The sequence below is a fragment of the Daucus carota genome, chromosome 3 (assembly GCF_001625215.2).
Source record: "Daucus carota subsp. sativus chromosome 3, DH1 v3.0, whole genome shotgun sequence".
NCBI lineage: Eukaryota > Viridiplantae > Streptophyta > Magnoliopsida > Apiales > Apiaceae > Daucus > Daucus carota.
In genome coordinates, this window is record NC_030383.2 from 6,142,438 (window position 1) to 6,203,385 (window position 60,948).

General features: G+C 35.2%; 8 protein-coding genes and 1 long non-coding RNA gene across 16 annotated transcripts in view; 4 read left to right on the top strand and 5 right to left on the bottom strand.

Annotated features, from left to right (window-relative positions):
- Positions 1-1,835, top strand: part of LOC108214232 (ethylene-insensitive protein 2.2) — an 8,327-nt gene extending 6,492 nt beyond the window's left edge. For all 6 annotated transcript variants that reach the window (XM_017386105.2, XM_017386109.2, XM_017386106.2 and 3 more), the window contains 2 exons: positions 1-1,113; positions 1,326-1,835. The exon at positions 1-1,113 is cut by the window's left edge and continues 1,581 nt beyond it. In XM_017386105.2, the coding sequence (XP_017241594.1) occupies positions 1-1,113; positions 1,326-1,667 (1,455 nt within the window). In that variant the 3' untranslated portion in view covers positions 1,668-1,835. The remainder of the gene's footprint in view (positions 1,114-1,325) is intronic.
- A 1,033-nt stretch (positions 1,836-2,868) lies between these two features.
- On the top strand, positions 2,869-8,380 carry LOC108210795 (isocitrate dehydrogenase [NAD] catalytic subunit 5, mitochondrial). The gene is made up of 7 exons (XM_017382208.2): positions 2,869-3,150; positions 4,558-4,878; positions 5,969-6,130; positions 6,209-6,283; positions 6,462-6,571; positions 6,683-6,755; positions 7,902-8,380. Exons 1-7 carry the CDS (start codon positions 2,989-2,991, stop codon positions 8,091-8,093), a joined length of 1,095 nt encoding a protein of 364 aa, XP_017237697.1. The 5' UTR covers positions 2,869-2,988; the 3' UTR covers positions 8,094-8,380.
- Positions 8,381-8,821: 441 nt separating this feature from the next.
- On the top strand, positions 8,822-10,683 carry LOC108210492 (uncharacterized). The gene has a single exon (XM_017381809.2). The coding sequence runs from the start codon at positions 9,042-9,044 to the stop codon at positions 10,428-10,430; it is 1,389 nt and encodes a 462-aa protein (XP_017237298.1). The 5' UTR covers positions 8,822-9,041; the 3' UTR covers positions 10,431-10,683.
- Positions 10,684-14,964: 4,281 nt separating this feature from the next.
- Positions 14,965-18,685, bottom strand: LOC108210875 (uncharacterized). Its single transcript, XM_017382325.2, has 7 exons — positions 18,283-18,685; positions 18,082-18,178; positions 17,798-17,913; positions 17,106-17,150; positions 16,253-16,278; positions 15,387-15,522; positions 14,965-15,276 (listed from the first exon to the last, which is right to left on the bottom strand). Exons 1-7 carry the CDS (start codon positions 18,647-18,649, stop codon positions 15,167-15,169), a joined length of 897 nt encoding a protein of 298 aa, XP_017237814.1. The 5' UTR covers positions 18,650-18,685; the 3' UTR covers positions 14,965-15,166.
- A 533-nt stretch (positions 18,686-19,218) lies between these two features.
- Positions 19,219-25,974, bottom strand: LOC108212133 (putative white-brown complex homolog protein 30). Its single transcript, XM_017383866.2, has 14 exons — positions 25,484-25,974; positions 25,307-25,383; positions 24,821-25,102; positions 24,598-24,661; positions 24,340-24,492; positions 23,858-23,892; positions 23,519-23,592; positions 22,392-23,227; positions 21,907-22,203; positions 21,000-21,434; positions 20,466-20,614; positions 20,022-20,311; positions 19,807-19,940; positions 19,219-19,519 (listed from the first exon to the last, which is right to left on the bottom strand). Exons 1-14 carry the CDS (start codon positions 25,732-25,734, stop codon positions 19,363-19,365), a joined length of 3,234 nt encoding a protein of 1,077 aa, XP_017239355.2. The 5' UTR covers positions 25,735-25,974; the 3' UTR covers positions 19,219-19,362.
- Positions 25,975-27,518: 1,544 nt separating this feature from the next.
- LOC108212134 (high-affinity nitrate transporter 2.1) lies at positions 27,519-29,875 on the top strand. The gene is made up of 3 exons (XM_017383867.2): positions 27,519-28,353; positions 28,510-28,625; positions 28,762-29,875. The coding sequence occupies exons 1-3, from the start codon at positions 27,535-27,537 to the stop codon at positions 29,426-29,428; spliced, it is 1,602 nt and encodes a 533-aa protein (XP_017239356.1). The 5' UTR covers positions 27,519-27,534; the 3' UTR covers positions 29,429-29,875.
- A 3,860-nt stretch (positions 29,876-33,735) lies between these two features.
- LOC108211717 (myb-related protein 330) lies at positions 33,736-40,700 on the bottom strand. The gene is made up of 3 exons (XM_017383388.2): positions 40,310-40,700; positions 35,271-35,400; positions 33,736-34,876 (listed from the first exon to the last, which is right to left on the bottom strand). Exons 1-3 carry the CDS (start codon positions 40,443-40,445, stop codon positions 34,063-34,065), a joined length of 1,080 nt encoding a protein of 359 aa, XP_017238877.1. The 5' UTR covers positions 40,446-40,700; the 3' UTR covers positions 33,736-34,062.
- An 8,916-nt stretch (positions 40,701-49,616) lies between these two features.
- LOC108213832 (uncharacterized) lies at positions 49,617-54,349 on the bottom strand. Of its 2 annotated transcripts, none has more exons than XM_064090737.1 (13): positions 54,024-54,349; positions 53,892-53,942; positions 53,728-53,804; positions 52,653-52,799; positions 52,445-52,573; positions 52,057-52,174; positions 51,645-51,856; positions 51,234-51,305; positions 50,748-50,840; positions 50,494-50,556; positions 50,326-50,397; positions 50,018-50,080; positions 49,617-49,939 (listed from the first exon to the last, which is right to left on the bottom strand). In XM_064090737.1, the coding sequence occupies exons 3-6, from the start codon at positions 53,792-53,794 to the stop codon at positions 52,170-52,172; spliced, it is 348 nt and encodes a 115-aa protein (XP_063946807.1). In that variant the 5' UTR covers positions 53,795-53,804; positions 53,892-53,942; positions 54,024-54,349; the 3' UTR covers positions 49,617-49,939; positions 50,018-50,080; positions 50,326-50,397; positions 50,494-50,556; positions 50,748-50,840; positions 51,234-51,305; positions 51,645-51,856; positions 52,057-52,169. The 2 variants fall into 2 exon arrangements, with proteins under 2 accessions (XP_063946807.1, XP_063946806.1); XM_064090736.1 differs by having other exon boundaries at positions 50,018-50,095.
- Positions 54,350-57,235: 2,886 nt separating this feature from the next.
- Positions 57,236-59,547, bottom strand: LOC108213087 (uncharacterized). 2 transcript variants are annotated; one of them, XR_001805166.2, is made up of 2 exons: positions 58,193-59,547; positions 57,236-57,526 (listed from the first exon to the last, which is right to left on the bottom strand). It is a non-coding gene; the product is annotated as an uncharacterized LOC108213087 (long non-coding RNA). The 2 variants fall into 2 exon arrangements; XR_010289785.1 differs by having other exon boundaries at positions 58,141-59,547.
- Between the last annotated feature and the right edge of the window lie 1,401 nt (positions 59,548-60,948).

Sequence of the window (60,948 nt, forward strand, 5' to 3'; positions counted from 1 at the left end):
CCACCATCTACTGATGTATATAATGATCAACCAGCCACTGTACATGGTTACCATATGGCTTATCTTAGTCGAATAGCTAAAGAAAAAAATGCGGTTTCTCTGTCAGGTCAAATGGAGTTGCCGGCCCCAAAATCCCCTTCTTTAGCTTACAGAGATCCATTTGTTGTTGGTGCTGCTCAAAAACCTCGAATTGGAGCAAGTGCCAAAACTCCACCTGGTTTTCCAAGCATTCCTGTGTCAAGAACCAGTACCCTGCAACCAGGAAGACAATTCCAAGGCATTTTACCTGGTGTATCTGCTGACGTCAGGAGTGCAGTGGATGAAAAGAAATATCATAGCTTACCAAGCATTTCTGGCCTGTCACTTCCCTATCGTAAATCGTTAGCTTCGGATATGGGTGTTCCAATTGATAATCCAGCAATATACCGACAATCTATGGGTCGCTCAATGCAGGAAGCATCCTTGTATCCAAACCCTTTATCCATGGGTAATATTAGTGCTTTATCTAATATAGGGGGAGCTCCTGCATCTTTTGACAATTTCCATTCTAAAGTTGGGAGAGATACTTACTCATTGCAGTTTAATTCTGGTTTACAAACTGAGTCCCTATGGTCTCGACAGCCTTTTGAACAGTTTGGCGTGTCTGGTAAAGCTCCTCCAATTGAGGGTGAGGGAACTAGAACTGTTGAGGATTCAATAACTCAGGAAACTCCATCTGTTGTAGTTTTTGAAGCAAAGCTTCTTCAGTCTTTCAGAATTTGTATTCAGAAGCTCTTGAAGCTCGAAGGATCTGATTGGTTGTTTAGACAAAATGATGGAGCAGATGAGGAGCTCATAGACCGAGTGGGTGCTAGGGAGAGGTTTTTGTATGAAGCTGAAAACCAGATGGGTCAGATGGGTGAATCTCATTTCCCTGTTGACAGGAAGCCTGGTTTTCAACCGAAAAATGAGGAAATGGCCACAGTTCCTCTGTGCGGAGAAGGTTGTATCTGGAGAGTAGATCTTATCATCAGTTTCGGTGTCTGGTGCGTGCATAGGATTCTTGAGCTTTCACTGATGGAAAGCAGGCCAGAGTTATGGGGAAAATACACATATGTCTTGAATCGTCTTCAAGTGAGTTTGTTAATCTTGTCTTTTGTTCTGTTTAATTTATGTTGACTCATTATGGATGGGTAAATTACATTGCTCTTGAACTTGCATTTTCTAAAAAGGGTCTTGGAGAGGATTTGCTATGTTATTTTGGAAATACAAGGGAAACATAGATGAGGGAATTCACCTGAGTTGCATCTAATTTAAGTGTCATACCATTCTGTTGTTCATTGCAGGGAATCATCGACATAGCATTTTCAAAACCTCGTACAGCGATGACCCCATGCTTGTGCCTTCAAATACCTCCTACACACCAACGATCGCCTTCACCTATATCATATGGAAGCCTACCCCCACCTGCAAAACATGCCAAAGGAAAAAGCACAACACCAGCCATGCTTTTGGAAATGGTCAAGGATGTGGAAATTGCAATATCATGCCGCAAGGGACGCACTGGTACTGCAGCTGGTGATGTAGCTTTCCCCAAAGGCAAGGAAAACCTGGCATCAGTCCTAAAACGATACAAGCGTCGTTTAACTAGCAAGCCAATGCTCTCGCACGATAATGGACCAGGCTAACTGGCAAACCAGTGCCATTTCAGTATAGGGGGCTAGGATCAGCTAAGGTTTCTCTTTCAGTTACATAGGTTTTTTGCTTTTGTTTAATGGTTCTTTCAAATCTTGAAGAACCGTTTTTGAGTTGTACCATACTGCAGTCCGTTATGAACCGTTTACTTCTTTTCTGTAGTATATTCTCACCACCTCAATCTCTCTTTAATCCTTCTCAAATTTTTGCATGTAAAATTCAGCTGCTTTTTGTTCCTCCAAAGGGGGATTCCTTAACATTTTGGTGCCAGTATTACGGGGCTAAAAGAAGTGACTTGTTAGCTGGACTTAAAAGAAGTGATTTATTGGTTAAAATAAAGAAGTGGATTATAAGTGAAAAGTTGGTTTGAACTTATAAATTATTAAAAGTGTTGGGATACAGTGGCTTATTTTGTTATAATAAGCTCCAAACCTAAAAAAAAACTAGGTTTCATAGTTTTTTTTAAACTTTTAAGTCTTATTAAGCACTTCTCTTTAACTTGCCGAAGATCCATAAATAAGTTGAAACTCTTTCTCTTCCAAATAAGCCATAAGCTAAGTTTGCCAAACCCACGTGGCTTGCTGCCTAACTTGTTTAACAGATCCATGCATGCTTTAAAGACTAGACGAGGTCGGTGTCTTGGACTCTTTAAATCATTCAATCAACAAAATGAATATATGAATAATAACTAAATAATATTATAATAAATTATTTATATTTGTAAAATATAAAAAGAAGCACAATATTTTATAAAAAAATCCACATTATTTTTGTATAAAAACAAATATTCCCAAAATATATATAAAATTACGCAGTTATTATAAAAATATTGATCAAACCTCCTTAGTAAACATAAAACTAGCATATAATAAAAGAATAAACGTGAAGTGAAGGTCATTTTTGTGATTTATTATTTAAACTTGACGAGCTATACTGAAAAGATTAATATTAATAAATTGATAAAGTTTCATAATAATGATATTGTTTTATCTTTAACATGTTTTCTTGTTCGGAAAAAAATTTATTTCGATAAAAGGTTTATATTTATATAATATAATAATGTGAATATATAATAAATATTTAATATTTTTATTCATAAATGTAAGTCATTTATCAAAAAAAGTAGATAAATAATTATATATGTTTTTCAAATATTACACTTATATTTATGAGTTCGTAAATAAAAAATATATTAACAGGTGGCCTTGGTTCTGCAAAATGAAAAGTATTTAAAGTGAAAGAAAGTCGCATATAACTCCGACAGACTCTTCTGCGAGATTTATCAAGCTTGGCCGCCGGAGAAATCATCGAGTCATGGCATCTGGGATCGTTAAACGAGTCCTTGGGAATCGTGCCACTGGAATCTTCTCGCTCTCGAGATCTTTCTGTTCTCCGTCTTCTTCCTCCGATCTCATCACCGCCACTCTTTTCCCCGGCGACGGTATCGGTCCTGAGATCGCCGAGTCCGTTAAACAGGTCTCTCTCTCCCCCCTCTCTCCCTCTCCCTCTCCCCCTCTCTCTCGGACACACACATATAAATACTATTTATATTCAATTTACATAATAGGGTTATACATTCTCCTTGTCTTTTTATATATTCGAATTATATTATTATTTCTTTATATATATACTTAACGTTATATGTGTGTCTCTGTGTGTGTACACAGAGTCCAGTTTTAGCCTGGTCATGTTTCATGTCTTTAGTTACAGAAGCCGAGAGTCCATATTTTAAGTTTCTTGTCATTGGCATTATTCAGAAAAAGGTTCATTGAATAAATGTATACTCGAGTCTTCACCAAAGTACAATTAGAAGGTGAAATGTAGGCGAAAAGCTTAATTAGGATTCTCAAAATTGCAGTTAAAAAGTGCAGATCCAGTTCACGTATGTAATATGTAATTTGTAAGTAAACTTTGTTTTCTATTTGGATTAACCTTTGTATATATGTCTAGGTAAAATTTTGCATACAATGTTGAATCTGTAATTTAAGGTTGGGAACCATGAAAATATCTTTGAATTTGATAAAATAATGAAGAAAAATTAAGGCAAACTAGAACTACTATACCCAATGTTTGCTGGGTAGAGTGTTATACTGAAAAATTGAAGTTTTAACATGCTTGATTCTGTTGAACCTCAGCGGTCCTCGTGTAGTCTGTATCTTGAAAGTTGTTTTTATCCAGGCCCTACATACAAATAAATATATGCCAATTACAGGAAACACTGATGCTGTTGAGTGCACTCTACGGTTTAGTTTGATTGAACATTGAATTGTCTTGTTCTTTCTGATATTAATGGTAGTTAACTAGTTACTCTATAGTGAATAGTGGTGAATTTGATGTGTTCAAATACACTTGCAAAGGAAGTGCAATTGTGCATGTAATTATGCAGTGCTGAAACTAGCAGTCTCTGCCTATTTTAGTGTTATTATTTTTGTTCAGTTTGTTCATTATTATTTTATAATAATATTTAAATAAACATGCTTTCATTATTATATACTGGCTAGATTACCTTGTACAACTTTTTGCTTATCCATCCATATACTTGTTTATAAATTAATCAATCTTGGATCTTACTCTACAATAAATAAATCAAATATATTTAAGCATGAATATCTCTACTTTTCTTGTAAATTCTATTTTGATAATTAAAACTATTTGTTCAAGACTAGGTTGTTTATATGAAATTTACGTATGCTTGTTGGATAGTATATGAATTCAATTGCTACTCTGTTTCTAAGCAAAATATATTATAATGCAACTAAAAAATAAATACTAAAATTAATTAGGTTCGGATCACCCTCAGTTCCTTTTTTTGACTTGCATATTTTAGATTGGATGACATTTCTGATATAAAGTTCATGTTTCTCATTGTTTAATCTTATACAGGTATTTAAAACTGCAGATGTGCCAATTCAGTGGGAAGAGCACTTTGTGGGGACTGAGGTAGATCCTAGAACGCAGAGTTTTTTGACGTGGGAAAGTCTAGAATCAGTGAGAAGAAATAAGATCGGATTGAAAGGACCAATGGCGACACCCATTGGAAAGGGGCATCGTTCCTTGAACCTTACACTGAGAAAAGAGCTTAACCTTTATGCTAATGTTAGGCCTTGTTACAGTCTCCCTGGCTACAAGACACGATATGATGATGTAAACCTAGTCACTATACGTGAAAACACAGAAGGAGAGTACAGCGGTCTTGAACATCAGGCTAGTATAAATTCATCTTCGTTAATCCTTTCTTTATCACTATCATGATTATGATTTATGATACAGTGAATGCTTTCTTAAAAAGGATCGTAATGGCACCAACTTAAAAGAGAACATAATGCATGCAGATCCGAATACTCGATCCTCACCGCAAAAAAACCCTCTCAGATATGCTGATATGCCCTTTTAATGATCACTGAGAGATGCAACACATTTGGAGAACCTTAAAAATTGTTAATTTTGAATCTATATGGTTTTTGAAAGTATATTTAGGAGAAGAGGGAGTAAAGGGATGAACATTCATATTAGGGGTGTTTATTTTACCCTAGTGCATGACCCAGTTGGCATTGTTAAGATTTTTTATGATCTACCACCATAGTCATGGACTCATGTTTTTGTAATATTTTCGATAAAATATATAGGTAATCTTATATATTTCTGGCCTATAATAAGTGTTCGGGTGTCTGTATCCATGATCAAGTGTGGAGTGTCCGCCATGAGTACTCAAGGCTAAATAACTGGTCGGGAGGACATAACCCACATCTGTATGCATAATATCGATTTTATTATCAAAGTTGCATGCAATTGTCAGAATTATTGATCAATTTGCTTGCATAATCAGTACACAGTGACCCAATGAATAATTGTGGTACAGTACTCATCCCAGCCAGAAATCTTTTCGTTCAGTCAAAGACTTTAATTTCTTTTCATTAACGGAAGTAAATCGGACCTCTTTGTACTCTGAAGTGATAGGAACACTGAATCCATCCTTATAAGTTGTGAAGCTGCCAAGATGTCTAAGTTCTTGGCTACTGCTGGAAAACTCTCACTTCATAAGTTTTCGATAACAGGTTCATGAGTGCATGTAATGCAACAGTGAGAGTCTAAAACGAGCTGAATTTACATGACTGAAAAAGACACTTGTTTCAGTTCCTCATATCTAACCTTTCGGTCAAGATACTCCATGACCTTTGGGTCACCACCCGAGTCCTTCCTAATTCTGTCTAGCCTAAAACATGAAACATATGTTTGAGCTCACAAACATAGTTTCGTTGTATAAATTGTTAAATTACTTGTGCTCCTGTTTTAGGTCGTGAGGGGTGTAGTGGAAAGTATCAAGATCATTACTCGTCAGGCAAGCTTGAGGGTAGCTGAGTATGCTTTTCATTATGCCAAGGCACATGGAAGAGAAAGAGTATCTGCAATACACAAAGCAAACATTATGCAGAAAACCGATGGTCTTTTTCTCAAGGTGATCTAAATCTTCAGTGTTAAAGCGATTATAATTTTTTGTGTAGATTTCACTGACTTGATTCTTACTTCTACTCAGTGTTGTCGCGAGGTTGCAGAGAAGTACCCTGATATAAAATATGAGGAAGTTGTCATTGACAATTGCTGTATGATGGTACAGATTAAATTTCATGAAATTGTTTATATCAAGTTCACTAAGTCATGACAGTTCTTAGATGTGGTGTTAAACTGTTAATGCGTCTCCTCAGTTCTGTATGTGTATCATTTTACATTGTAAAAAAACACTATGCAAGAAAAGACTAACATGAAGAATCATTACCATTTATATCCAGCTTGTCAAGAATCCTGCTCTTTTTGATGTCCTGGTGATGCCTAACCTGTATGGAGATATCATCAGTGATCTGTGTGCTGGTCTTATTGGAGGTTTGGGGCTAACACCAAGGTAAATTTGCTGCTTCTTATTGTAACAACCCCCCTCTTCCCCCAATAAAAATAAAATAGATTTTTTTTACATGAAGATAAAATGGTTTACTATTATTGCCTGTCCATCCAGCTGCAATATTGGCGAGGGAGGTGTTGCTCTGGCCGAGGCTGTACATGGTTCAGCACCTGATATTGCTGGAAAGGTTAGCGATCAAAATTCTTACATGACGTGAATGCTATTCCTGTTCTAAAAAAGATGCTTGCCTTGGGCAATTTTGTTTAAGATTTCTGCTTAAGAGTAGAATAGAAATGTCATGGACTCATGTTGGTAATCGTTTTAATTGCTGAATCAACTGCTCCACATTCATAACAGTTCTTTTCTCCTTTCTTCTCTTTAATAGTAAAACCAAGGACGATTATGAATGAAATAAATGGATGTCTAACCCATGACTTGAGCAAATCCCAAGATAGTTTAGTTCTCCATAAGCAAGTAATTGTTTTTGTTGGCAACTTGTTGTGGATTTCTAGGTTATGTAATTGTTTTCTTGGACGGGTGGTCTGAGGTTGTAAAGTTTCACTTTGTATGTTAGTCTATGACTAAGACCCAGATTTCTAGTGTTCTAATTAATGATTTCCCTCAAAAACTTTTCTCATATGTTTTTATATGGTTGCTCTGTAGTTTATACAGCTTAACACTTCAAAATTGTCGCCAAATTATAGGTGGTAATTTGAATTAGGTCCACATTTTACATGGTTTTCTTTTAAAGATAATGCACACTGAAATCTTGGAATCCTATAAAATAACCAGGAAAATTGGTAGAATAACTTAATGTGGGAGGTGAGGTACCATGATAATGACTTGACTTTAAAATCTAGATCATCTTCTTAACTCTGAGTCTCTGACCAGAAAATATATACTTACACAAGTTTTTTAAAGGGATAAGGTCTTAAAATTGTTGCAGTTCTGTGTAGCTATTAATGAATATTATATGTTTGGATTTCTTGCATGTTGTTGTACTTTAGGGGTTAAATTAGATGTGTTCTTATTAACCTGACTTGGATTGTATTCCGAGTTCTGTCTTGTAGGTTGTTGCATTGACTATCTGCTGGAAAATGAATTTTAATTGTGAAAGGATTAGTGTGTGTTTTATTGTGATACTGCTCATTTGGGTCTTGTGCTTTTTTTTTTAGCTTTATGACGATTTCTTGTTTCTTCAAAGTAGGATATTGATATATTTTTCTTTTATGAAAAGCTTTATTATTTACATTATATTCAACTACATTTTCTTTGCTATTAAATTATTGTGGTTACTTGATTAAGAATTTCCTACTTTGATGTTTGTGTATAGAATAAAGCAAATCCTACTGCGCTGCTTTTGAGTTCTGTTTCAATGCTCCGCCATCTTGAACTTCATGATAAAGCTGATCGGATCCAGAGTGCTATTCTCAACACAATTGCTGATGGGAAGTACCGAACAGCGGATCTTGGTGGCTCTTCGTCAACAAGTGATTTCACGAAAGCAATATGTGATCAACTTTGAAGATTGGGGTGTGAATATAATTCCAATTGGTTACAAAGGTGCTGCCAAAAGTTGGCATTAGCGATTTTTCTTTTGTAGATGCATATGCTACATTTGTCTTCCATGTAGGAATAAGACACATTTTTAGGGTTCACGGGAGGTTTAATGATCATTAATTTGTATCCAATGATGCAGAGGCTCACTGTCATTAGTGGAAGAATAAGGCAACAATCATTCATATACTCGTCGACCCTTCCCAAATTTGTTAAAAACTCTTTATACCTTGCAATTGGAAAAGCAGCTTCCTATGCTTTGAGTACTTATATTACATTTTTCTTACTATACAGTACGCAACTACGCATGATGTAGATTAATGTACATTCTGGGCAAAACTTATTTTTATCAGTCACCTATTTTGGGTAATATAGGTTAGTTTTGGGTAAAATTTATTTTTCTTATTATAGTTATTTCAAGCGCTGTTTTGTTGGCAAGACATGATTCCTATGTAATTCATTTAAAGATCTTATACGAACGGATTAAAGAATTTAAATATTATATGTGATAAGCGATCTGAAAACAAAATAAGAAAACGACTATATGTTTAGCTTGTTTTTTTTGTCGTAATAAAGTTGTAATTGACAGTTTGAGCCTTGAGGGTTAGTCCGGTTTCAATTATTTATTAAAATCTTCGCTTTTCGTTAAAAAAATAAAATAAATTCACATAAGCAACGACGTCGTTTTAGCAGATGAAGAAAGCCGGCTGCCCCTTTTTTCTTACCAATGGCCTAAAGCAGTAAAATGATCTGGAAATAGATTGTCAAAACACGACCACCACCACCACAACTACCACCCAACTCTGAGATCTGCAACCACTCACACACAATTCTCTTGTGTAATAACTCTCACCCATCTATCCATCTCATTGTCTTTTGTACAAACACAATCACAATCCTTCTTGTTAACACCGCCATGAACCACCACCGCCGCCGCCGAGCTGATTCTCCGGCGGCCGTGAACCTGGACTCCGCCACCCAAATCTTGAAACAAACTACCACTATCTTCAAAACCCATCTCCACACACTCGTGTTCCTCTCGTTCTTGATCCTTACTTTTCGGTCTAATGTCGAAAATGGCTCGAATTTCCTCACGACTTTTATTGATCGTGACCCTTCTCTAAAGTCCTTGCTTTCGCGTATTGATATTTCTGGGAGGTCTCATTCGAGTCCCAATTCGAATCACCAGCCAATTCTTCAGCACCGGAGAAGAAGACCCTTTTTGCAGCTCACTCGGGTGGGGACTCTAGATGATGATTTCTTTTCGGGGGATGATCATTCGGATAAGTCGCTTTTTGGGGGAATCGCCAAGTCAAATTTAAATGGGACTTTTGTTATCTTTGATCATTTTGATCCTAATTTGGGGTTTTCGAATGGGGTTGTTGATAGTGGGATTTTGGTGAATGAAATTGTGAGGTCCGGGTTTACATTTAAGGCGCCTAGGGAAGAAGAGAGTTTGGGTGATGATGCGGTTGTTGAGGATGAGAAAATTGGGGATGGAAATGAAAGGGAGAATTCGTTTGGTAATCTCTTCAAGGGTTTGGAGCTAGGGAGAAGGGATGCAACTGCATTGATGTTTGTTGCGGGCATTCTTTCTGCTTCGTATGGGTATGTAATTCTTGGGTTTCTTGTTACGTATTCGTGGGTTCTTGGAACTGTGTTTGTTTTGGTGTTGAATGATTTGTTGGGGAGGTACAAGTCATTGACTTCCACTCTGTGGGATGGTTCTAATTTGGGTCTTAAGAGGCTTACTGGATTTATTCTTTTGAGATGGGCCGTTAGGGATGCACTTACACAGCTTTTGGGTATTTGTTTCTTTGGTGAAATTGATGATCACTACTTATTTTTTAAGATTTTTGTTAGATTGAAATTGATGCCTTTTTCTGTGATGGCTTCGTGGGTAAGAGGATATGAGAAAGAGAGTGCGGGGTTTTTGGTTTCCTGGTTTCTGTTTGATACTTTGTTAGCATTTGTTTTTGCTGTTGATGCTTGGGTAGCAATTGTGGACTCTAGGAAGAGTGGAAGGGAAGTTGTTAAGGAAGGCTGTCATCTGTTGGCGACAATGTTGAACCCTGCAATTAATATCAAGTGCTTAGAAGGAATTTTATGTGGTTCGTTGACGAGATGGATACTATCTAGTTGTTTTGGGAGATTGTTTGCCTCAGCCTTCCAGTCTGTCATGGAAGTTTATTTTATGGTGGCTTGGCTTGTATATTACTTTGCTGTGAGATCTAAAACTGCTTCTTCTCTTGGAAGGACGTTTGGACAGAGAGAATTGGAGGGCATTCTTGAAGGTTTTAGATGATACACACTCAGCATATATAGCAGAAATCTCACTTTCAAGCCTCAGTCATTAGTCTTTGGCCAGTGGTAATCTTTTCGGTGCTTATTGTGTCAATTGTTTGGGCTAAACATGATTCAGCACTGCCAATTGCTTACTGACATCAACAGGTTGTGTTGTATGTACTTTATCAGGATGCTATATATATTATATAGACTCTGTATATGTCGGCAACAATGCTTTTTGTGTATACCATGTTTTTTGCGTATTGTGGTCATCTTTTAGTTCTCTTTGCAGTGAGCAGTTAATAATCATTACACTGTCTGCACTTAATTACCCATACTGTATTTTCATGGAACTGTGTATAATATCATGTTTGTGATATATACTCGGATGATTGTAATACAGGGAAAGGATGATATTAATGGAAAGGAGCTAGAAAATGTAGTAAAGGGAAGGAGTAAAATAGTAACTAGGAGAAGAGTATATCTTCTCTTATGAATTTATGATATTTTCAAAGCTGAAAAGGAATATAAAAAGGACAAGACAGATGAGGAAAGAATTTCAAGTGATTAATATTTCAAAAATTATTGAAGATATGAAAAAAAAGTAATGACATGCTCAGAAGGATGCAGACTGGAATATGTTTGTTGGTTTTTCTGATCCTGAATTACCCTCCTGTCCCTCCTCCCTTGTCACCTATATTTCCAGTTCAGACCATTCTTAAATTTGCATGATTACTCCCGATGCTGGTTTGCGTCGCACCTCAGTTTTCTCTTGTAATTGTATTGTTAGAGAAACAGCATGACAACAGTCAAAACAACACAACTACACAAGAACTGATGCACTTATAAACAACAAAAGCAGATTTTTTTAGTCCTAAACTATGTGCTGAATTCTGTATTTTTTTTAGTAGATAGAGGGAAGTATATGGGGGATGTTTAGCTAGACTCTTTGTAAGAATGTGACTTTTTAGCTATAAATAAGTTCCTCGAGGCCTTAGTTTGCAGCCCGTGATGCCTTTGGCATTTTCTTGTTTAGATTTGATTTATGCAAGTAACGATTACAATAAAGTGCTCTAAAGTCATTTAGTATTAACCTATAGCTCATCCTGTTTGAAATTCTCCTATGTAGGACTTACGAATCTTGTGACTCGTGATCATGACACAACATTATCATTCTTAGTGCAGATGTAACTCTTAGTAAAAAATATAAATTGTACAGCAAGTAAATTTATAAAAATTTCATATCTGGAATCAAATTTATGATAGTAGATTTGAAAATAAATGTCAAATAGGAGTCAGCTTATGTAATGTTTTGTTATAGATAAATCTTTAGCAGGATTAAAATGTGCAATTGGATTGGAAATATATATATGAAATTGGAATTAGTACATTCAAAATATAGAATTACTGTTGTATTAGGAATGAAAATAAATCTTTTATTGGTACTAACATATGTGTAGTTTAGAATTAATATTGTATAAGAGTTGAAAATAAATTTGAATTGGAAGTAACATACATGGATATAGTACAAGTAGCTCTTAAAAAGAAATATAGAATAGTACAATTTCTTTTATTAAATATTAGGTTCACGACCAAAAACCAAAATTAATAGGCTTTACTATAAATATATATAGGCTTTGGTTCCAATACTAACCAATCCTCTCTTACAATTAATAGTAGTTCAGAATAGTTAACTCAATATTTGTTGGAGTTCAACAGACAATAGAGTGGTACACAAATTAATGATTACAAAAAGAATAAAGAAAGTTCATTCCAAAGTTTCAAGGATATAGGCCTCTTTGCTCAGTCTTTCTCTGTCTTGTTTGCAAGCTTTTTAGTAAGCAAAAGGAACTACAGCCATTTTAAGGTCTTAAAGTGTTGAGGGGTGTTGCATGTTTTGTGATGAACTGAGCCTGTGTTTGTTATCTTCAACTAATGCTGGGTCATATATGAATCTGAAATTCCTGTTGGTAACTGTATGTGTGAGCCTCACTCGTGTTGGAGGACTGATTTTTTTTCCCTTAAGCTTATTACTTTCAGAAACAGTCACAAGCTAATGACTAGCTGCTTGAATTGAAACTGGGACTAGTATGAAATTTTCATATATTTATCTCTACATTATTGTAGCTTAAATAGTCTGTGTTTTTTCAGCAACATATTAAGTGTCTTAGCTTCTTAAACAGTCCATGTCACTGTGAGTGGCTTCTACAAACAGTTGTTTTTGATAAAATGACTCTCTTCATTAATTTCCTTTCTACCTTATTCTAGTTTCAGGTGATTTCAATCTTGCTTCAATAATTTGTACCGCAAAGATATTTAAGAAGAGTTTCTTTCTGCAAATTCTCTTTGTTTAGGGATTTACCAATATTAAATTGGTTTCTATAGTTCTCTGTGTGATTAAATACTTTATACTGAGCCAAGGCCTCCAAGACTTCGAATTCCAAAGCTGTATTTCCAAGTTTAGCAGGCAGTCTATTGCTATTTTTTTTTTGGCAGGCAACATTATTAAGAAGGAAAGAAGGCAACCCTTGTAAGATAGTAGTGGGCCGTTTAGATTATAAATCACTTAGTATATTTGTTTCATCTGATATTTTCTTATACATCGGATGTGGTGGTTCTTTTTGTTGGTAGAAGTTGTGGAACTTGTTTCTGTTTAGTTGTTAAGTAAGACTACTGATATATAGCTGATGAGAAGTCTCTTATCCATTGGAAAATATTAATTTGTAGTTGGACTGTTAGCTACATCCTTGCCCCACGTCTTTGTAAACATGCCTAAAGTAGTTGCCCTCAGTTGATATATATGATGCCATATCCAATACCTTATGTACATTTGCATTTATTTTCAGTCGTGTAGGAGGTTTAACATTTAGATTGTCGTGTGGAAAATATCTGCACCATACTTTGTCCCAGTTGGCATGACAACTGAACACATTCTTTGGTCTCCATTTGTACATTTGTTGTGGAAATCATGAGAGATGTTAGTCATAAGGGATGAGAAGGGGTGAAGAAGATTCTTTTGCTTGTGTAAATATTGCAGCTAAGGTAAGATTTTACAACTATTGTCTTGTGGCACTGGGCCAGTGATTAAGAAAGGTCCTTTTCAGTAGAATGCCTCATTTTCAGTTTTGGTCTCATGACCCGGCGATGCTTGCTCTAAGCCTCTAAACACATTGTACGTATGAGCACATGTTAAAGCTCTACTACAAGGTACTTATAAGTATGTCTTCAAATTAAACTCTTTACTTTGTAATTTAGAAATGCAGGAGACAGTTGAGATTTTTTTATTTTTTTTTGCTAAAAGAGACAGTTGAGATTTGGTATAATCCAAATAAGTGAATAACTGTACAATGCACTAATCATTTGGTTTATTCTTGATAAATTGTATGATCACCCCTCTTTTCCTTGAGTTTTGAATTTGGTAGCTTGTAACAGTTTCTGAAACTATCTAGTTCCCATATCCTTTTAACAAAGTCAGTCTCATTACAAAAATGTCCATAATAAGATACTTCAACATCAAATATAATTTTTTTTTAAAAATGTTAAATACTCTAAAAGTTGTTCTTTTTTTTCTTTTTCTAAATCTTAGTTGGCAATATAATTGGATGCACACACACTAATAATAATGAGATCCTGTATGCACATAATCACTCAATTAAATTCATTCATCCGTCATTTAGGAAAAATTGGGACAGAATTTGGAACACGTAACATTAAACTTTCATTTTTCCCACATTACTTATTTCAATTTATGAATAAACAAATATTTTCAATAGTTAATGTGAAAAAAGTCTATGATTGTTCAAGTAAAAAATAAATATTTAAATTAAAAAGAAAAACAATTATTAAAAGTGTAATGAAATTCAAAATGGATGAGTTTCTCAGTGGAACGGGTCAAACAAATAATCCTGTCAGTATATAATGAAATTTAAAATAACGAGAATTAATTATTTTTTTCATGAGTCCGAATCCTGAACAATCGTATGTCAATATATATTGACAGGATTTCTTTTGTTTGTGGATACTATTTTGTCATTCAACGAAAAACTGACATAATTTCTCTCGTATAGTATTTTATGTTGAACATATGCTATCTCTAAAGGTTTTTAGTGCATACTTCTATTACATGCTCGCATGCATGTTATTCAATGACATAGTTAATTTTATTTCAAAATCTTTGTATTTGGATTCTATATATTAACAATATGAATACACTAATTTTATATTTTAAACCTAAAAACAATTTAAACCTATAAACATTTCTTAAGAAATTTTGTAGATAACATCATCAAATTTATATCTTATGTTCCTTATATATACCTAGAAAATTTCATATCTATCATGACGGGGCTAAGAAGCAAAATATCCCGATCAGGTGGGGGGTGGGGATAGAAAGCAAAAATAATTACCCATGGGTAACAGGTTGGGGACGGGGCAAACAAAATTTATGCGCGGTGGGTACGGGAATCGCGATCTCGCCCCGCTGATAAGCCTGAATCACGATCTCGCCCCGCTGATAAGCCTGAAAATGGACAGGCATTATGCAGGAAAAAACCTAAAAAAACCCCAGTGACATGTGTTTCTTAGAAAATTCTAACTAAGATGTGACAATTTATAAAGTGCCAAAAAGCTCTGATATCCAGAGTCACTGAGTTTAGTCTTGCAAAGATAAACTTTGGCCAAAGCATATACAGAGTTAAAATAAGGGCAGACAGACTACACAGTTTGATCGCCAAACAGCTTAAACCCTGCACAAGTCTATTGTTGTCCTTCAGTTCCTTCTACCATTGTATCCCCATCCACTGCCAAGCCTCGAATTTTGACATCATAGTAAACTTCCTCAACCTTTCTTTGGTCATATTTCATTCCTGTAACAAGCCAAAGTAGGTTTACCAGACAGTTTGGTTGATATATATTTAATTATTATGCATTACTACCATCAGTAAAAGAATAAATAATAGCATATTAAAAATCTTACCATCAAACTTTTTACGCAAGAAATCATTTCTCAGATTAAGCATGCGAAATGCTGCATGAAGATCGGTCAAGAACTTCATAACCTTTCGGGGGCAATCATAATCACCAGCAGTCACTCGATTCACCACGTACCTAGGCTGCAAATAGAACCCAAAAAGTACTGTGATTCTATTTATTTGGTACATACAAACTATTTTGACTAAACTTTCACCAAGGAAATTAATCTTTATACAGCAACATAACTTAAACTTTACTATACAACGTAACACATTTGACATATATAGCACATACTATTAAGACCTCAACTTTATATAGCAGCATCATAACTTCAAAATTTCTCATCAATTTTCCAACAAACTATTTTCACTAAAATTTCATTGAGGAGATTGATCTTTCACAAATTGGATAGCATAAAGCATCAAATAGACGATTAATTGGCCAAGTATTCTTTCTTGTGTTCATCTAAATAAGTGAATCCTTCTCATTTTGAGATGTCCTAAAGCAATGATAGCAGTCTATCACTCTATCCAGTCCAGTCTACTGTAGCACTTGACACACTTAACCCCCCAGAGTCCCTGAATATAAGCAAAAACCACAAAACCCATCTTTGGATAAATTACACTAAGTCAACTAGCTATACAATAACATTTTCTACGCAATGATAGCAGTCTATCACTCTATCCTGTCCAGTCTACTGTAGCACTTGACACACTTAACCCCCCAGAGTCCCTGAATATAAGCAAAAACCACAAAAACCCATCTTTGGATAAATTACACCAAGTCAACTAGCTATTCAATCACATTTTCTACGAATCATTTAATACATATGATATATTAAAATGCTGATTGTCTAATACATTTTCTTACCAAATCATTTGCCATAAAGCATATTCCTGCATAAAACAACAAAAGAACGCCACGTCATTAGTACAATATAAAGGAGCCATGAGAACAATGACAGGTGCAACTGAAAGCTACCATTTATTAACAATATATAGGTAACGACATAAACAAAAGAATAATTCCTGAACTAAGATAAATATTCAAATGAGGCCTACTTCTCCCGTCAGTCTCCAAAGGATTCCAGGAGAAATGGCCAAAACAGAGGGCTTGAGGTTTGATGCAGTAAAAGACTATATTGAAGCACCTCTGACCCTAGAGTATAAGTTTTGTATCAGACCATTCCTACTCCTATCAACAAAAGTATGAGTAACACAGAAAAGTAAAGCCAGATGTTCCAAGCCCTTTTTTCTCTTCTAAAGATATATCATAATCTATTATTGTCTTCTTCCCAACTTATAACAAAGCATTGCAAGCAACATAACACAATAATAACTCTATCAACATTACTTGAACGAGTGGATGTCATTTTCAGGACATATTCTTCACACATGCAGTGAACTTTCTAGGCAGAAACAAATTAATTCAACTTATTCTGGTTAATATGTTATAGAAAACCTGCTTGTCAGATATGGTATTGTCCACTTCTCTTTTTATTTTACCTCACTTTGATCAACCACAATTATATGATACAGTGGAACAGGATTGGGAGAAAGTAGCACAACACTTTGAACCAAACGAAGAAAAAGATAGATAAAAAATCAAAAATAAAATAAAATAAAAGCCATGCACACAATTGTGGGTTCGTGCGAGGCCCCCTGCATTCATACACACAAGACAAACATACTGAATGTAGAACTTACAGCACTCATTTACTTACCAATCAGATAGTCTTCAACGTCAATACGAAACTCTGACTTATCCACTGAACAATATCAGAAAGTCACTATGAAAGGTGAAATACATATTGGCATTTAAATCAATAATATCAATATTCATCGATCACCCCCCAAAACGCACAAAGACATCAAGGATTGATAATGAGTCGGGCAATTTTTTTATCATACAGTAAACTATTAAATTTTAAGTATTAAGTCCTTCCCAATTGAACAGTGTAAATCAACTAATTATCATTGCATTTATGCATGTAAATCTTAGGTTATTATTATAAATCTGACATAGTTTAGCCTCCTTCAGTTTATTCATTGTTCAGCACTGTACAAAACTAACTAAACAATTTACAAGTTAATTTCCAAAAGAGAAGCTCATATAAGTTTGAACGAGAAAAAGATATAGCAGGTATGCAGTTACAACTCCGCCAAAGGATGAGAAGCATGCGGTGAAGCTTAAATATCAGGTAATCTCATAGAAATTATGTTAATAAGAATACTTCAAAAAAAAAAAAACACGCTATATAAGAATGATTTAACTCTTATAACCCTTAATTATAAAGAGGAAAACACAAGAAAGAAGCTCAGTTCACTGATTCGAATGCCTAAATTACTGAAGTCATAATTGTCTTTCAAAAGCAAATGAGACTGAGAACACATGAATCTATTACATGGAACATACATCCGAGTTTCTGCTCCGCTTCAGCATGCCCAAGAAGAGTCCCGGTTTCTAGCCAATGCAGAAACGCAAGCAAAGAGACAACTGCTTGTGTCTCACTCTTCCAATTACCATGATACCTAACAAACAAAAAACACAAACAATAAGCAACATTAACGAATAACGAGCAATACCTATAATGTAAACAAACGATCCACAAACAGTAAGCAACATTAATGAGTAGTGAGCAATATTAATCCTGTAAACCGATCCACGACTATTAATCTATGATCTATCCATTCCCTAACCTATAGTACTGCCCAGGGCATTCACGAGCAATTTCCGCAAGCTGATTGAACAATCTCTTCAACACATCAATCTCCGAATTCACCTTCTCTAGAACCTCTACAGAACAATAAACATTATATTTATACAGGCATTTTAAAATTAAAAAAAAAATTCGAGACACGATATTATTTGTCGAAAATTTCATTTGACGAGATTATCACCGGGCATGGGACGAGACTGATGAATGAGGAGAAGGAAAGAGTTGATGTTGCGATTAGTGGCTTCAATTTGGGTAGCAACAGCGCGGAAGCGGTCGCGTAAGCTACCGGATTCTTCCAAGTGTTGCCGAAAAGCTTCGAACTGTTTGTCCATCAGAGCAGAGAAGGGCGGCGCGTGTGTTTCAGCTCCGGAGAGTGTGTGGCACCGAGAGGGGTTTGAAACGACGGCGTTGCGAGGTGAAATGTGGTGGTGAATTGGACAAGTATTTATAAAAGAGGGGTTAGGGTTTAAGAAGGAAGAGCAACCGGCTTCTGAAAGATTAATTGAGAGTTTAGCAGCACCGGAAGCGTTTCGAAAGGCTAGCCTCATTTTATCTCACTATTCCTGATTAGTTTGGCTGTGGTAAGCATTGTTGTAAAAATGTGAGAATCAAACTTAATCGGTGAAGTTACGGAAGAAAAATTAATTAAGAATTAATTGAATTGATCGGAGATTAATCAGATTGATCAGTGATTAATCGGAGATTTAATCAGTTCGGCGAATTACGGAACAGTGATTAATCACCGATTTTTAGAACTAAGCGGTAACTATTACATGATTTTAAGTTTTTTTTAACTATTATATTATTTAGTTATTACAAAAAAATTTATAACGCCTTTTCAATAAATCCATCGTTGTGATAATCATTTTATTAAACTGTAATAATCTAAGTTTTATTTTCATTAAATTTGCAAGGAGGTTTTAAATAAATCAAGAAAGAATCTATCTCATACTTTCATCAATAATTAAAATTTACAAATCTGTTACCTGGACACAAAATCCACAAACTCTGCAATAGAATTGCTCAACTCATAGTTACCTCAAATTCAAAAATCAAATTAAACAAGTGATGATACAAGATGCATATATTTCTATTATCTACATGAACATTGTAACATGGCATTACCACTGCTGAAGCTTTTCACCATTTACAGTAAAAAATACACGTATAAGAACCTATGCTAATCTTCCTGTACATGAGAAAGAATGAAGCTGCATGGCCTCACTAATTAACCAAACCAATGGAAGCTATGAAGATGCCTTTATTTCTTTCCAACTCTAGTCAGACAAATGAAAGCCACAATTCGACAAAATACACCAAAGACCGCAAGAAGAACTAGACATAGGGTGAAATCATTGAGGTTGTAGTCCATTTCTTTGAGATAAGTGCACCGAGTCATTAGGTATACTCCATTGTACCTGAAAGGAAAACCAGTTTGTCACAGACATTGATCGAGACACGAAAGACAAGACGGGTATGCAAGCAAGGGCGGATCTAGGAAAATTTTCTTAGGGGGGCATCAAGCAAATTTTCGAAAAACATCTGTATATTTTCAAATTTTCAGTGGGGACACTTACATAATTTCATAAAATTTAGAATGGTGAAAAAACGTCAAATTTTTTTTTAGGGGGCACGTTTTTCCCGCGCCTCTTACTAGATCCGCCCCTGTATGCAAGCGTGTTAATAGCAGGGATCAGTTTGGTACCTTTCTGCATTTGCTATGACAAAAGCTTCTAGAGCCCATGTAGGGTAGATATACTTGGCTACAACCCTTGATATTCCGCCTTCTTTGCTCTGATTTGAGATGAGGGTCAAGACCACAGGAAGAAGAACACACCACTGCAATCATAGGATGGCGAGTTTTGACATTTTAATCAGTGTAGTAAAGAGTTTATTGATGGAATTTTTTACAGTACTCACCAACTGAGCTTGACTAAAATCAAGGAAGATGGCGAATATGTAGGCGACGCCAGTCACACAGTAGACAAGGCAGAGCAGGATTATGTAGTTGTATCCGAAACTTGATCTTGGACTGTTGAAGAAATAGAACATGCTAAGATAAACCACGGGCTTGACAACTGTATTAAAAAGATCCACTGTATCTTTGGCTAGAAAGTATGATAGTGAGTTCATCCCGCTGGAGCTCTCTCTTTTGTAGTGCAGTTTGTCCAATGCAAATGATCTCAATGCTGAAATTTTGCATAATAATGCTGCAACACAGCAAATAACAGACCGCCAATTGTGAAAAAATAGAGCATTAGTCTAAGTCTCGGGTTTTAACAAGTTCTTTTAGTTCATGAAAAAATAGAGCATTAGATGGTTCATGAATATAGCTGGCCTTAGTAATAATTTTGGGTAACTTACAAACAGCGATGATGGTGTAAGTATAGCCGAGAGCCCCAAATTCTTCATCACTTGACTTGGCAAGGGTTCCCAAGCATGCACCAGCAAGTAAAAGAATCAGAAAATCTGCTGCCTGTGATCTGGCTTCTCGCAATCGCTGCTTGCCAACCCTGAAATTGTGTTGACAGTAATCAAAAAACAAGTAATACATCATATTAATATAGAGAAAAGTAAGCATCCAAATCAAGTGTCAATGGTTCTTTTAATCTAGATTGTCAGTCTACTGACTTAGAGGACCCTCAGAAAATAAGCAACTGATAACAGCAGACGGTGATTATACTCTTATTACCACAGAGATTCATCTATGCAGCACTGAAAACCTGATAATTTACCATCAAATGATCTAAATTTCAGTATTGCATGATACAAGTTACATTTCATTCTACAAGTTACATTTATCAAAGTGACTGATTATATAAATGAAGACAAGAAAAAAGGTTGGCGGACACAATTCATGATCGATCTGAATATAAGAGATCAAAACAAGAGCTATACCTTCCAAGAAAATATCTATATTGCCTAACTACACCAGGAGTGACTCTGTTAGACATGTCACTGGATCTGCTGTTCTCAGGAGATTGGTTAATCTGCATATTGTGCTTTGTATCTTTCCACATTTCTCCAGCAGCGGAATCAGAACCTGCTGAGGATGCTGCAATCTCATCACAATAATGCATCATATCTGGAGGAACCGAGTACCCATTGCGAAGCATCCATCTGATTGGAAGCTGCTCTACTGTCAATCCCGGTCCTAGTTTTACTACACCCTCGAGGAGGTCAATAAAGTGGTCTGGAGGATTTACACGATCTGGTACTACTATTCCTAGGTCTGCAAAGTATTCTTCAACTTTCTTCACAGACCCATGATAAACTGTAAGACCACCTTTGGCTAGAAGTATGAAGTCATCAAACATCTTGTACAAGGCGTAACTGAAGAAAAAAATTACATATTATAGAATCTAAAAGACAATCAACCGAAAAATAAGTTATTACACAAACATTTAAACAAAAACTTTTGTTCAGAATTTTATTATGGTGCAATTCTTTTCTGGGTGATTTTCAAGATAAAAGTTCCAAGATTAGGAGTGGAAGATGAACTGCGTTGGGGTCAAAATATATGGCAGGTATAATGTCTCACTATATTCTTAAATCTTAAACTGCTTCAGAAATATTTCAACAATTTATATTCCAGGTTAATATGATTACTCTTTCGACTTGGTTCCTATTACTGTTATTTACTGTTGAACCATGGACTGATAACTTCTGTCAGTGTCTCGCAAAGCAATATTTATGTTAAGCTATAAGATTTGATTATAAACCAATCATAAATTGGAGAAAGACCAAAAAACCTGGAAAAGTTATTTTGGCTAAGTAGTGAAGTTTCATGGTAACAAGATACTACCTTGGTTGATGAACAACCATGCAGATGTTAACTCCCTCGAGTGCTTCACGTCGAAGAGCTCTAAGAAGCAAATTGGATGAAGAGCTGTCCAAGCCAGTGGTGGGCTCATCCAATATTAATAGTGATGGTTCCATGACCATTTCTAACCCAACATTCACTCGTTTTCTCTGACCTCCAGATATTCCACGCTTCTCTACTGTTCCCACTAGGGAATCCCTTACTGCCTGCAGTCCTAGTGACTCGATGACTCTTTCAACAACAAGAACCTTATCAGCTTTCGGAAGGTCCACAGATAGTCTATGAGAATTTCAAAAAACAGATAAAATCACAATCAGTAGAGAACAAGAAATGACAATGCACCTGTGATTTTAGAACACAAACAGTCTTTACTTTTTTTTAGAGTGAAAACAGTGGTCTTTCAATATAGTTCAAAATAAACAATAAGATTTTGAGGTAGGTATGAATTTTGCAAGCAAGTCTCATACCTACAGCGTGCACTGAACCGCAAGTTCTCTTCTACTGTCAAGTTTCCATGCACGATATCATCTTGTGGGACAAAACCAATGATTTTCCGGTGTGTCTGAATTGGTTCATCTTTTCCGTTAATGAGAATCAGACCTGACCTAACGCAACCAGTGTCCCTTCCTACTACAGCAGAAAGAAATGTTGTTTTCCCAGCCCCAGATGGTCCCATGACAGCAGAAATACGGCCTGGCATAATCTTACCATAAACACATCTCATCAAATGCTTGTGTTTCTTCCTCAGTGTTAAGGTTAGATCCTTAAATACAACTTCAATTGGAGGCCTTGTCGTTAACTCAGTGTCAGTGGCCATTGAGATAACTCCGGAGAATGTCATATTCTGATTCTTCTCTTCCATAGCTTTCTCTTTCTCAAGTTGACCATATGCATACCTAAATATCTGGCTCCGTGTATGCAATTCTTTAGCCTTGGGCTTCTTAGAATGTTTTGACCCAATTTCTACATGGAAGTCCTCATGACCATCTGGATCATCCTCAATGTTGTGTAACATTTTTGTGAGGTTGCTAGGTTCCTGTTTCTTTGAAGCCTTTGCCTTTTCAGCTTTCTTTGTACTTGTCTTTCGTGAAAATGTCCGTGACAACTGTTGTGACAAGCCCTGCAAGGCAGAAGGTTCCTTTGAGGCGTTATCTTTTGCAGCCTTCCACCTTTGTCTTGCTTGTGCAGTTTCTCTTGCAGTCCTTGCTGCAGCTTCCCTGGACTTGGCCTGTCTTGCATGTCGAGTTGAGAGGACTTGGTCTGAACAGTTATATATGATGATCAGTATCAGAGCCACCACACCCTACGTACAAAAGTAAAATGTGAACAACATCTCCCATCGTTTAACAGCTGCAATTTGAAAGTCTTCCATGCTTAGAAAAATACATAATCATTGCATTCTACATCCAACTCGTGAATACATATGCAGAAATCAACCAGAGATATACTTTTGAGTGCTAATAGCAAGCATATACAAAGACTATCAAATATCAGACACACAAGATAAGGATCTGTGGTGGAATCATACTGGACAAGTTAACAGGAAAAATATACATGAGCTCTGTACTCCAACTATATCGACATAAAGACTTACAAAAACCAAAAGCCCATAATAATGCATGTTTTGATTTGTTGTATTTGCATTGCAGGTACTCATCTTGAAGCATGCTGCAAAATAATAAGCAAATTACATGCTAGTGTCAGCATTTGAATCCATGATAATACTAACAAATGGAAGCAAAGGTTGTCACCTACACAAGTCAAAAGCAGAGAAGATATAACTTTCTAATGAGAATTTAAGAGTATAATTAGGCTTGAATACGAGGTTGAGAATACAAGTTCATATTCAACAGAACAGGTCGAGCCAACTTAAGGTGAAAATAGTCTACCCACCCCCTGAAGGTTTAAAAATAGATCAACACTGAGAAATTACCTTTCTGAGCTACAGACCCCTTCCTGCAGAAATGTCTGAAATTTCACGCAAAACACCTCATCAGTTATTTTACATGCAAAAGATTAAGCAGTGAAATATGTTCATCATTTGTGCATATTCCTTCTGAAATTGATCCCATATATTGATATTGGCATACTTTTGACAGATTATGATTTCATTTTTTTTTTTTTGCCAGTACAGATTATGATTTCATAAGTAATGATAAAGGCAAAATTTTCAAATCTAGGCGGCGAAAAGCCTATAGTAAGACTTTAATCTCATTTAAGCTGCACAAACAAGTATTATAACATAAATTGCAGCTGATGCATTCTTTTATGTGAAGATATCAGTACGAAGTATTCCTAGTTATAAGTCTTATATCTGTCTAAAGACTCTAACAGCCTAATTTAAGCTTACAACAAATAGCTGCTTAAAAGAGATGAATAATTAGCATGAGTTCTGAGATATCATAAAACCAATACCCTTTTTGGCAGGAATTCTTTTTGGCAGTGGTTGGGCAATAATAACCTTCCGAGCAAAATAGATTCTTTGCAGCATTCATCGTTATGGGGCCCCAAAGGTCAGCTCCACCACAGGAATGATTTTGCTTTCCAGGAGGCAGTTGGTAGTGATATCTGTAAATGTTCTTTACCAAGGTATGTATTAATGGATCATATAAACCATACAAGGACCAGGACACAAAGAAAGGCAAGTTTAGTTAAGCTAGGAAATGAACTTACGGATCACATACACCAGTAGTCTTGTTGAGAGTTGCACGTGGACAGTAGGAACCTAACGGGCAAGCTTCATTCATAGTAGGAAAAAAATTCACGTATGAGCAGAATCCCTTAAATTTATGTGTGAGGTTTTATGTGATGAAGTTGAAGAAAATTTTAATCTTTACACATATTCATGATTTTATGAAAACAAGCAGTATCAACAAGTTTGTAAGAAATTACTTACGAATCATGCAAGTAAGGCCTGACGGACAAAAGAAGCCTGCACAGCAAGGCTGACAATCATCAGTCCGGTCAGGGATGCTTTTTGAGTTCTTCAAGTCAGCTTTCTGTTCTTGAGGAATACTACAAGCCCATCCTGGTTCACACCCAGGACTCCAAGAAGTCAAATTACAGTTCTTATTCGGTTTCAATACATGATTATTTGCATTTTCTTTCTCCTTCTTGTAAAAACTAGTAAAGTAGAACTTCATCTCTGCTGCTGAACATATTCTCTGAGTGATGTCTCCTGTTATTATAATGACATTCAAAAATCATTAGCGGAGACAACACATTTCAGCGCTGATCAGTAACACGGTAGGAATCAATTTAAATTGCTAAACCAAATCATAAAAATAATATCCATAGTAACACATTTTAAGAATGCTGATCAACAGCAGCATGCATTATTAACAAGTGCCACAACAATTCAATTCCATATTAATCAGAATACCTTTCGCCTCTTTAATACAATCATTTATAAACCCCAGGTCCTTAGAGAAGTTGAATGCTGTATTCATATCAGATTTTCTGGAACACCAAACACATCAACAAAACAGAAAAATAAAAAAAATTACGACGAAATCAAATTAATTAAAAGACATGATGAGGGCCATAATGATATACTCACACATCTTTAATGCAATAGCCTAGTTCCTCCTTGATATCATCATGATACACAACAGTGAGATTGGACACTTGATCATATATGTGTTTCGCGACAATAGGTGACATCTGAGAAGAGCTACCAGATGAACCATAGTCATCCCCATCGATACAAAAAACCCGAGGCAGAGTAATGATCAATAAGGACAGTATGCATGTCAGCCAGCACCAGGCATTCATCCTCCTCCCACAACTCATTTCAGATATCTTATTCATATAAATTATTTCATAAACTTAAGAGGGTTGCATGGGATCAAATGCCTAACAAAAAAATTGTGATCACTACAAGGGTGATGAACATGAAATGCCTCATGCATCAATTGAGGCAATGTGAAAATGACAAATGAAATGAAGCATGCTATCTAGAATGGTTAAATTTTTTTCTTGTGTTTTCTGATTTTTCTCTCTGCGAGTTGCGACGACAAGGGAGAATAATGTTTCCCGAGAGAGAGCTATAGTGTGGAATTAAAGAGCTCCAAATTTTTGTGGTGGAAGAAATGGAGGGGAGAGATTTATGGCGATTCTCAAGGAACCAATGTTGTATATATGTATCATATGAAGTTCTAAAACAAGCAAGAAGATGTAAACATCTGGTAACATTTCAATTTCAATTCAACTTGCTATTCAACCAAGTGTATCACAGAAACTTACAACACATATACTATAGGATTAATTTATAAAATATTTTTACTGATAATTATTTTGAATATTTACAAACCTCGAATAATATGTTTTTGTAGTGTACTATAGGATTATTGCACTTCAATTGTATTGACTATATTGGTTGGTTATAATTTAAAAATAAAATGTTATTACTTATTAATATTTTAGTTTGTTAAATAGAATATATCAGTTTAATATGATAATGAATGATGTGCAATCATCCTACGGATTTCTTAGAGGTTCGACAAATATAGTCATCCACAGAAGGTTGGCTTAAATTATAGACAACAGGTTCACGTGGTTGGAGTATGATTTTTTCAATAAATTGGCTAAATTTTTTATATTTGGAATGCCAACTCACATTTTAGCTGAGGGGTTTGTATGATTGGAGGTGGTCTATGAACCAAATAAGTTACGCTTATTAGTTCACAAATAATTATTTATATGTTAATCAGCTTTCAGTGTGACTTTTTGACCCAAAAAAAAGGAAAAGAACTTATAATACCATTTGTACATTTTGTACTTATACATGTCATTTATGTACGTATTTTTGATATATTAGGATCTTAACTGAATTTATGAATTTCAAGAATATGGTTGAATTTCATCGAATTTTGAATTTCGAGAAATTAATCATATCCAATAAAAAAAGTTCGATAATGTTAATCTCGAATCGGCTGCCGAACAGTGAACAAAATATGTCAGAATGGCTACTGTTTACAACACAACATATTGCCCGGAATATGCATCTCATTGTACTTGTTACAGAGTTTAAAATACCTTCCATATATAGAAAAGATAACCTTGTCGAGATTTCAAAATTGTAGAATATCCGCAGGTTCAAACAATATAAAGCTGACAAAAATTGAAGCTGTATCTTCATTCTTCTTCACATTCGGCAGCAAGCCAATCATATATAGCCGGTAACCAAACATTAAATATATACAACAACTCTTACACGATCCCAAAGGCTACTTAATATAATCTTTTAGCATAGTAATATAAGAAATATCTTGTGAATTGACTCTAATTTGACGTTTAACATTAGGATTATGACACTAATAATCTGTCATTAGTGCAACAATATTTATTCTGACCTTCCCTCATCACACGAAGCCAGAAAAAATAATTATAATCACCGAAAGGACTTAGCAGGATCATATTGTTATTCTAACAGTTTCTCTCGAAAGCGGAGTGAAAGCCTATTTATTAGATGATCAATTCTCTCAAAATCTCAACGTGTTAAGAGGACCGGTGATCATATTGTTATTCTAACACCAACGGTTCAGTATATATAGCCAGAGAGCTTCTAATCGATGAATAGAGGATCAAATACACATTCAACGATTCACAATGGCTGATAAGTCAGTAGGCTCGCCGGAGAACTCGACTGAAAAAGATCAACAGTCCTACTCCTCCGTCGACACTTCTACTATGCCATTCCCGCAAAGTAATCAAAGTACAAAACACTTAGAATTTGACCTCCCTGTAGACTCGGAACATAAGGCCAAGACCATAAAAATTTTCTCATTCGCAAACCCTCACATGCGAACCTTCCATCTCTCCTGGATATCTTTCTTCTCCTGTTTCGTCTCCACATTCGCGGCCGCGCCCCTCGTCCCCATCATCCGCGACAACCTCAACCTCGTCAAATCCGACATTGGAAACGCCGCGATAGCCTCCGTGTCAGGCAGCATTTTCTCCAGGCTCGTAATGGGAGCCGTTTGTGACTTGATAGGTCCGCGTTACGGCTGTGCATTTCTCATAATGCTCTCGGCACCTACTGTTTTTTGCATGCCATTCGTCTCGTCTGCACAAGGCTATGTCGCGGTGAGGTTCATGATAGGCTTCTCTTTAGCGACATTCGTTTCGTGTCAGTATTGGATGAGTAGCATGTTTAATGGGGAGACTATTGGACTTGTCAATGGCCTGGCTGCTGGCTGGGGAAATATGGGAGGTGGCGCGACTCAACTTATCATGCCTTTGCTTTATGAGATGATCCGAAAGGCAGGAGCCACGCCGTTCACAGCGTGGAGGATTGCGTTTTTTGTGCCGGGATGTTTGCATGTGGTAATGGGGCTTCTGGTGCTCGGATTGGGACAAGATTTTCCTGATGGCAATCTCGGTAGCTTACAAAAGAAAGGAGATGTCGCTAAAGATAAATTCTCCAAGGTTTTATTTTTTTATCTCTGAGTAATGCTACGTATTCCAAATTTTTTTCTCAAATGACGTGGCAGACTGCAGGCTTGCATTTTCCTTTTTCTCTTGATAAGTAACTTAATTTTAGAAGTCCAGTGAAATATTTGATTTGAGAATTTGCAATTACAGGTGCTCTGGTGTGCGGTGACAAACTACAGAACCTGGATATTTTTCCTTCTTTACGGCATGTCTTTGGGCGTGGAGTTAACTACTGATAATGTCATCGCTGAGTACTTTTTCGACAGGTTATACTTCATCCTTTCCATATGAGGGGTCATATCTAAGTAGAAACTATAATTTGCGATGTGACTAATTCTAGACTTCGGTGTTTTTATGCACAACTAATCTGATTAAATCATCGTCGATGTGACAATGCTTTAGGTTCAGTCTGAAACTGCATACAGCAGGCATTATAGCAGCTGCATTCGGGATGGCTAACGTGGTCTCTCGTCCAGCAGGCGGCCTCCTGTCCGACATGGCAACACGTCATTTCGGGATGAGAGGGCGCCTCTGGAACCTCTGGATCCTCCAAACTCTGGGAGGAATTTTCTGCATTTGTCTCGGCCGTGCAGACTCCCTCTTCCCCTCTATACTTTCCATGATGTTATTCTCCATCGGTGTACAAGCCGCGTGTGGCGCCACGTTTGGAATCATCCCCTTTATTTCGCGCAGGTCTCTCGGCATTGTCTCGGGACTAACAGGAGCTGGTGGCAACTTCGGGTCCGGATTGACACAGCTGTTATTTTTTACTAGCTCTGGCCATTCAACTGAATCCGGTTTGTCGTCGATGGGGTTTATGATTGTGGGATTGACCCTCGCGGTTGGACTGGTTCATTTTCCGCAATGGGGGAGCATGTTTTTAGCAGCGACGACAGATGAGAAGAAGAGCAAGGAAGAATATTATTACGGATTAGAATGGAATGAGGAAGAGAAAGACAGGGGTTTGCATTTCGGAAGCCTTAAGTTTGCTGAGAATAGTAGGTCAGAGCGCGGACGAAAGAAGCTGGTTTCTGAACCATTGCCACTACCTGATTCTTCCTCTGTTTGAACTGATAGTTGTTCTACCAAACGAAACGAATTTGTGACAGTGTCTGGTAGTTTATCCACATCTTTAGTACCTACGTTCGATTTTAGTATCTTGGAGTCCTATCCTATTATTGTACAACTATGTGCAGTCTTAAGGTATAAGTTTATAGGTCTTAATTTACGAGGTTAAAATCTATAGAAGAGCGATGGGAAGGCTAGAAATATCAAGCTCTGAGTGTAATTTTGAACTTTCTTGTGTAAATCAGCTCCGGGGAACATCATTAGGGAAATCTCAGTAACATGAATCTGTAAGGAGAATGACTGCAAGTTTCCTGGGCAAAGTCTTTGCATTAGAATTTTATTATCACCATTACACTATTACTATATCTTGGGGGGACATATCAGAAAATAGCAGCTGGAATATTTTGACTGATGATCAACCTAAATCATATATTATGTTAAAAAGTGTTCCCAGTGATGACAGATTTCAAGCCAATTAATTTTACTGTAATATAAAACTGAGTTGATTACAGCAATAGACTGGGACAGAACAAGCAGATATCACATGAAAGATACTAGTTATTAGTTTTTACCGGCAACTACTCATGTAACTAGTTTTGCTATAGAATCTTTACTGCCTTCTGACTTGAGTAATTTATCTATATGCTTGAGGTTAAAATTTTTAATTTGTAGCAGTGAAATATTTTTGTCAATCACCATTCCAAGTTGATCATTCAAATCTGTAGGCGTCCCACCTCGCCTTCTCCTCCTAATATACTAAGGGCTGTCAGCCTGTCATAGTCAAGCTTAGGCATTAGTCTCAGCTTTAGAACTCGAATTACTTAGGATCCTCATATGATCTGAGACGTCTAGGTGTTACATAGAGAGTATATTTCAGAGTTAGTTGAGAGAGAGTGCCAACTCAGCATAATAGACAGCTCAGCATAACAAATTTTTAGTCTAGATCCTTCTATCAACTTGTATATATACATAAGCATGTACAGTTTTAAGTTTTCAGTTTTATGAAATAGCATTTTCATTTCTGTGATATTCTCTGTTGTGATATGGTATCAGAGCGAGGTTCTCTGGTAACATTTCGAGCAGATTATGCGCTCATATGCTTCCGCACTTGCATCTTCTTCACAAAATCTAGGTCACATGGCGTCAAATACTGTAATTGATATCAATCATCCATATTACTTATCACCATCTTATCAACAGTTTCTCTGGCTTCTGCTTCTACAGCTACTCCTCATACTTATCTTCAGGCATCAAAAGATGCAAACTGGCTTCAGGCCATGAAACTGGAACTTCATGCCTTGGAAAGTAATAACACTTGGGAACTAGTTGAAAAACCACCTGGTCAGCTCATTGTATACTGCAAATGGATCTTTAAGGTCAAATATCTTCCAAATGGTGAGATTGAGAGATACAAAGCAAGATTAGTGACAAAGGGTTTTACACAAACATATGGTCTAGACTATTTTAAAACCTTTGCACCTGTTGCCAAAATGACATCTGTTAGACTTTTGATTGCACTGGCATCTGCTCAAAACTGGCCTATTTCTCAGTTGGATGTAACAAATGCTTTCCTTCATGGAGAGTTGAATGAGGAAGTATATATGAAGCTGCCTCCTGGATATTTTGAGTTGTCTTTAGTTGCTCAAATGAATCAACTGTCTGCTTCTTCCACTTTGGTGTGCAAAATGCTCAAGTCCATTTATGGCTTGAGGCAAGCTCCAAGATGTTGGTTCAACAAATTTGCTACTACTCTGAAGTCATACAATTTTGTCCAATCCCACGCTGATAATAGTCTGTTTACACTGCACACTTCCTCTAAATTTGTTGATGTCCTAGTGTATGTAGATGATATTCTTATCACTAGTACAGACAAAGACTTAATTCAGACAATTATCACCTACATGAGTACTGCTTTCAAGGTAAAGGATTTAGGTCCTTTGAAATATTTCTTGGGCATAGAGGTGGCACGATCTACCTCTGGTATTTACCTACATCAGAGGAAATATACTCTTGATATCTTGCAAGATTCTAGTCTTCTTGGTGCTAAGCCATCTAAAATTCTTATGGAGCAGAATCATACTTTACAGAAGAGTGAAAGTGCTTTTTTGTCTTCTTCTGAGGTTGCCTCCTACAGAAGACTTGTTGGCAGGCTCCTGTACTTGACTGTTACCAGGTCTGATTTGGCCTATTCAGTGCAAGTTCTATCCCAGTTCATTGCTAATCCCAGGGCAGATCACTTGCAAGCAGCCTACAAAGTGATTAAATACCTCAAGGCCTCTCCTGGTCAGGGTTTGTTTTTTGCTGCAAATACTCCACTTACTCTTACAGCTTTTTGTGATTCTGATTGGGGTGGCTGCAAGACTTCTAGACAATCCTTAACTGGCTATTGTATTCTCTTTGGTAATTCTCTTATTTCATGGAAATGTAAGAAGCAGCATACTGTTTCAAGGTCTTCAGCTGAAGCTGAATATAGATGCATGGCTGATACATGCTGTGAGATTACCTGGTTACTGCATCTTTTCAAAGCATTTGGATTGGTCAAGCTTACTCCTGTCAAACTTCTTTGTGACAGCAAATCTGCTTTATACATTGCTTCAAATTCTGTGTATCATGAGAGGACAAAGCATATTGAACTAGATTGTCATCTGGTGAGAGAAAAATTACAGCTTGGCATAATCTCTACTGATCACATTGATTCAGCACAGCAACCAGCAGATGTGCTCACTATGGCTCTGTCATCTGCTTCTTTAGCTTACTTACTGTCCAAGTTGGGTATTGTGAACTACTTCCAATCCTCCAACTTGAGGGGGGATGTTACATAGAGAGTATATTTCAGAGTTAGTTGAGAGAGAGTGCCAACTCAGCATAATAGACAGCTCAGCATAACAAACTTTTAGTCTAGATCCTTCTATCAACTTGTATATATACATAAGCATGTACAGTTTTAAGTTTTCAGTTTTATGAAATAGCATTTTCATTTCTGTGATATTCTCTGTTGTGATACTAGGGAACTTATGTTGTGTTTGGTTGGAATGAATGAAAATGGATGGAATGGAATGAGATTTGAACTATAATTTAGTTGAATGTATAATAATATCATTCCTTCCACCATTTCATTCTTATCACCCTTAACTAAAGTTCAAACGCTCCATTATGTGAAGAATGCTCAATTCCTTATCATACCTATTTTCTACCCAAATCTTATCATACAAAATTTTCACTCACTCATTTTTTTCAAAGTCCTCCATCCTACACTCTATTATTTTCTTTTATTTTTACTCATTCCATTCCATTCCAATCCATTCACCCCAACCAAACACAACATTAGGGTATAACAACGATTGTTTTAGGTGTTCTTGATAGGCTTTTGTTATCGGTTGTTTTGTTATATACTCCCTCTGTCCCAACAGGTAGTATATGTTTACGCAATATCAAGACTCTTATAAAATATGATTTTATAAATGTGTTCGGTCACATATATACAAGATTCGAAAGCATGTTGCCTGGCACATTTCTTGGACTCCAATATTTGCGGTAGCAGCAGCAACTGTAATTTTATAAAATTTTGAGACTACAAAATAATAAATCAAAAATAATAATATAGTTTCTTTGCTAATTAAAGTTTTTCCATCTTCAGTCAAGTAATGCATAGATTGACTCATTTCATCCAAATTCAATATATGTGAGTCTGGATTGCCTCTGGTCTTCTTGCTCCCGTTGTGTGTGTCAGTGTGTGTTTATCTCTTCCCAGTCGGGTTATAATAGTATTATAAACTTATAAGAGAGATTCTTCTCAATGCATGAAAGGTCATCGAATCGTGATTTAAACATGGCTGCTAACAAACATGTGAATTCTAAATCTACATAAAATGCCCATACTGGACTCAGTTTCTAAAGTTAAATAATCAGACTAACATACTTTACATCAACTATAAGAACTATGAACAGAATTAACATCAGTAAAAGGACTAATTAATTGATTAGTTTAGATAAAATTTTGACCACCATGCTAAATCAAGAAGACCTGGATAACAAAGAATTAATCTACAACAAGGTAAGGTTTGTAATTCTGGCTTACACATATAATACAAGATCAATCTTCAGTTGTGGGATTCGCTTCGCTGTTTTCTTTTATTAAAACCAAACAAATCATTTGTGCGCGAGCACAGACGCGCACATTAATTAGTCTATGCATTTATATACAGATTCTCTGGGTGGTGAGAACTGAGAAAAGAGGGAATATGTTTATATATAAAACTAAGAAATCCAGGAGTTCAATAACCAACACATTTCAATAATTGCAGATAATTAAAACCATTTTAACTTGAATATATTTTTTGAAGTTAAAAACCCTAAAATTCTGTTCATAACATTTTGCTCACCGAAGTTTAGATGAATGGAGAGAATAAGAGTACAAGTGTGTACAGCCCGAGAATGAAAATTTTTTAAGTCCTAGTTTCTGTCCAACAAAGAAAAAAGAAAGAAAAAGAAACTGCTATGATCACAAGGAAAACAACAAGAAGATGAAACAACACACAGGCTAAAATCATGCACAGTGCTCCAAGTACGTGGTACTGATCATCCCTCAGATCTGCTGATGATTGATTTGATTTGTACCAACTAGTGAAATCAACATCAGTAGTACGATCCGACTTTTTCCTCCTGATTGTAAGGCATCATCTTATTACTTTCATTAATATTACCAAAGATATTAAGGTTAGAGTTACTTGTAGCGCTGATCAGCTGCTTAATCTCCTCTAAACTATTATAGTCTAGAGGAGCAGTTTCATCATCACCACTGAACAATACTTGTTTTCCTCCTGCGACGACATTAATCCCATCAATAAGACTGTGTCCGCCTCTATTAGGGTACATCAGCAGCTGGCCAAAATGATCTACCTGGTCTTTGTTGCTCGAGTTGCCTCCATCAGAAGAGCTGCCATTAGCAGCCGCTTGATTATTAGCTCCAAACATAATAATGGGAGATTCGTACATGACTCCTCCCCCGTGACACAAATTTTGCATGGCTGGATCCGGAGGTCCAGTGCTTAGGGTTTCGGTATTCTGAACATGAACATTTGGTGGGAAGCTGATACTTGAGATGTTTTCATAACTATAGTTCCCTGTGAAAGGCCCAGCTGCAGCAGCTGGGGTATCAGCGGAATCATAACCTTTACTTGTAGTAGTCGGCCTGCATTTGATTGGTGGTGATGACGAGGAGGGGTTTGGGAGAGACGACGGGGATTGAAGAAATGAAACAGACGAGGGCGCATAAGAGGTATAGGAATATTGAAAATGTTGATGGTGATCAGAGGGCTTTATCTTGTGAGGAGGAAGCATGAATGATGAAGTTGATCCCATAAAGACCTTCTTCTTGAGCTTAGTGTTCCAGTAGTTTTTGATATCATTGTCAGTCCTCCCTGGTAATTGAGCGGCTATAATTGACCACCTGCAGCATTTACAATATTTTTGTTCTTTAATTTATAGGCTCACAATATGCCTGCCTTCAATTCGACTTAATATATTTTCTTATTTAGGTTTGAGACTGATTGCAGAATATGCAAGTCTATCAATAAACCTAATTCCTCAAAATAGGACCATGCATAAGTTAACAGAAACACAACCTTGATAAATATTCTGTTCAATCGTCTATTAGTACCTGCAGATTTATTTACTTTGCAATTTAGAACTAGCTGGACTATATTTTTACATATATATAACATATATTAATTAACCTACGGATCAGATGGATTAATATATAAACCAGATCACTAGAAGTGGATTTATAAAAATTAAAAAGAAAAATAGAATGATGCGATCGAAGGGCTGACATAGAGAAATACCTACTGCCGATGTTAGCAAAAAGGGTGCAGATAATTTTATCTTCAGCATCTGAGAATTCACCATGCCTTATGTTAGGTCTAAGATAATTCAGCCATCTTAATCTGCAGCTTTTCCCGCATCTTCTAAGACCTGATCATTTCCGAGAGATCATATATAAATACTTCATAAATATATGTGTAAGTTAACAGCAGAAAGAGAAGCAAGTACTTGAAGATTCATTATCACAGCACACAAAGAAAAATCTGTTGGTTTTATTTAATCTAAACATGATATTTTAAATAAAATTGTAGCTGTTGGAGCTATATTCTAGTGATAGAGACAGTAGCTTAGTAGTAGGAAATAGATAAAGATATTAGAATTGAGATAGAAGTTGGGAACTGATAGTAGAGTTGTGTTAGGAGTTTAATTTCTCTAGCTTGTACTGCACTATATATTTTCACGTCTGCTGCTTGAATTAATAAGAAGTTTTCTTTGCTTATTTCCATTTCTTATATCAGCTGTGTGTGTAAATCGTGAGTAGATTCTATACGTGGTATCAGAGCTTGAGTTTTCAATCAGTGCACCCATGGAAGCAAACAAGTCAAAAGAGAATGGGATCGGGCTGAGCTACCCAATGCTGACCAAAACCAATTATGCTGCGTGGGCTCAGAAGATGATGGTGTTCATGCAGGCACACGGCGTGTGGGACGCCATTGAACCCAAGGACCCGAAAACAGTAGTTGATGACAAGATGGACAAGCGCGCATTGGCTGTGATTTACCAGGGAATTCCGGAGGATCTGCTCCTGGCACTCGCTGACAAGAAGACATCGAAGGAAGCTTGGAATGCTGTGAAAACAATGAGTCTGGGAGCTGATAAGGTGAAGAAGGCGAAGGCCCAGACTTTGAAAGGTGAATTTGAAAACTTGAGTATGAAAGATAGTGATCAGCTGGACGATTTTTACCTGAAGCTGCATGGTCTGGTTTCAAATATCAGAGCACTAGGGGAAAAAATGGAAGAAAGTTATGTAGTGAAGAAGCTTCTCAGGGCAGTTCCCTCGAAATTTCTCCAAATTGCGTCCGCTATTGAGCAGTTTGGAAAGTTGGAGGAGATGTCTGTAGAAGAGGTCGTTGGTTCTTTGAAGGCTCACGAGGAACGCATGCGTGGGTCAAGCGAAACAAACCAGGGGCACCTCTTGCTGACAGAGGAGGAGTGGAGGAAAAGAGACAGCAGTGAGGGACATCTGTTGTTAACTCGTGAAGAGTGGATGAAGAAAAACAGCGAAGGAACTCGTAACATTAACGAGAACCGGGGAAGAGAAGCAAATCGAGGAGGACGCGATAGAAGCAAACTGAGATGTTTTAATTGTCAAGGACTTGGACATTTTGCATACGAATGTCGCAAGCCTCGACGGGGAAGAGAGGTCCAAAAAGAAGTGAATCTCTCTCAAATTCAGGGAGACGAACCAGCATTGCTGATTGCTGAGGTTGACAAGGTTGAAAGAAAGAACATGATGTTACTGAATGAAGAGATGGTGGCTCCAAAATTAACAGACAAGGCCGAGGGACACAGAGACTCATTAATCTGGTATTTGGACAATGGTGCGAGCAATCACATGACTGGACAACGGGGAAAGTTTAAGGAGTTGGATGAGAGTGTAACTGGAAAAGTCAAGTTCGGTGATGGATCCACGGTGAATATCAAAGGCAAGGGAGTGGTGGCATTTAAGTGCAAGAATGGGGAGGAGAAAATGCTAAATGAGGTATACTACATTCCTACTTTATGTAACAATATCATATCTTTGGGTCAACTCTCAGAAGCGGGTAATAAAGTTATATTGGAAGGGGACTATCTGTGGGTGTATGAGGAGCAAGGTCGATTATTGATGAAGGTGAAAAGAACTGAGAACCGTCTTTATAAGATAAGTCTCGAGGAGAGCAGTCAAATGTGTTTCTTTTCAAAAAATGAGGAAGATACGTGGATGTGGCACACAAGACTTGGACATGTAAATTTTCAAGCTCTGGAACTCATGTCAAGGGAAGGAATGGCACACGGAATTCCAAGAATGGTCCAACCGAAAGAAAAATGCGAAGGATGTTTGATGACAAAGCTGGCTAGGACCTCTTTCCCATCTCATACGAGTTTTGAGACAACGACCCCCCTTGAACTTGTGTATGCAGACATATGTGGCCCTATCATGCCTGAGACTCCCGGAGGTAATCGTTATTTTTTATTATTCGTGGATGATTATAGCAGGAAAATGTGGGTATACTTGCTAAAAGAGAAAAGTGATGCATTTGGTATGTTCAAAAAATATAAGGCAGTGGTCGAAAAAGGTACAGGGAAAAGCATAAAGATGTTGAGAACGGATCGGGGGGGTGAGTTTTGTTCAAAAGAATTCACATCCTATTGTGAAGAAATGGGTATCGAGAGACAATACACTGCTCCGTATACTCCGCAGCAAAACGGGGTGGTCGAGAGGAGGAATAGAACAGTAGCAGCGATGACCAGAAGTTTCTTGAGAGAATCAAAGTTGCCATCGTATATGTGGGGGGAGGCAGTAAGGCATTCCGTATACGTGCTAAACCGTTTGCCAACAAGAGCTTTGAATGGAACAACCCCATATGAAGCTTGGGGAGGCAGGAAACCAAACCTGAAACACATCAGGTTGTTTGGCTGTATAGCTATCATGAAGGTCCCATCTGTGCATGTAAGTAAGCTGGACGATAGAGGAAGAAGAGTTGTGTACCTTGGGCGAGAACCGGGAACGAAGGGCTGCAGACTATATGATCCGGTTACAAAGAAACTACAAGTGAGTCGAGATGTGGTATTTCGAGAGAAAGAACATTGGTCGTGGGAGAAGAATGAACAAGACGTGAACATTCCTGGATTGATCACAATGATTGAAGATAATTCTGAGAAAGACAGTAGTACTGAGACTGGGGAAACTTGCTCAACCCCTGTGCGTATGATAGAAAACAGAGGCGCTGACATGTCTGTAGAGAGGTCTGCTGCAACACCTGCGAGTAAACCTCGGAAATACAGGGGATTAGACGAGTTGTATAGTGAGACTGAAGTCATAGAAATGTTGGATGAACTTATGTTGTTAAAGGTCGAGGAACCAATGAACTATCAAGAAGCTAGCATGAAGAAGGAATGGAAGGACGCCATGAACATGGAGATGGAAACTATCGAAAAGAATAACACCTGGGTGCTTATGGATCTTCCACCTGGGCACAAACCTATAGGACTAAAGTGGGTATTTAAATTGAAGAAGGATTCGGAAGGCAACGTGGTGAAGCACAAGGCTCGACTTGTCGCGAAGGGTTATGTGCAGCGAAAGGGAATTGACTACAACGAAGTGTTTGCACCTGTGGCTCGACTTGAAACAATACGTTTGTTGCTGGCATTATCTGCAAAAGAAGGTTGGGAGGTGCACCACTTGGACGTAAAATCAGCATTTCTAAATGGAGAACTACTTGAAGAAGTGTATGTTATGCAACCAGAGGGATTCGAGAAAAAGGGAGAGGAACGAAAGGTGTATAGGTTATTGAAGGCACTTTACGGGTTACGTCAAGCACCGAGGGCCTGGAACGCAAGGTTGGACAAATGCTTGAGAGACTTGGGATTTAGGAAGTGCCAACATGAGCAGGCTGTTTATACAAAGTGCCAGAATGGGAATGTTGTGATCATAGGTGTGTATGTAGACGACCTTTTGGTTGCAGGATCGGATCAAGAGGAGATCGAGTTATTTAAGAAGAAAATGAACGAGCAGTTTGAAATGAATAATCTGGGTCTACTGTCATATTATCTTGGAATCGAAGTTCATCAAGGAAAAGCATGCACAACACTGAAACAGTCTGCTTATGCTAAAAAAATCTTAGAAAATGCGGGAATGTGGAAGTGTAACTTAACCAGGAGTCCAATGGATCAGAAATTACAGTTAGATAAAGATGAAGACGGACAACCAGTGAATTCGACTGAGTACAGGAGTGTTGTTGGCAGCCTGAGATATTTAACTCACACGCGACCGGATATAACATTTGCAGTTGGGGTTGTTAGTAGATTCATGGAGAGACCCACTGTCAAACATCAACAAGCAGTAAAGCAAATTCTGAGGTATGTAAAGGGTACTGTGAACCACGGGTTGGCATATGCAAGGAATGGAACCAAGAAAGTTATAACCGGTTACACAGACAGTGATCTAGCAGGTGACGTGGTTGATCGGCGCAGTACGGGCGGCATGTGTTTTTACTTGAATGGGAGCTTGATCTCATGGGCTTCACAAAAACAGAGGGTCATTGCACTTTCTTCATGCGAAGCGGAGTACATGGCTGCAACTACAGCAGCCTGTCAGAGTATTTGGCTTCGTGGGCTGCTGGGAGAGATTTCTGGGCAACAAGTAGGAGCAGTGGTGTTGTGTATTGATAATAAATCTGCGATTGAGCTGATGAAGAACCCTGTGCTGCACGGAAGGAGTAAGCACATAGATGTTCGTTTTCACTTCATTCGTGAGTGCATCGAGCGAGGAGAACTAGTGATTAAATATGTGGGCACGCAGGAGCAGAGGGCAGACATTTTAACTAAGGCACTGGGAAGAGTTAAGTTTGAAGAGATGAAGGCGTTGATTGGGGTTGAAAATCTTGCTGAATAAAAGTCTGAGCGTATAGCAGCAGATAACATGTTTAGATTAGGAGGGAATGTGTTGGTTTTATTTAATCTAAACATGATATTTTAAATAAAATTGTAGCTGTTGGAGCTATATTCTAGTGATAGAGACAGTAGCTTAGTAGTAGGAAATAGATAAAGATATTAGAATTGAGATAGAAGTTGGGAACTGATAGTAGAGTTGTGTTAGGAGTTTAATTTCTCTAGCTTGTACTGCACTATATATTTTCACGTCTGCTGCTTGAATTAATAAGAAGTTTTCTTTGCTTATTTCCATTTCTTATATCAGCTGTGTGTGTAAATCGTGAGTAGATTCTATAAAATCAAATAGCCAAGAAATTAACTAAAACCATCATTATATTTGGGGTGTTAAATCAATTATTAACAATACCAGCTTTTTGTGGTAAAGCAATCCAATTGCCTCCAGTTCCATGCTTCTCTATGTAGTCTTTAAGCTTGGCATCTTCTTCAGATGACCATGGCCCTCTCTTCACATTAGCCTTGTCACAACAAGGTGCTCTTCCCATCTTCTCTCTAGATCTACGGAGGACTACTTTTTCTTTTTGGTATATGATATAACTTTAACACACGAGTTGAGCTCTTGTGATGTTATATATATGGAAGGTGGTGTTTGTATGTTTTCGAGAGCTGGGGCTGTACTGGATCGCAGCAGTGAGTAGTGGACAAGTATAATACACTATTCCTCTTCTTCTGCAGCAAACATAAAACAAGGTCAAACGCCACAATCTCCCCTTATCTCAATCATTATATATCCTTCCCTCATTTTCTATTAGGTTTTTCTAGTACACTAACAATTGTTAAGTACAAATGCACAATCATCATTATTAATAAAAAATGGGCATCTGCTAAAATAATAGATAAAATTTTAAATTTTTTCCTTAATTATTTTTCAGATTAAGGGTTTATCTCTAAAAATAATACATGAAACCATTATTTTTTCATTATATAATCTCTTAATGTTTTTGTTAAATAACGAATATGAAACATCTCTTTAATATTTATATTCAAAAAATAACTAAAAATTATTTTTTTTAAGAAAGTAAGGATCAAATGAAATGGTTGTCAAACACGATCCTTCTCCTTGACAAGATTCAAATCTCGATTGATGATGCAAATGGACATAATCGCTCATGATCAAAATTTGAGCTTGTTTCGTTTAAGTGAGCTCGTTTCTGTCTGTTTACTAATTAAAAGAAGCCGGTCTTGAATATGTAATTTTGTTCGATTTGTAAACAAACATGAGTCGAGTTTTTTGCATGTTCAAATTGAGCTAGACTCGTTTAGTTTGGGATCAGTTCAGATTCAAATCTGGCTTGTCGACATATTCTTTTAAAATATAAAATATTTTAATTATTTGAATATTAAATGAAAATTTCAAGCCAATATCTTATAAATTTGGCACGAATGATATAATGAGACATATGATAAAAGTAAATGTACATATATTTTACTTGTGAGTCGATTATAAATGCATGAATATTACGATAGTTAGATATTGATTTTGATGTAACTCGCAAAATTCTTAATTATATTTTAAAATTAAGATTGATCGAGTAAAAAATATGATAATTATTTGTGAATCAGAGTGCGAAGTGTAAGTATATGAATTAGTGTGATATGAAGAGGGACGTAACTTAAATGTAAAATTATAATTGATAATAAAGATTGGTTGAACTAAAATTATGGGCTGTTTGGGAACCGGAAGTATTTTGCTTCTGCTTTTCTTGACCCGTTTGTGTAAAGAAGTAGAAACACTTTTAAGAAGCTGGAAATGCTATCTTCTCTCTCACAGCTTCTTTTACAAACACTTTATTAACTTATTTTCTCACTTCTACTCCACTTCTTTACTTTAAGCATGGAATCACTTTTTTTAAGTTTGGCCAAACGGCCCCTGTATATATAGGAATTATATCTGCGGGTAACTTGACTTTGTTTAACTCGGTTGGAGTCATATATATGTACAGCGGTCGAACGGCGTCTCTCTTATGTACGATAGAATAGCTAGTGACAGTGTCTTCAACATGCAACAGTAAATGAGGAAAAAGTTTCTGCAAGTCACCGAAAATATAAAGCCTGGATATTCTTTCTTTTCGAACTAACCGTGCGGGAATTTTTGACCTTTCTTTCGGGTATTACGTTCCTTTAGCGTTGTTCAATAATGCTTTTCCCATAATTTAGTGTTGTTAATTTTGTTAAGCGCATACACAGATCTGTGGCCAGTATACTTAATATATTATTCTGGTGGGAGACAAAATATTAATAAAACTGGGGAATTATTGATTTAATCTGTATATTGTTTCTTTTGTCATGTTAAATGTGTGAAGACCGAACAAAAGTATGGAACACGTGATGCTGCTAGCTATGTGCCCAACCTTTTTGAATGTCATCCGATTGTTTTGGACATAACTCTGAAAATCGATTATCGGATCTAATTAATCACTATAACATATTCGGTCAAATCGAATTTTAGAAATTTAATCATAATATATATTTTAAAATTAATTTTATAAATTTAATTAATTAATTATGATCATATTATTTTAATATATCCGTTAATGCCTGGTCAATCCTTTTAATTAATCTACCGATTATTTGATTAATTGTTAGACGACACTCTCACCGAATTAATTTTTGTTTTTTATACTGCTGATTTGAGGATTTGTGGATGTTTGGTATTTTTATTTGGTTCAAATCGTATACATAAAACAAATATATCTAAGAGTTTTGCGGAATAGTGGTTTCATGTATATTTAATAAAAGTTTTGAATATATTTTTTTTTCAATATAAAATCAAATATATTCACATCTTAATTAACATAAAAGTATTAAACCAAATACAAGATTGCAGCATGTAGGATTATCAAATATAGAAAAAAATGTGACATCGAACTAAAAAAAGTATACTCCCTCCGTCCCAATAGATAGTATACGTTTGGTGTGGACACGGAGACCAAGAAAAAGTGTAAAAAATGAGTAAAGTTAGATAAAAAATGAGTAAAGTGGTGGGATCCATTTGTATTTAAATATAGATGTGTGATAGTGGGGGAAAGTAGTGGGTGTAATAGTGTTTATATTATTATAAAATGAAGATAGTGGAAGAAAGTAGTTGGTGTAATAGTGTTTTACATTATTAAAAGTTGCTATTTTAGGAATGTATAGAAATGATGGGACGTCCCAAAGAGGAAACTGTATAGAAATGACCGGGACGGAGGGAGTAGGTACCATCGGTAAACCAATATTAAGATAAACAAATTTAAATAATTTATTATTTTAATTTATCTAGTATTAATCTATTGTGCTGCATATATAACAATCTTTCACCAGTGTTACTTTGCAACGCAAAGCCGCGAACAAGGTTTCTTTCAGTATCACATTCATCATTTTAAACGGTTTCTTCTAAGCGACTAAGCTTCTGGACGTATGGAGAGAGCTGATGAAGGTGTTCTGCTGCCAGTAGTGTCTGTGGGTGTATGTATATATCTTTAATCCCCATACTCACAACTCCAACTTGAACTTGTATCATCTTTTTAACGCTAATTTAACTTCCACAAGCATGAAACTCACTTTGGATGTGTTTTTTGTGCCCAACCTCAACCGACATTATTAGCTATTTTATCTTGTTCAGTGCATGTGAGCTAGTCTGCCTGTACATATATTACACAGGCACTATGGGTTATAAATAAATTACCATCATCATTATAAAATCATTACCATCATGATTAAGAGTGATATATCACGTAGACCTCGCGCAGTGAGTCAAAGAGTCTTCTGTATGTGATCCAACACAAAAATGTGATTTTATGCAAATATCGAGGCTCATTATTCTATGCGTACACAACATTTAAAGGAAACAGCTAAATGCATGGGAAGCTGGATATTTATTTAATTAATTATTTGTTGTCGAAAAATTTTATTTGGCTGTTTGGTTTCGGATTTGGTACCAGCTTTAGGCATCTTCTCACTTTGTCTTGGACACAGAGATTGTTGTCATTTGGAACTCAAATTTCAGGTCGACTAGTAAATTGTCTTGAACGGGGTTGGTTTTTGAGAAATTACAAAAAAAAAAAAAAAAAAAAGGAACTTTTTTTTTTTTTGATTTTGTTGCTTTTCAAATGTTTGTTGAAGTATAATTTGTAACTAAAGTTAATTAGATATATTTGTTTTATGTATACGATTTGAACCAAATATAATGCAATGTAATTCTTTCCCAAAAATGTTGAAGTTAGTTTGGATTGTGCACGAGACTAGTTGTGATTGTATACAATTATATTTGATGCAAAATCGCATTTTTGTAATAAAATTTAAAATATCTTATTTTGAATTTTCTTAACAAATATATTTTTTGCAAAAAAAATTGAAAAACATATATTTCAAAACACCCTCTAATTTTGGGTTTTATGCATGGTTAATAAAAAGAACAATTTGAGTTGATATAAATAAAAGTTCCCGTTTTTGGGCTTTATACCTAATTGGGTACTTACGAGGATTTTGAGACTTTTCAAGTGTTGGGCCATGTAAAATATGAACCTTATTGTCCTTAACTGTACAATATGATAGATTGTTTGGTAAAATAGAAGGGTATGGGTAATTGGGTCCGATTCCACAAACTTCCAGAAAAACAGCTTCGTTGACGTATTTGAAAATGTTGTATTTTAAATTAAATTCTAAATTCAATTTTCTCTCTTTTTTTCTCTTGCAGGATCTTTAACTTGATTTCAATAAGATCTAATAGTACCTTAATTCAGTTATTTTGCAAATTAAATATCAATATATGTCATATTATAAAATTTTTGCTAGCATCCTTGTTCCCTATTTGTGACGGGTTAAATGGCGTTTTGGTCACTCAACTGACTGTAAACTTGCAATTGCGTCATCCAACTCAAAAAGCTGTCAGTCACATCATTATACTCTTAAAAATTTTCATTCGGGTCACTGGCCGTTACATTCCGTTAAATATTTGACGGAAAGCTGACTAAGCGTCGTAACTTGGCTTAAATAAATCCATTGTGGCATGTACAGTCAGCTGAAATGGCATTTTGGTCACTCAACTGACTTCAAACTTGCAATCGGGTCATCAAACTCAAAAAACTTTCATTTAGGTCACTCATCATAATACCCGTTAAAAATTGAAAAAAGAAAGAATTAAAAGCTATCAAGTAGCACCTTTTTAAAAAAAAAATTTTTTTGAAACTTCTTAACAAATGAAACAAATACACACGCATAAAATCAATAGTTTCACCCACAAAAACTTAATCTTTGTTTATCTCGTATCGTTTTATATATCTTATGGCCATTTTGGAAAAACTTCGTACTTATAAATCTATTAACAGTTTATAATATATTTTAATTCTTTCTTTTTTCAATTTTTAACGGATATTATGATAAATGACCTAAATGAAAGTTTTTTAAGTTTGATGACTCGATTGCAAGTTTGAAGTCAGTTGAGTGACCAAAATGCCACTTCAGCTGACTGTACATGCCACAGTGGATTTATTTAAGCCAAGTCACGACGCTTAGTCAGCTTTCCGTCAAATATTTAACGGAGTGTAACGACGAGTGATCTGAATGAAATTTTTTACGAATATAATGACGTGACTGACAGTTTTTTGAGTTGGATGACCCAATTGCAAGTTTCCGATCAGTTGAGTGACCAAAACGTCTTTTAACCCATTTGTGACAGGAGTCGGGGAGAAAAAAAAATCTTGTTTGACAATCAGGACGGGTCCGAGGATGGGTATTAAATTCGGGACTGAGACGAAATCAAGAAGCGGAAATTTTTTCTAAAAAATTGAAGTCATTTTGGATTGCATTGGAGATAATTTGGATAGTATGGAATTATATTTGATTGTAATATCATAATAATTATATAATAATTACAGGTTAAAAGACACCATTTCCAATTAATATTATATTTTCACATATATTAATTTCGTCTCATTTATTCTTATACATTTTTATTGCTCAACACTCAATTTAATATTTATATAAAGTATAATTTATAACTAATTTTTAAAAAAAATATATTTTAGGTAAATAATTATTAAAAAATATTAAAAATAAATAATAAAACTATATTTACAAGAAACATTAAAGTGAATATTGCGAATTCGAACATTCCCAATTAACGTTAGTCAGAACCGAAAACGAGAGAAACATTATTTAGCTAGCTGACTAGCTGCTAGCCTGCTAGTACAAGGTACTAAGGTAGGAGTATATTGCATGAGAGCATGCTATACAAGACGACACAACAAATTTCAATCTTAGCTTATTGACCCGTTGGGCACAGCCACATTATTCATCAGCCACAAACAACTGTAAATAAAATCCCAGATCTTGAATATGTACGTGTTCAATTATTTATCGCGTGACATCCTTCATTTTCGTTTCTAAATCTAGCCGTTGACGACTTGACGGATCTTGTCACCCTATTTCTCTTGGCCACCGATCGCTACTAAAGCCTCCCTATATTTTGGCAATGTAGGAACGAGATCTCCAGCGGGACAGGGCTCGAAGTTCGAGGTGGGCCCTGCTGGGTACCACTTGGGTCATTTTCAGCCTTTTCAGCTTTAAATTCCTTTCTCTCTATTGTGGACAAATGGATATGGGTCCGATTTGTACTATATTCACATGGCCCAAATAGTATAAATGATATATATATATATATTTATCCGTGTTGTAATAGTTAGAAATTATTTTTCTGATATAAAATTAATATTGTCTGTTATTTTTATCAAGTTCCTATCATTTTAATTATATTATACAATTTTCTTTTAAACTCCACGTCCATTTAAATATAAACAAATGAGTAGGAGGATGCAGCGATTGTGATGAAAACTACATAATCAGTTTAATTTTTATTTCCCTAATATAAATCTAGACAGGGCTACATGAAACTATCCTAATTTGGACAGAAACTAATCGGGATCATGCGGAGGATAACGGTTTGAGAACGGATAGAGCCTAGAAGTTAGAATGATGACAAATCGTTTAGTTCGAAATTGGCTATGGGGTTATATTCAAGTATTAATAAGTTCAAATCTCTGATTTAAATTTTGAGTTCGTGTTTTGAATTTTAGATTTCAGATTTCGAGTTTTGGATATCCATATTCGATCTAACAAAAAAAGTTGTATTTCGGATATATTCCAATCCAATCCAAAATCCGTTAAATCGAGTTCAGGTTTTCGTTTTCATGTATTTTTTGAATTAAGATTTAGATAAAATTTGAATTTTGTCCGACTCGATTGTCATCTTTAATTATTGAGATACGGGTTTTATAGAAAAAACTAGTATATTTTGCCCGTGCTTCGCACACGGGTAATGTTTATTGTTTTCATATTTTTATAATTGATGACTTATCTGTACACATCCAATAATCATATTTTCACTGCATATTGTTACGTGTCCTTTTTTCTAATTCTATGATTTCACAATTTTACAAAACATACATATCATATTTGTGTTATTAGATCGTCCTCTAAATCTACATTATCTTCGTTAATCAGATTCTTAAGCTTCGGTTCTTTTTCTGTTATAGCTTTAATCTCCGGAGAAAAAACATTGGTTATTTGATTTTGGGATTGATTTTAAAAGGCAAAGTTAGCTCCATATACGGGATGGAAAACCAAATACAAAACTGATTGGCATTTAACAAAACTAATCCGCTTAAGTTTGTCGAAAATCATTTTTGTGGTTATTATACCAAGCATTCTCTTCACTCCTCGGTCCATCACGATAAAATTGTATGCTTCCGTGTAATTCTCGCCAAAAATACCTAAATCAAACAACAAAAAGTAAATATTTTTTTTTTTTTTTTAAGTCTATGACAATTACATGATAGAGAATGTAGTGACTTTTCATGCTCAGGCCTCTTCTCTACGACGGGAATTTAATGTTTGCGGTTGTTCCAAAAAAACTTACCATCTTGTTCTCCACCTATGTTTCACAACTTTCATAGCTATTGTACCACCAACACAGTAAATTTTTATAATATTTCCCGTGCTACGCATACGGGGATTGATTTTTTCTAATTCATGTATATTTTATCATTGTGAAAAAAATAGCTCCTTATCATCTAAGTGTGTTTTCTATGATGTATAGTAGAAACTCTTTAAATTAATACTCTATAAATTAATAAATTCTTTAAAATAATAAATTTGTCCGGTCCCGACTTGGGCTAGTGTAAAAAATTGAAAAACTCGATAAAATAATAAGATAATTATTTTTCGGGAGATCCCTTTATAATTTTCGGTCCCAAAAAAATCATAAATTAATAATTCACAGAAAGTTGCTTAAGAATACTGTACATTGAACACATTTATTCCTCTTGTTTACATTTAGTGTATAGTACTTCAAAAGCCATCGTTAATTTTCAATACAAATGAACACAGTAGTTACTAATTATGTTGAGACTCATGATTCGCTGCAATGTAATTCTAAGAGCTATACACTAATTTGTTTTTTTTGTTTGGTATGTACAATATAATCGGTTAAAAACTCTTTAAATTAATAATTATTAATTTATCGATAAATTAATAACTCTCTAAATTAATAAATTCCTCCGGTCCCAATAATATTAATTTATAGAGTTTTCACTGTATTTAGCTGAATAAATAAATTATGCTTTATGAAAAATATCAAATTTAACAATAACAACTTGAATAGTCTTGATGAAGTATGAAAAAATTTTGTTAATAAAATATTCAATTGATGAATGAAGTAGTCAAAATTAAAATTTTGTATGAGAAAAAATAATATTAAAAGCCATCTATCTATTTTCGATTCACTCTTGCATAACCATATTTTTGCACTTCTTGTCATGATTTATTAGAATTTGTTTCATATTTTTCAGGATAGAATTTGAAATAAATTCACAATTATTTTCATAATTCATAATATTGATTTATAATTATAATACTTTAATTTTAGATTAAATTAGTTTGAAGGATTATCTTCTTCTAATATAAAGATATTAATATCCATCACTTTCAAAATATTTTAGTTTTGATGATAAGAATATCTTTAATATGTTATTATATAATAAGATAAATATTAAAATATAATTTATACTCTTTTTAATAAAAATATATTATATTATATTATAATAATTTCTCGGCCTCGATTTACTCTCTATGTTAATTTTGAAAAAAAAAAATCGTTATAAAAGAGTATGTATAAGTAAGCCTACAATATCTCTTGTGTATAGCATTCACTTGTACATTAATTACATTATAATTTTGTAAAACTGAACGACAAATCATAAAAAATTTAAACCAATAAATTATAAATAAATGTTATTACAACCTTGTGAAATTTCATATGTATATAATAAAATATATTTAGAATTATATAACTATTCTAATATAAAAGAAAACATCAATGTTTAGTACAAAATATACTCTAATATATAAAGTTGTAATATAAAAAGTAGGAAATTAAAGTTATATGTTATATAATAAATTATTCTTGAAAATACATAATTTAAAAAATTATTAAATTAATGATAAAAGTACAATTATAATTATTTTTATCAACAAATTATATTTAATAAAGATAATTGAATAAATTAAAATTGTATTGAGTATTTCTCTTTAAAAAAATATATTAAAAAAATTAATTTATAACCCTTCTCTGAAAGACATGGTTAGGCTCCTGGAATTAGCCTGATGGATGTGTAAAACTTAACAGTTTCTGTATCATTAATAAACAATATAAATATAATTTGGTACATCCAGATATTTGTTTTGTCATGGCCTTTTACTCATGACCTTTTACAACTTGATCAAGAGCTACACCCCGCTATTCTATACACCTGTTCTCCAGAGGAGTGAGTTGCACCAGCTATTCCATGCACATGTTCTGCAGAAGAGTTTTTTTGCTATTCCAGTTAGGGATACTGATGCTGTCTGGGATAGGGCATTGGTGAGATAGGTAAAGACGGCTTATTAAGTGTATTTGCTCGTTGTTTCAAAATCCTGCCCAAAGGCCTCTTATAGGTATTCCCTGCCGGAATATAGTTGCATTTGGTAACTCTGTCTTAAATAATCATGACTCATGTTAAAAAAAGTATTGTAGAATAACCTGATAGTGCAGCACCCTGAATCTTCCTTTGTGTTTGAGGCAGCAATGAACCTTCATCTGTAACTGCACTTCCACATCCTAAACATGATGAGTCAGGCGTGGGATGTGACTTTTATCATGAAATAATGACTAAAAACACACTGCAAACATTGCCTGTTTCTCGAAAATTTCATTAACATGTTGACTGTATATAATTAAATAATACATATGATCAAGAACCTCAAAGGATTACATGTCTGCAAACACAGAACATACTTTTAAAAAATTAAAAACAAACACATAATAGCGAGAAGAGTCAGAAGACTTACCACTTGAGTGTCCAATGGAAGATTCGACTCTACGGATTCTGCTCTGATTGGTTTGATATGTAAGAATGCTTCCTGTATTCATGTTAATTTGACAAACAACCATTAACGTGGAAGAATGGACAGTTAGGTGGGACAATCGGAAAGCAGAAACCAAATAGTACTTCATACCAAGTGAGTTTCCAATAGAATGTTGAGAAGTATTGTCACTGCATTGATGGCTATCTCTGCAACCTGTAACCATCAAAACAGGACATATCGTCGAGATTTGCAACATATACACAATTTTGGCAAAGATTTTCAGCAGCGAAGAAAGGAGAGGTAAAAAAAAGGAGAGATTATTACACATGTATCATCAAAAATAAAAAAACATCTGCTAAAGTTAAACTATATCAACGTGTTAAAACTTAGAGTCAACTTCGAACCTTAATTTTAGCAATCAGTGGCTGATTCTTTTTTTATTATGGCCACCGCTCCCTGCTGTAACATGGTTGTAAGTGGACTTTGACGTCTAACACCTGACAGACCAAGTATATATTAATGTGAACACACTACATGTATCTGCTTCTGTAAAAAAATCTCTGCACATACTTTTCTAATAGCTTAGAATTGTTTAGGAGCAATTTTTTTCAAGAACGCAGTATATATGTGCATTCTCTGGGATCTCGACTTCTCATCGTTTTCTTAAAATTGTTTGAGTTTCAGCAATGAAGAAGCCAATTTTGTTTACAGAAGCAGATGGATAGTCATTTGTTATACATCCAGAGAGCAAGATATGCTACTGCTTAAACTCCACTCGGTAGTAAATACAAATAGAAATAAGCAAAGAACAAAATATCATAAAATGGAGAAAAAGTTATCAACTTCACGCAACCTCCTTTGCAAAGGAGAGCAAAAATCATGAGTAGTACCGAAAGAGGTTCCACTATTAGGCTGAGAATTTTCATTGTTTCTTTTTGGTGGTAACCTGGGCTTCGTGTTTCCTTCATAAATTCCAAACATAAATTCCAATCAGTATGAGCGGCGGAAAATAAATAACGGAGTAAAATCAAATTCCAAATATATGCACAAAGGTAGAGCACTGACACTACATGTAACTTTTCATTTCAAAAGACTTAAATAAATCAATAGTTAAATGTCTACCTGGGTAACATCTAGATCATAAACCCGAGAATCTAAACCCATTACTTATCGGCTCAAGAAATAAAATTTTACTCTTGTTGAAAAGATCCCAGATGATTACTCATGTAGAAGAAGCATGTACATACTTTGTTAGAACTAATGGGGAAAAAGAAGCAAGAATATCAGTTGGTGCAACTAACTTGTACAAATGTTGTTGTCACTGTTTCTCAAATTTTGCAATCTTCTTCCGCAAGCCATAGTTTTCATCGTTTTTATTTTGTACTGTTGCCTCCGTCTTAAGAACTCTCCTTTGCAGCTTAAGATGTTTCGAGTTAACCAGCCTCGTGATACTGAGAATTGAGATGTCTGTATGTTCTGTTCGCAATATTTCTAGCATTTTCAGCTCGAACATCTGCAAGACAAATAAATCCAAATTAGATTCCTTAGAATTTTATCACTATCCAGTTATTTGTCACTGTAAAAGCCTGAACGTTTTTTATTGGGGGAGTAAAGGTTTATTAAGTTTTAATAGATTAAAGCCATAGACTTCATCAAGAGCCACGCTATAGCAGCAATATTATATAGTTCTATGAATTGTTTAACATGGATTACATGATTGCAGTGTAACTATCCCCCTTATGAGATCTTGATGGCGGTATCCATTGAAGTATGTCTGAGTGCCAAGCATCATTTGGAGGTCCTTTTCGCTTGTATAATCCACTATATCAGTCTGTATACAGTAGAATATATGTAAGTGTGCAATTCCCAGAAAAGTAACATACATTAATTGAAAAGGTAAAATCAAGAGAGCAGAAGGAGTTATTAAAACATGCTTGCCAGTAGTTCAAATGTTTAAAATAAAAAGGATATATTTGGTCATTTTTGAAAGTCTTTGTATTCAGGAATTACGATTATATGGATAGATTAAATATTATAGATATCGCACAATTAAAATATTAACGTAGTATTTTAGTAACAACTTGGTGATGTAGTGACTAACCGCCTGAGGGTGGAGCACTCACAGGATTTAGTACTTTTGAAGCTGCAGGTAGTTGGAATTTCCTGCCATCGTTAAACACTGTCTGTTTCCTGTTAATAAGTTTGGACGTTGAAACATTTTGGCTCAGTCCTGGGAATACAAATTTACACATTTCAATCGTGTACAGTTATCATATAAGAATTTGAAGTAAGGATACTGGGATACCTACTTAAGAAATAAACACCCTGAAGCCGTCTTTGCAATGGCGTGAGATAACCCTGACCACTTTTTTGATTATTAGAAGAGAGATCTTTGTTATGTAGATGTCTTTGTGATGTTGTGATATATCTCGGATTTCCGCCAAGACCGGATTTGCCTGGACAGAAAAAAAAAAGGTGAGACTGCTTTATTCCAATTATGAAATGGACTTGGGAGACACTTGTAATCTGGAGGTTTTAACCATCAAGAATCAAGAATCAGAGCAATACATGGTGGCTGAGGAGGTACATTTTATCTATAACTTCGACATGTTTAAGGAGGAGAAATATCTTGTGTAAAATTGGAACCTACAATCAAAGACCCTACACCATAATCAGTATGTTTAAACAAACTGATTATGGTCAAACGATGACACCTAGTGTTTTAAATAATATAATAAAAAATTATTCATCTCTATAACGTTAATAGGGTCATGTTCAAAACAAATAAGGTAATTTGTAGGGGTGGCAATCGTTTCGTTTCGTGCAACACAATGGCCAAGTGAAACTATCCGTTGTGAAAGTGATAAAACTTGCTCTATTTATGCATTTAAAGGTATTGAAGATATAGAACCGTGAAGCCGCCACCCTGTGGATTGGTAGATTATACGCCATATATGCAGGGAGAGGCTTATGGTCAGTTTGTGCAATTTCCGTACTTGTATTAACCACATTGGATTTTACACAGATTTTTAGAGTTTATAAATTCTTGATTGCACTAAAAGAAAGGAAAAATATATATATCAAAACAAAGATAGTTCCCTTCTCGGGTGACAGTACTTGAGCTGGAAATTGAAAATCTCAAAACATATTTTACAAAATTAAATGATCATGTCCAAATCAAAGACAAAGCAAGCAACAATTTTCATTGTTAGTCCGTGTTTGATGGCAATACCAATACTCAGAAATACAATATCCACAGACCCAGTATTCAGTACGTTACTCAAAGCATTACTTTTGGCCTCTTTAAGGGAATGCCTCTTCTGTTCTACTAAATCGAAAGTGTCAATAAAGCAAACAATAAACCAAAATACAACCAGAACATACCAGTGCGTCCAGTGGAAATCTGGATGGTGTTCGGATCATTGTTTTCACCCGAATAAGAACCAGACATATCTTCTGTCCTGATAAAATGAGCAAAGACACACTTCTTGGGTCGAAACGAAACAAAAACAAAAACCGATAGGAAGAGAACAGTTATTCAAACTCACCTGTACGTGCTGAAGAAGGAGATAGAGGATCCAAATGAACACGCTTATGACCTGTTTATCATTAAAGCAAAAGCTTACGACGAAAAAATTACGAAACATCCAGCACAGAGAGGACTATCTGTAAGGAGTTACCTTTAGGGTCCATTAATTTAGAGTTATGCTGAGATGATTCTGAGGATTTAAAATTTGAATTGAAGAAGAAGAAGTGGGAGACATGGAGAAATAACTGAACGGACGCTAAAATCATGGCGCCTTTTGCCGAGGAATTAGGAAGTCTCTGCGGGTACGACCCATATAAGTATGGGTTATACATCAAACAACACAGAAAACATATAAAACTGGGTATGGATCTAATCCGGGGAAAAAGGGTCAGCCCGGAAATTTAAGCAAAAGACAGTTATGTCCCTGGCTTGTTTGTTAGAAGAAAAATAAGGAAGGGTAAATAATGTCTTTTGCAATCCTGTTTGTATTCACAAATTAGGATTACTAGTATATTTTGCCCGTGCTTCGCACACGGTAATGTATGTTGCTTTTGTATTTTTATAATTGTTACTTATATGTACACATCCAATAATCACATGTTCACTACATATTGTTACGTCCTTTTTTCTAACTCCATGATTCCACAATTTTACGAAACATATATACCATAGTTTGTTATTAGATCGACATCTAAATCTTTTTAGGAATTCATTGGAAAAATGATATCTCATAAAACTATTGAATCAAAAGACTTCTCGTTTCGAAAACTTTAAAACCTGAATACTCTAGTCAAATGGAACTTCTTAACAATAATAGAAATTCTTAGACAAACACCAATAAATTTAATAATATCCATTGAGTAAAGAATAATAATAATAATAATAACTGAAATGCTTCCAAGGGAGAGCTCCTCATGCAAATCGTGAAACGCAACAAATAAAACCACCTTTTATTAGCAGCAGTGGAACTCACGGTTCCTGCATTTTTTATAGAGTGGATGTAATCAGTTAAGTTTTAAATAAACACATGCGTGTAATGAATGAGGGAATATTAGGCATCAAGAATAAGCCAACCAATTTCATTTTTTTGGAAGAAGATTTTGAGGTTGATGGTGTGTCATTCTCCTCTGAAAACTTGATGACAGAGCTCTGCAAGTAAAGTTTTTATCCCAGGAAATCATATTATGTCTTATATGGAGTATTTTGCATAATAAAATGCTTATATTATCAATAGAAGATGTTGTGTTGGAAGTACCTGACACACTAATAGCAGAGACATGACATCAACAGTAAAAAAACAGCCCGTTATTCACCTTAACATTTTCTTCATTGATCAATAACTCAAACCTGAGTTAAAGACCACCAAACACGTGCATAATGAAAATAATAATTTTAACCAAAATTAACAATGTTGAAGCATAATTAACTTATTTAGACACTAAAAAATTGATCGAAATTGCAGAAAAAAAGAACACACTTCAGCCGTCACGTGCTTCAAATACTTGGATGTACTTAAATAATTTACCACATATTCTAAGATGATTAAAATTGAAGTCAATAAGAATCCTCAACAAAACATCACTATGTGTAATTATAATAAATATTTTATATGTATAACAATATATTTTGGTAATTAAAAATGTAAAAGTAATTATTTTTTTCTTATTGTATGATGTGGCGATTTCAGTTTTAGTGATAGACGGTGAATCCTTGTAATTTCGAGATTGAGTATAAGTTTTGTCTTCGAATTTTGGGAGTTTATATATATTAAATATCGATTTAAACATTTATAATGATAGACAATGAATCCTCGTAATTTTGGGATGGAGCATAACCTTTGTCATATTAAAAGTCGGTTTAAATCGTCTACATCCCACTCATCAAGGGAATGATGTACCTAGTTATTTATTCCAAATGTCCTCCTAATTAGCCCAAAAGTTGGTCTATGTTCAAATGGTCAAGCTGGCCTGTCCCAAGTTGTTGAGTTTTTTTTTTATTTGAAATATTTTAAAAATAATAGTATCTCTTAACTATTAGTAAAATATTTTTTTTATAGAGGAATGTATTATTTTGGACGATATTGTGAAGAAAATAATAAACTTTATGTCTTATTTATAGTTTCATATTATGTTTTATACACCAATTTGGATCTGTATTTAAAATAACGTATTTACTAAGTGAAAAACTTATTCATAATAATCTATTATTCTTTCCGTCTTCGTATAATTATAATTTTGATCTTTTACACATAATTTAAGGTGGCTAAAGAAGGTACTATAGTTCAATTTATTCTCTTTTATTGCGGAAAAAACAAAAAAAAAATATAAAGTATAGTTTGAACCAAAAATTCCTTTTAATAGTGAAAATTTATTGTTTTTAGTCACATTAAATTTTGTGTAAAAAAGGCGACCTTTTATTTTTGAAAGTTCGAAGCAAAATGAGATCCAAAAAAGTATTATTTAATAATCGGCAATTTTTTAAAATAACAATTTAATAATTATTTTAATTTATAATTTCAAATTAAAAATTAGTTTTTTTTTCTAATTTCTTCTGAAGGAAAAACTATAAATTATAAATTTTAGAGTTGATTTTTTTTAAATAATGAGAAATTATATTTCTTTTTAGGGACCTTCAATTATGTGTAAAAAAGACGATCTTTAATTTTCAAAAGTTCGGAATAAAATGGGATCCAAAACAACATTGTATAATTTTTTTTGTAACTTTTCGGTTAATGCAATTTGAAGCAATTTTGTCCGTGCTACTACGCACACAGAAAATGAGATCGAAAAAAGTATTATTTAATAATCGGCAATCTGTTAAAATAGTTATTTTAATTTCTAATTTCTTGCTAAAATAGTTATTTTAATTTCTAATTTCTAATTAAAATTTAATGTTTTTTTTTAATTTCTTCTAAAGAAAAAACTATAAAAAATTTAGAGTTGAAAAAAGAATTTTTTCAAATAATGAGATATCAATTTCTTTTAGTGACCTTAAGTTGTGTGTAAAGAAGGCAATCTTTAATTTTTAAAAGTTCGGAATACAATGTGATCCAAAACAACATTGCATAATTCTTTTTATAACTTTTCAGTTAATGCAATTTTGTCCATACTACTACGCACATAGATAATTATTTTCTATACAATAATATTTTAAAAAATTCAAAATTTAATAGCATCTTAAAATATAAAACAAATGTTAAAAAAACTTGATATGTCAAAATAATTTAGACATTTGTAAATTGGATATCTAGCTACATGATATATATTAGCACCTTCTGTAAATTAAGTAATTTCATGCCTATGGCTAGAAACTTTCAAATAAAAGACAGATTAATTTAAAATGAATATTGCAAGCAACTGAAAATTCTTATAATTGTAGCCGAAGCCTGCATTTGAACTGAAGAAATAAACACTCAGTAATTCATAACAATAGAAAATTGCATATCAGAGATAGCCACAACCTCTTTATGCAGAATCTGATCATTTGTATGACCAAGACTGTTGCAATATACAGTGGTGTGCTACCAATTTTAGTTCAGAGAGCATCCCAGTGGCATTGGTTTCTGGGGCTGAGCAAGTCACTTCGGCTTGTTCATTTCAGCAAACTTGGATCAGGGACACACTGCACCACTTTTGGCAGCCCTGACAGAACTACCTTGAATTTGAAAATATAAATTTATCAGTGATAAGCCTAGCAAAAGAACATCTCAGTTTGAACCAGTAACAATGCCTATGGTGGACCTGTTAGTTGAGCACAGATAATCATAACAGAAATTTCACTGCACTGACAGGGGAGAAACATAGAACTATTATCAGCGTACATGCTTCACGTAGTGGTTAAACATACCACATGACTCATGGCAAAGACTAACTACTTGTGGAAAAAATTCAAGTAATAAGCGTGTCAAGATATCAATCATGTCATCTTGTGTAGACACGTAATAATTATCATAAAAGACACCAAAGAGAGGATCTATCAAGATTATATGTTAGACCATGTTTCCCTCTGTAACTAAAATTATAATCAAGTTAGCGAATAATAGGTCTCTATGAAAATTCTAACCAATCAAGACTAATCTAAGTGATGTTTTTATATAAATCTCAAATTAATTCTTCGTCAATTTCAAAGTCAGCCGAAAGCACTGAAATCATATAGAGAGGCATGAAACATAATCTCTACAATTCCATACTCTACTGCAACAGAGATGTTTGGTGGTTTAAAGATAGGCATAACAAAATTCTCACAGCCCAGACAGGGAAGAAACATACCATAAGTATGCATGCCACACCTTAAACAAAGCAAAAAGGAATTGTTACTCACGCTCTGCTTATTTGACTGTATCGCTATAATTCGGGCCAGGGGTGTTCGTTGAGTAACAGCTGCAAAAACACGGTTGGTTAGTCCTGAAAACCACGAATAACATACATCGTCATGAGAGCTTGGTTGGAAGTATTCCTCATTGTCATAACAGACAAATCAACGTCACGCAACCTCCTCTGCTATTCCATCTGAAACAAATAACAAAAACCAATGACATGAGAAAAAAAATATATCTATACTTTATATACTAAATAGGCTGTTGAATGCTTTGCGAAGACCAGGCTTTATCAAGAGAGTTATACCAGAAGGCAACTGAGAGCATATGGAGAATGAGCTTTATAAAGAGAAAGTGTGTTAAGGCCAGACAATCCTGTTATACACGCCGTGCAGATTTCCAAAACACAATAAATTGGCATCACAGTTTTAACGTATACACTCATTAATGAACAACATAACCTGCATGATTCTCCAATGAGACAGATTATAGAATGTGAAGCCAAGAAAGGTTGAATGTAAAACCTGATGTTCGAATGTTGCGATTCGAGTTTTCTGAAACTGTGCCTCTGATCTGCACGTCACCGTTGCTTGAATAGACAGGCCGACGTTTCTCTGACAACAAAGAACAAACAAATAACATTATTAGAAGATAACGAAGATCGCATACAGTAGACTAACCATTACTCCCGGAAGGAGGAGACAAAGGACGGAGTGGACGTTGAGATCATCAGTGCGTGAAGGAAGATGACATAAATGTGAACTCTGGAAGGCAAATAACCAACCGGACATGTTGATGAAGAATCCGGCAAGGACGCCACCATAAAGTGTTACAACCAAGGCTACGATTGGAAGGTATCAAATCAAGCCTCCACTAATCAAGGAATTTGAATTTCACGAGAAGATGATAGTGTTGTGCGTGAAAGGTGGCAGTTGGAGAAAAATCAGATGAAAGTTACGTGCTTTCTTAAAACTGTTATAACCCGTATGGTCACGGATAATCCAACCCAAGCACTAAAAAGAACTGAAATAGACATGGGTTCGACCCGTTTGTAGATGGATGATCCAAGGATAAGTAAAATGTCTAAAATACACATGCAGTCTAACTGTAAGTAAAGAGAAGGAAGGGCAAGATCGGTCTTTTGGAATGGCGGAAAGAAACTCAATGCTAGCACAAATTTAGAATATGTTGATGTTGATGTTGATATAGATATTCAACTAAAAACCATACATCGTTTTGGAATGAACAAAAAATACAAAGGAAAGCCACCAACTAAACAACGCCGTAAATTTGTCCTCCCTTGAATCGGCTCCACAAAATATTTTATACATCGGACGTGTGGACCTTGTCAAATGTAGGAAGGGAATTGTTAGGATAAAAGAGATCTATCTAGTTTTGGAATGTTATGTTCCGTAATGTGTTCATGGGGTTTTAGATCTTACAAGATTTGCTCAACAATAAGATCTTTTGTTTTGTATAGTTGATAGGCGGTGCCGCGGTGGGATATTCTAAATAAAACACAAATTCGGTAGTCCTATAGTGAACAATGAACAACTAGTTGACATTCATGTATCTAGCTTTGAATTGAAGGTGAGGAGGATAAGATATGCATATTAAATATGAGAAACAACTTACTGTTCACCCCATCAATATTTCCTCATGGACCCTTGTAAAATGAAGACTTTGTACTATTCCGTATTCTAATCAGTACAGTGATACCACATTTGAATCAATTTTTCTGTAATATTTGTACATTGTAAACATGCACATAGTTTTGGGTTTTAACAAGTTCGGTCTTCGGAACATAAGCAAGCTGCAAAGTTTATCTTCCGATTTTAAATAGATCAAGACATAGCCCCTGTCTTGGGGGAGAGAAGCTGGAGCTGCTTCTTGCTTATACTTTTCTTGACCCGTTTATGTAAATAAGTAAGAAGTACTTATAAGAAGTCGTGAAAAAAAAATTGGAAGTTGAAAATACTAGCTTCTCTTTATAATTTCTATTTTTTTTTCAAACACTTTAACAACTTATAATTATTGATTTATTTATCACTTCTACTCCACTTCTTTACTCAGAGCAAGAAATCACTTCTTTTAAACAAACCCAAATAGTCTCATAATTATCGAGTTCAAGTTCGAGTCAGTGTCAATTATATGTTTTTATTTATGATTGATATTCTTTTTTCAGGAAAATGTAAGTTTAGTGAAGATTTCCATCATCAAAGGCTTCTTGAATTTGCAAGAAAAGGAAAACATACACAAACTTGTGGCTATATGATGAGGAATCCTCTTGCGTAGAAAGCAGCAATGTCATTTCGACAATTGTACGAGTAAATATTGACATATATAGTTGCATATGTGATGGATGGACATGTCGGGGGAGAGATCGATCTGGATTCTGGTCTGCTCGCATTTATTATTGAATGGGGGTACTCAACAACTCTTCTACAGTCGTGCAACTCAAGTCAACAGCTTATTTTCTCACAAATTTAATAGCCGGGACGAACTTACAATTTTATAAAAGAAAAATAGATTTTTTTACCACTTAATTTATAGTGTTTTTAGAAACTTGCCACCCAACTATATTTTGTTTTCTTTTACTCACTAATGTTAGGTTTGGATTTTTTTTAGCCACCAGCTTAGGTTCGGATTTCATTACTAGCATTATATTAATTTTATTTGTCACTAAACTTATTGTTTCTTTAGAAATTAACCACTCAACTATATTTTTTTTATTTTACTCACTAATGTTAGGTTCATTTTT

Coding starts and splice junctions, on each gene's coding strand:
- LOC108210795 (XM_017382208.2), top strand. CDS start 2,989: ATGGCATCTGGGATCGTTAAACGAGTCCTTGGGAATCGTGCCACTGGA. Junction 3,151..4,557: donor TCGCCGAGTCCGTTAAACAG/GTCTCTCTCTCC, acceptor AATCTTATACAG/GTATTTAAAACTGCAGATGT. Junction 6,131..6,208: donor CCGATGGTCTTTTTCTCAAG/GTGATCTAAATC, acceptor ACTTCTACTCAG/TGTTGTCGCGAGGTTGCAGA.
- LOC108210492 (XM_017381809.2), top strand. CDS start 9,042: ATGAACCACCACCGCCGCCGCCGAGCTGATTCTCCGGCGGCCGTGAAC.
- LOC108210875 (XM_017382325.2), bottom strand. CDS start 18,649: ATGAGGCTAGCCTTTCGAAACGCTTCCGGTGCTGCTAAACTCTCAATT. Junction 17,914..18,081: donor TGCCCTGGGCAGTACTATAG/GTTAGGGAATGG, acceptor TTTGTTTGTTAG/GTATCATGGTAATTGGAAGA. Junction 15,277..15,386: donor CTTGCGTAAAAAGTTTGATG/GTAAGATTTTTA, acceptor GGCTTGTTACAG/GAATGAAATATGACCAAAGA.
- LOC108212133 (XM_017383866.2), bottom strand. CDS start 25,734: ATGAATAAGATATCTGAAATGAGTTGTGGGAGGAGGATGAATGCCTGG. Junction 23,593..23,857: donor GGGGTCTGTAGCTCAGAAAG/GTAATTTCTCAG, acceptor ATTATTTTGCAG/CATGCTTCAAGATGAGTACC. Junction 19,520..19,806: donor GTCATAGCAAATGCAGAAAG/GTACCAAACTGA, acceptor TTTTCCTTTCAG/GTACAATGGAGTATACCTAA.
- LOC108212134 (XM_017383867.2), top strand. CDS start 27,535: ATGGCTGATAAGTCAGTAGGCTCGCCGGAGAACTCGACTGAAAAAGAT. Junction 28,354..28,509: donor CTAAAGATAAATTCTCCAAG/GTTTTATTTTTT, acceptor TTGCAATTACAG/GTGCTCTGGTGTGCGGTGAC. Junction 28,626..28,761: donor GCTGAGTACTTTTTCGACAG/GTTATACTTCAT, acceptor ACAATGCTTTAG/GTTCAGTCTGAAACTGCATA.
- LOC108211717 (XM_017383388.2), bottom strand. CDS start 40,445: ATGGGAAGAGCACCTTGTTGTGACAAGGCTAATGTGAAGAGAGGGCCA. Junction 35,401..40,309: donor TGCTTTACCACAAAAAGCTG/GTATTGTTAATA, acceptor GGAAATGATCAG/GTCTTAGAAGATGCGGGAAA. Junction 34,877..35,270: donor TTTGCTAACATCGGCAGTAG/GTATTTCTCTAT, acceptor TAAATGCTGCAG/GTGGTCAATTATAGCCGCTC.
- LOC108213832 (XM_064090736.1), bottom strand. CDS start 54,204: ATGTATAACCCATACTTATATGGGTCGTACCCGCAGAGACTTCCTAAT. Junction 53,943..54,023: donor TAAATTAATGGACCCTAAAG/GTAACTCCTTAC, acceptor AATGATAAACAG/GTCATAAGCGTGTTCATTTG. Junction 53,805..53,891: donor TCCTTCTTCAGCACGTACAG/GTGAGTTTGAAT, acceptor TCATTTTATCAG/GACAGAAGATATGTCTGGTT.